This window comes from Anneissia japonica, unplaced genomic scaffold, assembly GCF_011630105.1.
Source record: "Anneissia japonica isolate Jap-2015-1 unplaced genomic scaffold, ASM1163010v1 scaffold718_len1063573_cov188, whole genome shotgun sequence".
In the NCBI taxonomy this organism is placed as follows: domain Eukaryota; kingdom Metazoa; phylum Echinodermata; class Crinoidea; order Comatulida; family Comatulidae; genus Anneissia; species Anneissia japonica.
This window is the reverse complement of record NW_022727435.1, coordinates 555,690-617,347: the sequence shown is the minus strand read 5'-3', so window position 1 is coordinate 617,347 and position 61,658 is coordinate 555,690. Positions and strand designations below refer to the sequence as shown.

At 34.4% G+C, this 61,658-nt stretch overlaps 4 protein-coding genes across 6 annotated transcripts; 3 read left to right on the top strand and 1 right to left on the bottom strand.

Moving 5' to 3' along the window:
• Positions 1–5,003: 5,003 nt before the first annotated feature.
• On the top strand, positions 5,004–14,528 carry LOC117113709 (sorcin-like). Of its 2 annotated transcripts, XM_033257129.1 has the most exons (9): positions 5,004–5,149; positions 6,816–6,926; positions 10,235–10,276; positions 11,150–11,219; positions 11,785–11,828; positions 12,144–12,291; positions 12,831–12,944; positions 13,212–13,270; positions 13,941–14,528. In XM_033257129.1, the coding sequence occupies exons 1-9, from the start codon at positions 5,126–5,128 to the stop codon at positions 13,965–13,967; spliced, it is 639 nt and encodes a 212-aa protein (XP_033113020.1). In that variant the 5' UTR covers positions 5,004–5,125; the 3' UTR covers positions 13,968–14,528. The 2 variants fall into 2 exon arrangements, with proteins under 2 accessions (XP_033113020.1, XP_033113021.1); XM_033257130.1 differs by lacking the exon at positions 6,816–6,926 and having other exon boundaries at positions 5,005–5,149.
• A 2,786-nt stretch (positions 14,529–17,314) lies between these two features.
• LOC117113708 (PMS1 protein homolog 1-like) lies at positions 17,315–26,784 on the bottom strand. Of its 2 annotated transcripts, none has more exons than XM_033257127.1 (13): positions 26,630–26,784; positions 26,201–26,486; positions 25,473–25,753; positions 24,803–24,919; positions 24,424–24,567; positions 22,635–23,961; positions 22,253–22,376; positions 22,046–22,124; positions 21,761–21,897; positions 21,363–21,548; positions 20,291–20,421; positions 18,647–18,813; positions 17,315–18,031 (listed from the first exon to the last, which is right to left on the bottom strand). In XM_033257127.1, the coding sequence occupies exons 1-13, from the start codon at positions 26,768–26,770 to the stop codon at positions 17,864–17,866; spliced, it is 3,288 nt and encodes a 1,095-aa protein (XP_033113018.1). In that variant the 5' UTR covers positions 26,771–26,784; the 3' UTR covers positions 17,315–17,863. The 2 variants fall into 2 exon arrangements, with proteins under 2 accessions (XP_033113018.1, XP_033113019.1); XM_033257128.1 differs by having other exon boundaries at positions 22,049–22,124.
• Positions 26,785–28,161: 1,377 nt separating this feature from the next.
• LOC117113726 (26S proteasome non-ATPase regulatory subunit 11-like) lies at positions 28,162–44,643 on the top strand. The gene is made up of 9 exons (XM_033257164.1): positions 28,162–28,282; positions 30,056–30,185; positions 30,970–31,081; positions 32,243–32,325; positions 34,598–34,742; positions 36,439–36,562; positions 40,769–40,930; positions 41,141–41,192; positions 42,187–44,643. Exons 1-9 carry the CDS (start codon positions 28,259–28,261, stop codon positions 42,327–42,329), a joined length of 975 nt encoding a protein of 324 aa, XP_033113055.1. The 5' UTR covers positions 28,162–28,258; the 3' UTR covers positions 42,330–44,643.
• Positions 44,644–50,217: 5,574 nt separating this feature from the next.
• LOC117113722 (cyclin-dependent kinase 5 activator 1-like) lies at positions 50,218–58,604 on the top strand. Its single transcript, XM_033257152.1, has one exon. It carries the CDS (start codon positions 50,474–50,476, stop codon positions 51,623–51,625), a length of 1,152 nt encoding a protein of 383 aa, XP_033113043.1. The 5' UTR covers positions 50,218–50,473; the 3' UTR covers positions 51,626–58,604.
• Positions 58,605–61,658: the final 3,054 nt, after the last annotated feature.

Genomic DNA, 61,658 nt, shown 5'->3' with positions numbered 1-61,658 from the left:
GAATTATTATATTCATAATATGTGCAATGCAATCCCTCGTATAAACGCTCCCTTCATAGCTTCATTTGGAATAAACGCCTCCCGCGAAGACAGTAAACAAAAACTGTTGGAAGCGACATCACTTTCAAAATTTCAACACTGTTGATGTTCTACTCCAGTAGAATTACCATTTTTTCTAACCTGGTTGGGATAAATTAGTTTTTTGATCACACAATAACACACTTTAAGGATAATAATGTGTTGTAGTAGTCCCATATTTTCAGTGAAATTAAAGGGAATAATTTGGATATACGTATCTATTTTACATTCAAAAAAATAAATGCCTCCCTCTTATAAAATCCCCCTCAAAATCCCTTCTCAACAAAACACACGGAGACCACGGTATAACATTATTCGATATTATTATTTACGGTATGGATTTAAATAAAATTTTCAATCTCTATTGGTCCTGTATAAACCGAGTATATCATCCTTTGTTATTGTATGCCTATTTGTAAATTTCATCCGCTCTTGATGAGATGTACAAAAAAAATAAGCTTGATATCATATTCACGTTTTTTAGTGTTCGTTGTATACATTAACTATAAATTTATAACGTGATTCGATTATATTCTGACAAGGGCTCATTGCTGTCTGTAGGGAGTTCCGCGTAGATGGAAGTACCGTACTGTACAAGGCAGATATTTGTTTTTCCCATCTAGATCCTAGCAGATTTACAATGAGTCGGAATGAGAATTTTGTCTTAATTTTTTTCAGTTTAAAATACGTATACACAATAAAATACAAATTATGAGCTTGTATCTCAGGGGTTTATTGTTGTGGGTGGGTGTGTGAGGTTTTGACGCAATTGCAATTAGGACAGCTCTTCAATACTGCTGATATGTCTTGTTTTAATAAATTTGAATTTCTCTTAGCCAGCTAGAATAAAACTTAAAAGTCAGATGTTTATCAGCACTTTCACCCAAATAGCCTACTCTCCAACAATTTGATGCACGATTTCAAAAATGGTTTAATCCACTTTACAATTTTATGATACCTTTTACGTTCGAGTTATCCTTTGTTTTCAATACTTTTTACCGAATACATTTCGGCCTGGGTCTACTACGACTATGATTTTTAGTGAATATTGGACAATGGCGGGGTTAATATGCAGGTTACGGTTAACTATAGATGGCCAGTGATGCATTGTTTGACCTAGTTAAACCATACCTCAAACGAGCATTTTAAATTATTATGGGCAGAGCTTACGGTACGGTATTAATCTGCAGCTATTACGACCAGGCCATTAAATATTCAGCAAAAACTATAGCCGTTCGCATTAATCAGTCATCGAATAACCGGTTAATATAATGGTTTTAGAAGTGTTTTTCAAGAACTTTTATTCACAACTTCATACAATTCGCAGGGGCGGATCCAGAATTTTTCAAACGGGGGTGGGGCGCACAACATAGGCCTATTTAATATATGCATTGAAATTTTAAAGTTTAGTTGCAAAACGGGGTCGCCCCAACCCCCTCGTGCCCATCCCCCTGCTGGATCCGCCTCAGATTCGCAGCCTCACTGCTGAATTACATGTCTTCATGAAGTAAAAAAAGGGAAAAAAAAGACAATAAAAAACAACATTACAACATTTCACAGCCTCGAGTGAGTTACAAGTAATGAGCTCAGTTTAAACCTCAGTGGTTATGGTACGTAATAAAATGTGTCAGAAAAGGGACACCACTCAGGGGCGGATTTAGTTGGGGGAGGGGCGGACCGGCCTTGGTCCCCTTTTGGAAGATAAAAAAAAAAGAAAAGAAAAAATGAACCTCCCAAAACGCCTCAGAGGTTATTTTCGGGCGTCTAGAACACACAAATTTCTCGGGGGCATATGCCCCCGGAACCCCCAGGGTAGCTTTATCTCGATCGGTCCCACTTTCGGCCCCCTTTTGGACATCTCTGGATCCGCCCCTGGCACTATTTCAAACGTTCAACTCGTACTTGAGGGACAGCTGCGTCTTTTCTTGGCCGAGAGCTGTTATATAGCTGCATAGGCCTATAGTTTTAGCAAAAATTAACTGTTTTATGGAAGTGTTCTTGTAGGGGTGGATCCTTAATTTACATGGGTAGGCATTTTTATGAGGTATGGTATTGTGTATTTAGGACAATTTAGTTGATAGACACTTGTTTAAGAAAAGAACATGTACATAACATAGGCCTACATACATGTAAAGTTTGTAAAATTTATAAAATACATACTTATTATTGTTCAAATGTTTGTAGAGATTTTTATTTGATATTTTGTTGACATTTCTTGGTTCGCGATAAGGTCTATGTTCTCGCCTGCGTCAAAAGTTTAAGTAATTTAAATTTGTATCACTTTTGCCGTGAACCTCACTGCGGAAGCTTGTCCCACGGCGAAAGTTGTGATTTTGAAAGTTGTTGTCGTAAATTTTGTAAGTTTGCTATATGATGTCTCAGAAGTTGTTGCCGTGACGTTTCGAAAGTTGTTGCCTTTAATTTTGAATGTGTGCCGTGGTTTCTAAAAGTGTGCGGTGAATTTTGAAAGTGTGCCGTGACTTTTTAAAGTGTGCCGTGTGTGTGTGTGTGGTATCGAAAATTCTTTTCGTGAATTTCGAAAGTTATTTCCGTGACACTACGGGCCATCGTAGTACTCTTGGAGCAACCAACAGCAAACACAGCTTCCTTCAAGCAGCGAAACTTAACCCTAAAATGTTTAACGCACTTTCGTACTCAACATACGTAGTCCCAATCCAACATTATCTTACACGCATGCCTTTGCACGGATTCAATTAAGTTACTTTGCTCAGTTGTTAGGCCCGAGTGCCAAGCAGGCGCTGCATGATTCCAAACAACTCCTAATTTACGTTTGATATATAGCAACCAAATCTTCTATGGGTATCCCGACCTTTTTAAGTCTGGATATAACATGTAGACGTTTATACTTCCCTTGATAACAATTTCCTTTACATTCCTGGACCATTAAGGTCATTTTGGACCACTAAGGTCATCCCTGTCGGGGACAGCTCCCCACCCCCTCGTCGGTTAGAAAAACCACAATTCGTCGGGGAGAAAAAATATATAATGTATTTTCTAATTATCTGTAGACACAAAAGTCGATAAATAAGCCTTTGAAGTTGTCAAATTTGACCACGCCCACTTTTTTTTCGTCACAGAGGACCTCGGATCTTCCTCCGTCGGGCAAATCCTGGCGCCATCACTGGTCCAACGCAAGCAATACAGACTGAGAAATACCTTATTCACAACGTTATAAAAGACATTGAACACCTGGATGTGTTTATAAACCGGCATACAGAAAGTACAATAAATAGCAAAACATAACTTTAAAAGAGAAGCAATGACATTTTGATCAATGTATTCTAAAATTATTGGCACCATGCACGATATGCCAAACCGTCACTCTTCTCGATTGATCTCTCTCTCATCTCTTCCGTTTATAGACGTGAATCAATGTATACAGTACAGGAATATGATTTCGGTAGTACTGGTTTACCGAATACATACTGACAAAGTTGACGACTTTAACGTTTATAATTTACTTAATCGTATACCTTCATAATAGCTGTCCAGGTTGAATAATATTGTTTGCTTACACAGTAATTAACTCGTGCGCACGGATATAATTGATCGTCGTCATCTATCATGTTCCAAATACTGTAGGCCTAAATTAAATGCGATAGGCCTACTAAAACAGAATATTGTTTAGATATTGAACACGGATGGCCGGTTGAGAAAATAAAAACAACATGGCAGACCGGCTGATTATATTGATATAATTATTGTGCATATGGTGTTACAGGCCCGTAGGCAGGATTTTCGATGGAGGGGTGCGTTTTGCAACCGAAGTGGGCGACTGCCTAGGCCAGCGAGGGTGGGGCGAATCTGAAAGCTCTGACAAATTAGCATTTTGAGGGCCGTTTTTAATGGATTTCTAAAATCCGTAATTTGTAATATCCTAAATAGATTTTCATTCATTTGAGTATTGTCTAGGGATCTACAGTAAAGCAAGAGAAATAGAGGGTGGGGTGAAGGGTGAGACCTGGACAGACTGATGGTCAATACCACCTCATCCCCACCATGGTTGGGGCTGAGGTAAGAAAATTTATGATTATGGCACCTCAAAGTGGCCGGAAATGGCACTCTCAGACAAACTTTAATTATGATTTTTCTTTTTCTCCATTTCTTTTATAATTTTAGGGGGCTCTCCCCCACCCCCTTGAATCCACCACTGTGAAACTGTAATTTTTCATGTCCTTTACATCTGTAGGCCTACAACCACTGGAGCTGATAATTTCCAACAGATTTCGTAGCACATTTAAAAATCAACGGGTAGAAGAGCGGGCAAAAAAATGTAATGCATATTATAGCATTTCACGATAATTAGGAACGATTTTAGTGAAATAATAGGTCTTAAAAAGTGGACTTTTTGAAATTTGGTGGTCCAGTGGCAGAGGCCTTGGAGGGGGTTTGTGAGAAAAGCGACAAAGTAGCATTTTGAGGGTCTTACATAATAGATTTCTCAAACACATAATTCATGAATATTTCATTTAAATTTTCATTAATTTGGGTGTTTTTGGGACCTGAAAAAAGAAACGTTGTAATGTCCTGTACATCTGCAGGCCTATAGATAACATTCTTCATATTATATAGATCAATCTGCAATCACCAGAGACAATCAATTTCATACCACATTATTAAAAATCAACGGTTAGATAAGCTGGCAAATATATAATGCAATGCATGCTACTGTATAGCATTTTGTGATACAGGTTAGGAACGATTTTGTGAAATCATTGGTATTAAAAAATGGACGACAGACATAATGTAACACGCGAAGCGTTTTGAAATACACGTACCGGTAATCACTGATAAGAACCCTCTATTAATAACATACATTGTTTAGTAAATGAGAGATTAAAATCTATTTTTAACTACTGTGTATCGTAGAGGGCAGCATTCTTGACAACATTTTTAGTATTTTTTCACTGCAGCAGCAAGCTTGCATGCAGCTAGCACTCTGTACGAGGAAGTTAGACACGCCTTCGTCTCATACAACATTGCATTTTATCGTTAAAACAGTTTAACAAGAGTACAGTATCTGAAGATGGCATATCCAGGCTATGGAGCTGTAATTAAGACATTTTATATATTTTTTTTCATTTCCATAACCTTATTGTAGTGTTGGTTTGTTGGTTGATCTCTTTTGGCTAGGCCAGGCTCTGGCCTAGTTGGGCCTTCCCTTAGGCTGGCATAGTTGTCCATACAGTAGGCCCAAGTAGTAGTTGTAAACCCAGTCTGACTGCCTTTTTGTGGGTGGGTAGGGTAAGATAAGGGTGGGCCTAGCATAGGCCTACAACGTCAGAGGTTGTAGGCTGTAGGGAGAGATAGGGAGTGAGAGCTAGGCCCACAGTAGCTACTGAAAATAACTTGAATTTGTGCAGAAAATCATTAGGAAATAGAGTGTGCATGCACAGACATTAATAAAATATCTTTTTATTTTATCCATGAATATTTTGCAGAGGAAAACAAAAGGAATATACCTCTGAGGGATCTCATGAAACCACATAGACCCCTTTCGTTGTTTACATGATTGGCCTATCAGAAACACCTGTAGTGCACTACGGGTAGGTAGTGGTAGGGGCCGTGGTAGGCAGTGGATTCAGTAAGTACTGTGCTGTATGAAAAATGCACAGGAATCAGGACACTGGTTATGCCAAAAAGACGAAATTGACATATAAAATGTATACAAATATTTATGCAAATGTAGTTGCTGGACTAGGGCCTAGCGGGGGCTTAGCCGGGGATGTAATTTACGAAACGGTTACGTGCATGTGAAAATCCCAGCAATGTGGGGCATCGTTTTAACGTACATCCCCGGCTAAGTCCCCCACCACCTAGGCCCGGTAAAATGCCCTGCTAATAAACGATTGGATGATAAGGCCTGCCGTAGCAAACAGAGCAGGACAAAAACAATTTGAAGGTCAAGCTTATGTCCGAATCGGAGAAGCATGTGAGAGCTACTGTAGGCCAAGGAGATGAGCTTGCTTGATGGAAGCACTACGCATATCACTAGGCAGATTTCCATAGTTTGGAAAAGTGCATATTGATTGATCATAGAAAAAGGAAATTGATTGATTGATTTAACTGATTGATATAATTTATACAGTATCAAAACAGAAATTAAATCGTCGAATCCATTGCCTCCTAGGGTAGGGCCTACAAGGCCAATATAAACACCGAAGGGGTCTATAATCACTATCATTAATTAGTATTTACTGGGACATTGCAAGATCAATTTATAGACAGGTTATCAAAAGGAGCTATTTTTTACCTTGACACATGTACAGTACACCATATTATTATTAATTAGTGTACATCCAATTTTGGAGTGGGCGGGCAAATTGAATTATGTTATTTTATAGTTCTGATAAATTAACCTTCCAGCTAGCTAGTACAGCAAGCAGTAATGACTGAAATGTTTCAAAACTAAGTTAAAAGACCCTTTTTATTTTTGTTGAATTAGTCGGGTGGTCTTTTAATTCAAGAGAGGTACAGTAAATCTCTCCCTGAATTTAAATGTGCTCTACAGTATTTACATCCCTATTAGATGAGTGTGAATCTAAAATCATTTCACTTTTAAAATCCATACCCATTACAGGTCCGGCAAATTGGTAACTGTTACTAATAACATACATAAACCCTTGCAAAGTACTGTAAATGCTTTAATTTTTTAAAATCTACTTTAAATTCACTGGCCCTATTGTTGATTTTTGTTTTCCTGTCCTTGGTTCTAGGGTTACCCGGGTGGTGCCCCAGCAGGCTATCCTGGTGGTGCCCCAGCAGGCTATCCAGGTGCAGCCCCAGCAGGTTATCCCGGTGCTGGTTACCCAGGAGCAGCCCCAATGGTAAATTTTCAAAGTTTTTGTAATTCTAATTATTATTAATTTTAATATACAAAATGAATATATACAGTATTAATTGAAATACTTTAACAAGTAAATTCTTATCATTATATTTTCTTTGGCTTGGTGGGGGAAAAATAGAACGGTATTAATATACCCTGTTTTTTTAAAATGATTTACTGAAAAAAATATTTTTTTTACTTTTCTTCAAATTATCAAAACCGTATGAAAATACAATTGATTTTCTAATTATATTTCGTTTTTAAAATTATAATTTTTGTGATTGTTTTTCCTTTTGTTTGGCTTAATGAAAAATCGCTACAGTATTTTTACAGTGTATTATTTTTCTTTACCGCAGCAGTTATTTTATTGCTATCATAAGATGCTCCTGGCACAGAAGCACTCAATAATGGACCTTTCACGAGTGTCGATCAAACTTAACCACTGCCCAACCAAAACACGGCCAGGATTACTAACTTGTCCCACAAATGCATGTGTTTCTATATCTTTACTCCGTTATTCTTTTACTGTCACTTTGTATTCTGTTAAATATTTTAACGGAATGGTTCATTATTATTCTACTGTCACTTGGTATTCTGTTAACTATTTTAATATTTAAAATTTATTCTGGAAGGCATGCCCTCTGTTGAGTTAATTCATCATTTTTTAAATATTAATTTGTTCTTTTATTTTTATTTAATTTTAATTTTTTTTTTTTTTTTTTAACTGCGGTGCTATAAAATTTCACCAACTTTAACCATCAGCATCCACATTTCCCAGACTATTGACCAACCAGAAATCCATAAAAACGGTCATTCCACTACGACCCATCATTTCTTCCTGAGTATCTCCAACATACGCCCCAGCTGAAAATTTAGCCCAGTTACTTTACTCACTATGAAGATCATCAAGGATGTATATCTTCAAACAGCGGACACTCTTGTGAGCTTGACATCATATCAGTATTCGCCAGTGTACCGGAAAAGAAGCCTGCCTCATAGCCAAGCATCCTCATCCTCTCTCAAGTTGACCCTACTCTCCCTACCCAGAATATATTCATCATTTACTTCTGCTGTGTTTACTGTCCACCTGCTTCAAATGCTAGCTCTCCAGTCTACCACTTAACAACCAAAACTTTGGTAACATTTTGATACCTTGATGACACCATCATCATTTGGTATCACAACAAAGCTGACCTCTATGGTTTTCTGGATCACATGAATTCCCAGCACAAGGCAGTTGCCTTAAGTATGGAAGCAGGAACACAACCAATCTTTATCCTTTCTTGGATGTTTTGTTTACATACCAGGTAGAATAAAGGTACGTTGTCATATTGTATTCAGTCTGTAAAAAAACCAACCCACACCGAGAGAAACGATCGCTTGTGTAATCATCCATCCACCAAGAAGGCAGTTTGTAACACACTTATCAGAATAGCCCACTACAGGGATGCCGCAAGGATTTGCCCATCGTAGAGTTCTATGTTTTCGACGTGAGTGGGGGGGGGTCAACACCCCGACGAGAATGTAAGTATTGCTTGTCTCGGAAGTGATTGAGGGGGCTACTATGACAATTTAGGGGTTTCAGAGACCTACTTGAACGATTTTGGAGTCTACTAATATGTAAAATATATGTATAATTCTTTCTTCATCTCGGAGAAGTGTTTTCCCCCCTGATGGGGGACCAGCTCTCCCCGACTGGTAGAAATGGTGTCACCCCTGGCCCACGACATCATTGACCGCAACTCTCAAGACCGCAAGAAGTGCAACATGTCAGTAAAGCCTTGAAAATGAATGGTTATCACACGGGATTCAAAGTATACTGTAGTACATCCTTCAACCGAGCTACAAACAAGGTCACTGTTTTCGCTTTGCTAGCAATGCTCCACCCTCACACAGACTGAATACTGGCCAGGATTTCACTTGCTCTCTTTTGTATGTTGATACATTAAAATTGTAAATCATTAAAAGAACTGATTAATTGAAACCTTGCATTTAAAAAATAAAAAAATACAGCTGGCAATACTAATTGAATTGTTGTTTTATGTGTGATGAGTGTGTGTACTGTATGTTTTGCCCTATCTATCAATGCTGCTTTGTGGTAATGCAAGGACCTTAATTGTAAATGTCCTTGTTAGGAAGGGTGCTACAATTGGAGGAATGACTAGCACAATAATATCTACCATGCCCTTCGAAGGGTACTACAATTGGAGGAATGGCCATCACAATAATAATACTAATAGTAGAGCATAGATTCCTCTTCTAGACACCACATCAGGGAGGTGTATTGTTGAACTATAAGCTGACAATGCTACAGTAGAATAGTAGTGTCAGACTATCAAATTTTCTTTGACAACAAAAACTGTATGCCCATAGTCATGATGTGCCTATATATGGTAATGATGTGATGTCATCATGACCATATTTAAGCATGTCACATGTTTTTGTCAAGTAAAATTTGATAGTCTGGACAGGTCTTTACACTAGATTGCAGTGTGAATCGACTGTTAACATAGGTGGGTTCTACTAATATACAAAGCTCTGAACTGCATGGCTTTACATACAAGACAATAGCAATATAATCTTGTACTCTCAACATGTCCCACTATATGGACATTTAATTACACTGAATTGATTATTAATTATTATTGTTAATTTATTGATTGTAGAAAATTATTTAAAAAAAAAAATTAATTTCATTAAATTAATTAATTATATAAATTAATGTAGAGAGATATATATTTATGGTAGCTTTTTTACTACTGTACATTTTACTACTTTTCTGCTATACAAAATTTATATTAGTGTACGCTTTGTGCAATGCTTTCCTCCAGGTACAGTGTTTATTTTGAGCTAATTAAATAGCTCAAGTAAGGTTTGTTAATTATATATTCTTCTTTAATCGTGACACAGTATGGATATTCATTAAAAATGTTGTGTTTGTTATTATTAATTACATTAATTTATTATTAACGGCAAAACAGTATTGCAACTGGAGAAACAGTTGTTGGGACGATGAACCTCATAGATCTTTGTAAGTCAGGCCTATCTGGAGTGGTAGCCTGTATTTATGATGGAAAGTTAATTAAAAAGTCAAGACAATGAATCAGTATCATATATATTATTATTATTATTTTTCTTACTTTTTAGTATAACTTGTATTTGTTTGTAAATATCATAAATGTAAATAAAGCATTATTCATTTGATACAAATTTTAGTTTCATAATTTCAAAATTACCTAATGGTGTAGTGAAAAAAATTCTGTAGTTTAATTGTGGAAACAGATTTGAATGATTGTCTTTTCTATGTAGGCAGATCCATTGTGGGGTTACTTCTCAGCGGTGGCAGGTGCAGTAAGTAACACTGTGTTGTTTTTTCATATGCAAGTTGTAAACAATGAAAGATGTATAGACAGATAGCATGTTTTATAACACACCAAAATAGACCCCTGTCATTTGATTGGTGGATTTCGTATCACGTGACATTGGTTATTTACCCCATTTCGTCATCCATCCTGGAAATTAATTTCGTCTATGCATTCTAGTCCCATCCATGCACTTTCTTTCCATCCATTTTTGCCCATTACACGGTGCCTAGGATACGATATGACTTCAACCTAATATAACCTTTTGATTAGTTAAAGAGAGGTGCTGGCTGTTCTATTTAGAAAAAGGGTAGATTTTTTCATAAAATATAAAATGACAAGAATCTCCATTCAGAAAAAGGTAGTTTTTTTCATAAAATATCAAATGACAAGAATATATTTTAGGTGTGTTATAAAACAAATAATGAATGGTTTTTTTCACGCAATGGAAAGAATATTTTGATTCGTTGAAAGATTGACCGTTCTGCCTCGTCGAATAGAACAGTCAAGGGAAAGAAAATATATTCTTCCACTCGTAAACATTCATTATTTGTATACCATTCAATGAGGCACATTGAATGGAATACTCCAACTTTCACTAATGAAAATAGTCTGTCCAATTACATTCAAATCATTTTAATATTTGTACAATCTATAATTATTGTCAGAGTGATAACTATATGCTAATTATTATTCACATATTTCTTTTTCTTTTCTGTTACACTCAACTCTCCTTTTGATTTGATGTCTTGAGTTTTTACTTCATTTCATTAAACCCTCATTATCTTCACAAAATTACTATCCATGTGTTTATGTTTTGTATCAATTCTCTGATAATACTTTACATTTGTATCTCTTTTAGGATCAGCAAATCGATGCTAGGGAACTGCAGAACTGCCTGACAACATCAGGCATTGCTGGAAGCTATCAGCGTAAGTTGTTGATACCATACCAATATAATACCGTAAAACCTGTAATTGAAGCCCTGGGCTTTTTTTTTAGATGGGTTTCTTTTCGAGGCTACTACTGAGACAGGGAAAGATGGGGGGGGGGGGCGCTTCTTTTCAAAATGAATGCTGTAAATTTTGCGAATTACATAAAACAATAAATGGGGCAACTGTAACATCAATCTGTATCATGGAGTGTGTTAACCGGGCATTAAATCACCTAAAAACTACTGTAGAAACCAAAGCGTCTTTTTAATTTATTTTGTTTCTCTGAAATTTATGCATTGTATGTACTGTACTATATTGAGAAAAAAAGAAAAAAAAACCCATGCTATCTTGAAATTTGGCTTTTATTCGAGGTTTTACAGTATTCAGTTTTTTTTTTGCTAAACAGTAAATTTTAAAAGAGAAGGTAAAAATATATTTTGATTCCATTGGGATATGACTGAAAGCCATGTGGAAAACTACACAGAAGCTCTTCATACTGTATTATTATACTATCAAAGTGATAATTATATACTGTACTTGTTTTCTCTTTTATATTATTTAGAATTCAGTCTTGAGACAGCTCGCATTATGATTGCAATGTTGGATGTATCCTTTTAAAGTATATTAGTGAATAAAATGAAACTCATGAAAGAGTTGACAAATGTAGGAATCATTTCCCTATTTTTTAGATAAGCCTGGTGTACATAAGCACTTTGCTCAGCAATGGCCTCTTGTCACAGTTTGCTCAGCCATGGCCTCTTGTGACAGTTTGCTCAGCAAATGGCCTGTTGTGACCGTTTGCTCAATGATTTTTAGTGGGACTTCTGCTTCTAGTGTCTATTGTATTTGATATTTTTTTTTAAACTTTAGAATTCAAAATGGTTTTTATTGTCAGAGAAAAATTCTTTAACCTTTAACCAGCGTGACTTTTCAGGCAAAATGGGTTTCAATGAGTTTAAGGAGCTCTGGGCTAGCTTAAACCAATGGAAGCAAACCTTTATGACCTATGACCGAGATCGCTCTGGTACTGTAGAGCCACATGAGCTGCATGCAGCAATTTCCAGCTTTGGTAGGTTTAGTAAACTGACCTATTTCTTTATTAAATATTACTATTATTAATGATGATATTAATTGTTATTTCAAGAATTTACCTTGGATGTTGTTTTATTATTCTTTTCCACAGAGTAATGATAATTACAATAGAAATTGAAACAAGACTAATTCTGTTTACACAGGCAGACATTTCTCTGAATTAAAAAAAAGAGTTAAATTTAACTATATTTTTTGTTTGTTGGTTGAAACCTATGTTATATCAGCTGAGTGTGTGAAATGTCTTGTCAGCAAAATTAGGTGAATATATCTTGATTTGGCTGTGCAAAATGTTCATTCAGTGAAACATCTATCGAAACTAATCCAATATCTTTATAACCAATAATAGATGTTTCTGCGAATCTCCTTCATCCTTGGATATAGTTCCCAAAAACCAACAGCATTAAATGATGCATTTGTGTGTTCCAGGCTGTGTTCTGATTGATCAGTTTGTAAAGTTTGTTTGATCTCTGGGAGGTCTATATTATAATATGTTTGACATTATATGGTTTATTCCAGGTTACACTCTTAGCCCGGCAGCATTGAATGCCCTTGTCAAGCGTTATTCAACAAACGGTCGCATTAACTTTGATGATTTTGTCGCATGTGCAGTCCGTCTCAGATCTCTTACAAGTAGGAATTTGTATTTTCACTTATTTTCATGTAATATTTTCATCATATTTTAAGTCTAATTTAGATATATTTTGGTCTCATATTGCATGACTCTACACAATTCATTATTGGATCAAGAGATAAGAACTTCAATTTCACATACATAGAATAGTATTAATCATATTTTTTTTAAATAATGTATGATGTCGATGATAAATAATAATAATAATAATAATAATAATAGTTATTATTATTTATTAAATTGATATTTTTCTATTTTTTCTACAGGTGCATTCCAAGCCCGTGATGCTCAAAAAAATGGTTGGGCCCAGTTTCAGTACGATGATGTAAGCATTTTCATGTATATTTATCGAAATTCAATTAGTCGGGGGTCCCAAGTCTCCCGCAAGTTGTGCGCAAGTTGCGCGAGTCTCCAGGAAATCGGAACGGTCTCCCACAAGCAAGCATGTCCCGGGAATATAACCCATCTCCCTCAAATTCATAATATTATTTGCAAATTTTTACTACTTTATTATCAATTGTCTCACTGAAAATAGTGCCGATGGGTATCACCATATGCAAAGTAAGATATGTTAAGAAAGCTCATTTAAACCAGATCTCCCAGAAAGCCACTTCTTCTAACTTGGGGGCCTGATTAAAGGACTGTGGGGGCCTGGGCTGTAATTGCAACTTGTAACAAATACTCAGTGGTAAAGCATAAAACCAGACTTCTGGGGTTCTGGGGCCTATTTTTCCGCATTGGGACCTGTGGCCTGGGGATGGTGCCCCAAAAGCCCCGATATTAATCTGGCCCTACGAACCCCTGATTAGTTGGCACAAAAAATTGCTATTAAAATCACAACCAGCTTATTTGCCTATGCAAGAAATAATGTATTATTGTTGCATTAAATATGTTTCAGTTTTCTTTCCCATGAACCCATTCATTATTTTTAAAACTCAGTTGCTCTCAACCATCACTAATTTTGGGTTTTTTTCCATGTTTTCTGTTTTCTGCAGTTCATCCAGTGTGTAATGTGCTTGTAACCGATCCATGTAATTGGCAGAGGACCATAGCTTTCAAGTTTATGCTTAGATAATACAGTTTAATTCCATGAATCTTTTTAAGTATATTTGCAATGTGTATGTATGTGTGTGTGTGAGGGAACAGGTTTTTGGAAACTAAAATTATATTTGCTTGATTTAACACTTTTGAAATTGAAGGTATTGTTAAATTATCTATTGCACTAATAACAAGATAATTCAAATATTTAATCTTAAAGCAAGATATGTGACAGTGATGTTATACATTTATTCATTCTTGGTAAGAGTAGGGGCCCGTTCGAGCGAAAAAATATCCGTGCGATTTACCAGTTAATTCACCGGTACACACTTTCTAAAACCGCTCGGACACTAGTCTAATTACCTTTCCATCTGGATTATCCGCGACAATTTTGCTGGGTAGAATACCGTGTATGGAATGGAGCCGGAGGCGATGATAAATCAACCTTAATTGTTTTTCCAAAAGTTTTGCCCACAACCTAGCGCCAAATTCAATAGGTTTAACGGCCCAGGCGTGGCTGCAGCTCTCCTTCGCCTCCTCACAAATGCACGACGAAGTCTAAATTTAGTAGCATATAGCTAAGCTACGCGATTGATTTGTAGATTTACCATTATTCGGAGAAATAAACTTGAATAATCTAGCCTATGTACAGATTTTAAAGCAGCCATTACAAATTATTGAGCTACATTATCGTTCCACCGTGCCGCACTGTGTGTACGTGGGCCGGTTATAGCAGCAGTAGCAATGGGTTGTTGACCATGGTTTAAGTTGAAATTTTCTTCCGGAGTAGTTTCGTTACACGTATTTACCGTGAGCTAAAACTTGCTCGAACGGTCGACCACTCGCTGAGTGCTCAGCGCGATTACCCGGTGAAATAAACGGAATATGGTTGGTGTTTTTTGCTCGAACGGGCCCTAGGTTAAAAGACAGAAGATTTATTGATTATTTTACTACTGAGTTAATTAGTAGCTTTGTTATAATTTATAATTCTTACCATCTGTGTCTTTAATGTAGAGAACTTTTTTTGCTTTTGCACCTTAAGATACAAAGTCACTGTTTTAAGCTGTAAATGCAATTAGTTTGAATTTCAAGGAAAACCTATTTATGTATCCATGGATTAATACCTGTACATGTATATTTTAGTAGGAATTAGAAACCATGCAGGTTTTATGCAAACAAAACTCATGAAACTGTTCCTAGACATAAGGTATTGTCATTGTACTGTGGTGTTGCTGTAGGATTTCATTATGCTGGGTAATGTTATCACCCATGGGTGTCATCTTCCTGGGACGTTTTTGTTCCGGGGGTAATGTTATCTTTGGGTGGTGTATTCCTGGACTGGCATCCCTGAGTTGTGTCAGTCTGTGGTTTTGTTGATTCGAGTTGGGACTGTTAAGGGATGGTGTTATGCTATCCTTGGGTGGTGTTACTCAGGGTTGTCATTATTATGGGCTGATATAGTCAACAGGGTGTCATTGGCTATGTTCTCACACGGCTGCTAACTGTTAGCAAGATCCGGATCCTGCTAACCGTTAGCTGCAGTGCGTCCATACGAGAAAATCCCGATCCGGATACCAAATCGAATCACTGGCCAATAAGAAACTGGAAATTGTAAACGCGTACGTGTGATTGGTTGATGATAAAAACATGCTCAACTTGCTAACCGATGGCGCTTGCTAACCATTAGCGGTATCTGGATACCGCTAACGGTTAACGCCAACCGATCGGACATTCTCACACATTTGCTAACGCTTAGCGCTAACGGTTAGCTGGTCATATATCATGATATACAATAATAGTACAATTGCCATAAACCAGCCTACAGACATTACATACTGTACTGTATGTTTAATGAGCGGTATAAATTCAGTTTAATATATTGTAAGACTGTACCAAAAAATCATGCTGATAAATTGTTAATATCAGGTATCTATTAGTCAAATAATTAGTTAATTGTGCTGTTAGATGAAATTAATAAAGTTTACAATTCTCGATATTTTATAAGAATTTATGATCTGTGCACATCTGGATATTTAATAATTATAATGTTAATGAAAATAATGTCATTTTTTAGATTGTAGCACTTTTTAGTAATTTTTGTCAGTATTTGTCTTTTCATTCATTCTTTTATAAAATTATAATTATTCGCATTAGTATCACCAGATGGCGTAGACACAATAACCACCATGGCCCTTAATTAATTTAGCAGGTGTTAAGGTTCACAATGCTTGCTGCTATTTTAATAACTATAACTATGGCCATGTTTATATTACTGTACAAGTACTGTATATTAAACATTGCATCATTTATTCCTGTAGCCAAAATTGAATATGCTTAAATATCAAAAGTACATAAAAATATACTGGTCAATTGGATTGGTTTGTATGTGGTGTAAACAATTCATGTCAGCCTTCAGTTCGCTAATTTTGAAATGGATAGCTCAAGATACGATGATCATGACAACTACAGTATTTTCTCCGACAAGTGTGTTAATATCAAGATTAAAAATAGTATCATGACACACAATAGATAATTTTTTTAGTGATTAGTGTGCATAATTATATTTATAAATGTACACATTCTATTTATAGAGCCTGTTGGCTGTGTTTCAAGGTACTGTATAGGCCTACATATTCATCACAAACATTTTTTCATAGACTCTGGAATAAAAATAATACAATGTATAGTATGCATTGATGGAGTTGATTTAAGTGTGTGAATTTGTAAAGCAATACTGTAATATAGTTATTGTGCAAGTAGTAAACAAATTATTTTATCAGTAACCAACAGAACGTGTGACATGGATGGGGAGTGGGTGAAACTGCACTTTTTACAACCCTTCTTATGTTGCTGTGAGTTTTCTCACTCATTCTCAGGCATTGCATAATAAATTCTCTGTTTTTGTAACAACGACAACGGCGATGACAGCATGAAAATCATGGCTAAAAACAATAGCCTCCCCTGAGCTTCGCTTCTATGGCGAGGCTAATAACCAACTTCAATTTCTAGGGGAAATAAAAATTTTGACATTTTGAAATATATCAGTTAGTGGAGGTACAGTACATTAATTTACTTTAAGTTTTGTCTAGAGTATTAAGGTTAATGTTAAAAATGCCCTTCATTCGCCCATATATGGGTATGATTATGTCACATCACACCCATATATGGGCATACAGGTATTTGTCACATTTGCACTTTCACACAAATAGTTCATAGGGTGTACGATGCTCAACTTGTGGATTCAACCTTAGCAGAAACTAATAAGCAATACAGTTAGGATTTATTTCACCCAAGACTGACTAGTCAACTCATAACAAAACTAGAATGCAAGTTTCTATTCACAACATTTATTATATTCGGTTTTGAGAAAAAACTGTATGAAGTATATAAAATATCTTGGCTTTGAAAATTGTTCAAAATATATACAATATAATATATAACACAGTAGAAAAAAATGAAAATTTATAAAAAATGAGATAAATTCAACTACTCACTTACATTATCATGATGATGATTCATATATTCTGAATAGGATGCATCTAAGTAATTAGAAGGCAGTGTGTTACAGCCAATCGCAGGTTAAATAGGTCAGGATATTTACATTTGATGTACTATAGTGTAGTACATGTTTACAGGCTGTTTCTAGATGCAATTGATGTTATACTATACATGCTATCCAAACCAATCACAGTGTAGAGAGATTCAGGATGTTTACATCATTCATTACAGTATATGCCCTCAGGATGCTTATGTTATTTGCTGCATCAAAGCCAATCACAGGGCGGTGGTCAGGATGTTAAGGTTTTCACATAACATAGGAGGATGATGTATGTTTTACCATCATTGTCACATGAACATAATGAGAATATTACTTCAGACACTAACTTCTCACGTCATTAATCGTATGCAGTGTGTGATAGAAAGGCTTATTATGAATACAGCTATGCGAGTTCATAGGCAACAGTGCCCTCTGCCTATCCACCATATCCAAGATGTCATCCTGTGAAGATCGATGCGGAAGGTCCCTAGCCAATCGGACTGCTTCTCCCTATGGATGAAACAAAATGTAATCAAAGCAAAATTTGATATTCAAAATCACAGAAGCAATAACAAAATATTAAAAACTCATGAATATGAAATTTCATTTTTAATGCATGAATCCAACCTTCAGGTCTAAAATTATTTTTTAAATAATTTAAAACAAAAAAACAAGCAAACATATAAGGCAGCAACCTTGTCCTCCAAAAATTAGAAAAGCTTTATAAAGCCTGGTTTCCATAGAATCGCTACACAGTCGCTACAGCGTTTCCACTGCAATCGTTGCACTGCTTAGCAGTCCCCGACGCAATCAGGAACGCTTCCTGATTCAACTGATTAATCAGCGTCGCCAAAGGAGCCACCGATAGCGTGTAGTGATTTTTATGGAAACCAGACTTAACCTAAATTTACCATAAATTACCATGAGTGCAAGTACAAAAAGAATAAAGCTCATTTTAAGGCCATTTTATTAATTCTTTTCTTTTATTCTAGTGATGCTTTAATAAAAACAAAACAATTTCATTTTAGTAAAGCATTTAATAAATTTGATAGCACTCTGCAGATACTAAAAAATATATTATATTACAGAGAAATTTCTGATATTCAAAATGACAAAGCCCTATACCTGCAAATAATGGATCAACTTGACAGGTCTGGACTCTTGTAGACTAATACAACTGTTGGAAGAACAGCCAATGAGATTCAGCAACTCAGCAAGGTCAGCCAAACCATAACATGGGATGTTTGTTGCCATGCCAGTGACCTGTAACCTTACATGACCACTCTCATTATCTTTAAAATAGAAGTATAAACAAAATATCTTTTCAAAATGAATACTTCACAAATAATAAAACTTGCAGTTACATTAGGGTTACCCAATACCCTTCACGCTTAGAAATGATCAAAATTCCTTACAGTTTTGAAAGGATTACAATTCTATAAAGCTTTGGAAGAATGAATCTTCTTTAATTAACATTTGCGAAAAAATTACTCTTTTTTTAACAATAGACCTTTCCGTAGTGTCAATCAGAAAAAGGGCCAGGAATATGCGCATGTCCTATAAACACACATTTTCCCACAAACGCACATGTTTGTGTATGATTTTACCAAGGACTTTTAAATGTTACCAGGATAGGAAGCTGGCTGGTTTAAGCCGTCTAACTTGAATTAGCCTTATGTGTAGCATTTTTATGCTAATGAGCCAGATAAGCACAATCTGCACATGCTCAGAAAAACAAAACTTTCCTTAGCCACACTGCGTATCGGCTAGGCATACAGCAGCTACTGTAGGCCTAGCTTATCTTATTTTCGTTTGTTACGCACCACTGACTTAGGCTGTTTGTCATCACTTCAAGATGTCTGCCGATTTGTGGAAAAGGCGTATTAAGTTTGTGAGCAATACATTTTAATTTTTATATAGGTAAGTAGTAAGTATATGAATAATTTTAATGCACCAGTTAGTTGATAACTTCATTCTAATTTGTTTCGGGTCTTTTTTCTGCATTTTTATAAGCGGTCAGACATGGCCTAGGCCGGGCCTATGCTAGCCTATGTGATGTTCATTGTAATACTACAAAACAAAATCACATCAATTTAAAATCAAATTTGTAGACATACTTGCCATATATCTTAACTTGCAGGTGATTTTATTGGTAGATTAGTTTGTTTTTAAGTGTTTAAGTATGATTGATTTGCATGCCAAGTGAAATTAGTACCCTTATTTTGCTTTGTTTTACCGTACCATGATTCTTGGCTAGGTCTAGCTGTTACGCCTAACCGATACGCAATGTGGCCATGGTGTGGCTAAGGAAAGTTTTGGTTTTCTGAGCATGTGCAGATAGCGCTTATCTGCCTCATTAGCATAACAATACTACACATAAGGCTAATTCAAGTTAGACGGCCTAAACCAGCCAGCTTCCTATCCTGGTAACAGGTAAAAGTCTTTGATTTTACAGTGTCGTTTTGTAGGACCTAAGCAACAATATTCAAGGGGTGGGCTTAGCGCAAAAGTCCATTTCAGAAGGATCACAATGTCCTTAGTTTTGGAACCTTGGATTAACATTCATTAGTTTCGGAAACTTTGCATCAACACTCTTTAGTCTATGAAGGGATTAATACAAAAACCAATCAACTAATTTAAGAGATATGCAAAGAATAGGAGAAACTGTATTATTCATAGTTAAATTGCTAAGTAATAATAGACTGTACTGATGTATCTTTAAAGTTACTTAAATACTCAAAAGCAATTTATACTCATTTTAATTAATACCTTCAGTTTGTTTAATTTCAAATCCGTTTGCCACCAATCGCTCATCAATGAATATACGCGTGGCATCTACTGCGGATACATGACTTTTCATTGTCATCAGCGTCTGCCAGTTTTCATGCCCTCCTACCATACTATTGGAATCAACAGAAATTGCAAAAATTTGACAAAATTAAACTTCTTTAAAATAACATTGTTTAAAAATAATAAATTACAATAATAAATATGAATAATAATTAAAACATCACTCCTATGATTATTTCCTGACGCAAACTTCATATCTTTATAGCACTTGCAGTACCCGCTGCTACTAGGGGATCGGATTCATCACTCATCACCAAGTGCAAGCTCGGTGGTCTAGTGGTTAAGACATCAGGCTAGATACCTGGAGGTCGTGGGTTCGATTCCCACCCAAATCACTTGTGAATTTTTTCGCTAGTATTTGGGGACGTACTGAGTATTCGGTACGATATCACGTCAGGTAGGGCAAAACATCACTCCTATGATTATTTCCTGATGCAAACTTCATATCTTTATAATAATAATTAAGTCACATGTGAATGGCAATGGTCCCAAGTCTCCTGCGAGTCGCAGGGAGAGTCTTCCAGAAATCAGTAGTCTCCCACACAAATTCAGAATAATTTCATGTTTTTAGCTCCGATGAGGAGCTCTAGAACACTCGGCTGACTGATTAATAGATTTTATTTGTATGGGTGGCCGTTAGGGCCAATATACTCTACTGCCTCTATTATACTGCCCTCAGCCAAGCTTTCGAGATTACAAGACCTTGTTTGTACTGAAGTCAACTGGCTATGGGTACATCACATGCAGAAAAATACAATAAGATGTTTTAAGATTGCTCATTAAACCAGATTATGCATGTTGCACCTCCTAACTTAGAACCCTGGGAAGGAAACTATTATTCAAAAGAATTCATCCTTCTAGTCCTGTTGAAAATAAAAACATCCTGAGCTAGCTACCTTACAATTGGCTGACCACCAATGTATATACTGCACATGTGATTATGACGTCAACTTGTGAAAGAGCAAAGGAAAATATATTTTTGTTCCATTACCTAGGTGACAGTGTGACAGGTGGTTGAAGCGGCTGTATCTGGAGTCTATGTTTAGCAAGCAACCGATGATACAACAGCATTTCTTCCAGTCTATGATGGTTCAGAAGCTGCAATTGGTCATCATCTTTGCAAATCCAGAAACCATTTGGCAACTGACCAATCAAATGGCACCTTTCTTGTGACATCCTTGATAAATGAACAAATTAACTAAAAAATCAGCAAAATTTGTATGCAATCTGTATCTCAACTGAAGTTGATAAGTCATTAATTCTTTTAAAAGAATACATCTATGAGTTACTTGAATGTGTAAGGTCCGTTACAGTGTACCTATAGGATTGTTCTTGTTGTTCTTGTGTAGGAATATTAAAGTGTAGAATATTTTTGTATTCCAGCCTCACCATTTTTTGTTCTGTAGTTCTGCCTTGAGTCCAGCAAATGAAAAAGTCACATCAACACTCTTAATAGCTGGTGTGGTAGGTACGGATGCTCTTACTGGTGATGAGAACAGTTTATCTACCAACATTTGTTGAGGGGGCTGCAGATAAAAACAAAATACAATCCATGGTAGTAAACTAAAGCCATCAACACATACTAAATTAATAATATGGCCAATAAACATTTATTCCCAAACACAAAATCTTAAAATGTAGGGTTGGATTTAATAATAGCCACTGACTACCTACTACCTGTTTGATACATTTTTTCTTCCGTACAGGTTCCTGAACAAGGTTTTCTTTGGCTTCTTTCACTTGTTCCTTGTATCTGAAAATAGAAAACAAGCACATAAAATGTATCTATTTTCTATTTGCCAACAGATAATAGTAAACAGATAAAAAATATATAACAAAAATGATTGGTTTATGAAAATTATGTCACAATAGTAAACCTACCTCTGAACATCTTCTTTCCTTAGATCTTCATACTTGCTTTTATCCTCTTCACTTAATTCCCTCCATTTCTCTCCGGTTAGTTTAGCAATTGTTTGAAAATCTGCTGTTGGGTTATCCTTAATAACTATAGAATGAAGAATTAAATTAATCAAGTTTTGTAATAATGTATATTCAAACAAAATTCATGTAATTATTATTATTTACACACCATTAGTAATAGCACAAGATTATTAACTGAACACTATTTTTCATGGAACCTACAGCAAACTATGATGTAACATGTATTATGTCATGGTGAATACTGTAAGTGCAATTGAGATTAACTAATTAATAACATCATTTTTGAAGTGGTAACGTCATACATTCAATCTTGTTAACTTACTTTTAGGACGCATTTCTTTACAAAAGAATATATAAGCGGTTTGTGGTCGTTTAATCGGAGTTTTTCCAACCAAGTTGTAAAATGTTGCCTGGCCCATCCTCTCTTGAATTGGCTTCTTCTCACGGCATGGCGTTAGTAGTTTTCTTTCCACTTTTAATAAATCTTTATCGTCTTTCAGAGAACTATCATCTGGATTTTGATTGGAGGTGTTTGGTGTCGGTAACAGCAATCTCCCAGGCTCAACAGGCCTTCCTAACTTATCAACCAGGCCCTTCCCTTTACTCCACTCTGATGCTTCTATCTGATTGGCTGACTGAATTAATCCTTCAATCGTTGAATCATTCAGACTAACTTCTGTAGGTTCACACTTTTCTTCAAGAAAATCCATCAATGCAGAATCTGTTAATTCATCGTTGCCAGCAAGTAAATCGAACTTTCTATTGTCAATGAGATCAGAACTGCCAGTACCAGGATTCCCGTTAGTTGGAACAGCACTCTTGCTATCAGGATGAGTCAAAGGCTCAGTTGTAATATCCAATGAGTTATGATAATCATTGTTTAAATCTTTGCGTAACACGTTTGTGTCGGTACAGTGTGCATCAAGCAGAGCATTTTCATCTGTTCCCTGTGAGCTCAATTTCTCACTACAAGACACTGTTGAGGTATCAGGTGAGTAGTCTTGCAGTATAAACTGGTTTACAGATCTTTGTGGTATCAGTTGGTTACCACCCAAGCCTGCACTACAAGGAGCTGTAGTAGCATCAAAGGTAAGCTCTTGTGGAAGTTTCTGCTTTACAGATCCTTGTGGCATCACACTATTACTACTGCCCAACACAGTATTGGAAGCTGTGGAAGCATCTATAGAATGTTCTTGGGGAGGATTTTCTGTTACAGATCCTTGTGGAATAATACTATTACAACTACTTGACACGGCACTATATCCTTTGGAAGGTTCTTGTGAAAGATTCTCTGTGACAGATCCTTGTGGAATCACACCATTACTACAGCCCAACATGGTACTATAAGTTGTGGAATCATCTATGGAATGGTCCTGTGCATTATTCTCCAATACAGATCCATGTGGCCTCATACTACCCAACACTGAACACTGGTAATCCATTGACTCAACTAGTGATTGATTTTGTGGAATATTCTGCCTTATTGATTCATGGGACCTCATTCCATTTCTCCCTTTATTGCTATTTGCTACATTGTCACCATTTCCTTTACTTGTGCAGACATCCGGATTAGCTAACTGATGGTCCTCTTTGGATCCAGTCTTATATAGTTCCTGTAGTTTTTCTTCAATTGCTTCCAATATACTTTCCTTTGGATCAAATCCACAGAAAATAAAATTATGTAAGTGTTATAAGGATGTACTGTATACTTTATACAGTTCTCCCTTAAAAACCCCTCCAATTAAAGACCAACCAATTAAAGACCACTTTTCTGTGGTCCCATTTTAACAAATCCTTATTATTCTAATTAAAGACCACGGAAACCTCGGTCCTAAAAGTGGTCTTTAATTGTCGGGAGACCTGTATAATACTGTATACATAATTAAACCAACTCATAATATTACACCTAGTGATCTGAAAATAACTATAATTAATATTTATTTTTGAGAAATATATGAATCAAACTTGCTTACAATTTATATTTATATGAAATACTGTGACACACATTTTGCAGGTTAATCTACATTCTTCTCTCTAGTTAACTTACACTTTTTAGACGTAAAAACAAAAGCAAAGCACAAACAGTAAAACAAAAAATATTTTAAAAATACCTTCTGTTGTATGAGCACCTTTGTTTTGTTTGGTTCCAGATTAACATCTATAGAATCTGGAGGAAGATTGATGCTAACAAAGGCAAACGGATAGCGCCCGCTACTTTGCGTTGGGTAACAACCACGTACACAGTGCTTGATAATCTAAAAAAATATGAAGATCACTCTAGAAACTTCTTTAACAATTTGATGATGAGGGAATAATCATTTTAAATTACAACCAAAAAACTACCTCCCAAAAAAGCAAAATAAACCATACTCTGCCTCCATTTGTCTTATTATTTTTCTCCTATAAGGAAATGGCTACCACATAGGAGGCAATATATGTAAAATAAAATTGGTAAAAAATGGTTAATGAATGATTGAAATGTTTCCAAACCTTCTCAATTTCTTTGTAAAATACAGGACGGCCATTAACAGACACCCAGCACCGGTCATTAGAAGATCGGCTGATTAACTGCAGATCAGCTTCCGGTTTTGGAAGAAAACATTCAGCCTAAGAAAAAAACAAAATTTCTTTGAAAATTTATACTGTATCTATAAAATATAAAATAAATATACATGAATTTATTGTTTTGAAACATTATAACTGTAAAGGCAATTTGAACAAAGAGAGCTTGGATTGTTCACAAACTGTAATAGTAGAACATCAACGTTTCAATGAACTTGACAAAAAATGAAACCATAACCTCCCTGAAAATATACTTTTAATCACAACAAGCAAAAGATTGCCATGTTTAGGTCACTAACAATAGTGCACGGTAAAGACTTGGTAAAGTTCATACTCTGGGATCAATTTCTTGGCTTAGCTGGCTTTCAGAAGAAAGATAACCTACTAGAAAACACCAGACAAGATAACATGGATGACTTGGCAATGACCGAGAAAGACCCAAATGTGGAGTCTCATGTTACATGTATATAATGCTAATAAAAATAAATAATAAGTATATACAGACAAACTGGTCGATCATAGGGCCTAATAATATTAATAAATATTTTATGAGAAACAAAAAATATAAATACAGAATTAGATACTTTAGTTTTTTTACCTTAGCATCACCAATAACAATTGATATCTTCTCCATTGCAGCAATAACATTCCTTCCCCAAACACTTGCTAAAGCTGCTTTGTGATCGGCCAGTTTGTTTTTTTGTAAAATGACGGTTTTATCGTTACGCAGCAGAAAGCGAATGTTGGGCCTGATGACAGCAAACTGCATCAACAAGTCCTCTACCTTCTTTAGCTCATCTTTTCTTCGTTTTACACTGCTGAAAAACTGTTTACGAACTGGTGTGTTTTTGAAGAGATTAACAGCTGTTACTGTGGTACCTAAACAATAATTAAAAAGACTAATAACAAGAAAATTTAAGTGGGAAAGTAAAACAAACAATGGATACAAATTTGTAGATTGACAAAATAGTCATCAAAAATTCCTGGTGAGCAGGGTGTACTGCACATTACAGAATCAATACAAAAAGAGAAAATTAATACAAAAGCAGACCTCATGTTTCACTAAGGTCTGCCAAAAAGTCACTTCTATGAGTTATGGTGTTGAAGAGGTCCTACGGGAGCAGTGCTTTTTCTGTTTGCGCTCCAATTTTGTGGAACAGATTACCAGGTGACCTAAAAAAAGTTTGACAACCTTTAAGTCTGAAAAACATTTGTATTCAGAAATGTCGATTTTGGGAGCGGAGATGTGTTTACCCTCGGAGCAGATACTGGCACGCTAAAATTTGCTCGATATTAGTTAGGAAATGCAACATTCTTTGGGTTTACCTATGCCAAGATGACATGGTTTCGAAGATGACACTTTGCCTTGGTGATCTAGTGAATAAACCATACTAATTGGGTCAGCCTGTGTCTTGGTTGCTATGGAAACTGAAGCAACTGCACATAGGGATGCTAACGCCTCACCACGGAAACCATAGGTTACCAGTTGTTGAAGATCGGATAGTTGAGAGATCTTGGAAGTGAAGTGCTGCTGTCCCATGTATGGAATGTTGTCAAGAGGTATGCCGCTACCATCATCACGGATCTCAATCTTGTCAAAACCATAGTTTTCCTGCAGAAATATACAGTTTTTTAAAAATCATTTACTGGTCCATGCAACTGCAAATTCATACTTACTTTCTGAGAATTATGTCTAGTATATTCTGGTCTGTTGAACAATAACTATTTTTAAAATGCAGCAATGACAGAACTTACAAGTTTAATTTCAATGTTTGTTGCATTGGCATCTAACGAGTTTTCAACCAGCTCTTTAACAATGCTAAATATAGATGTAATAACTTGTGAGCTTGTGATCAGACGGACTGTGTCTGCAGGCAACGGCTTCATGGAATTCATGATGTGCAACTAATAGTAGATGGGAAAAAAAAATTAAATTTATTGAAAGATTATAGATGTTTCTGGAATGTCAACTAGAATTAACAACTGTACAATCAACATAGTGCCAGTAATACACATGTTTTCAACGAACATACAGTACATGTTTAAATAATACATACATTTACACTAATTGATTTGTGGGACCTCAATAGCAATTGTGCAATATTTTTTGTTTGGAAAATCAACAAATTCCACCAAAAAATATGTGCATAGAAACAAGATTCTTATTAAATGCAATATTTACACAAAAAATTGACTATTATACAAACATAAATGTGTAGATGGATTTCTATACTAAAATATTTTTCAGTGGGGGAAATATTACTTTGTAAAGGACTAGTCTAGGCTATATGCTGTATTTTTCAATATTTTAAACAATTATATTAGGCTATCTTTTATTCAATTAAATATTTTTTAAATGTGGTTTTTTAATTTATTTTATGTCAACTGTTTTAAAATAATTCTAAACATTTTGATGGGAATATTATTGTAATTCAGCATTGGTAAAGGCTGCAAAGTGATATTCATAGAAACTTGACTTCCGTTTATGTCCTTTGCACATAGGTAGCGACCAACAGCTGTCTCTTATACACATCTGCACCAGTTTTTTTTTGGGACCCAGTTCACGAGCCTCGTTTTCGAATACCGCGCTCCAAAATCGAGTGCCGTCACCGTCGTTGTAGTCGCCCATCCCTCTATTTTAAATTAAAAATTAATTATTTCATCCCCGCACCCCCCCTTTAAATAGATATTTTGGGCTTATTTTTATTTGGGTCCATAAATGTTTAATATAAATTTATATATAATTACAATATTACAGTTACAATATGTTAACTAAAATACTGAATATTAAAACATATTTTAATTAAAGAATAAACACCTTTAACCTTAATTTTTAAATTTACTATGTTTTCAATAATTTGTATCATGAGGAAGGTTATTCCATTCCTTTATACCTGTGAAATAAAAAGTATTTACAAATCTGTCCATTTGATTTTGAAAAAACAAAACAAAAAAAAGATAAAGGTTTTGTTGATAAGCACAATTTTACTTATTAAAAGTTTACACATAAAAACAATTATATACCTGCTAACCCACTTTCTTGAAATTTATTCAAGCTAACTTTAGTACTGTACAAATTTAAAAGTATCAAAGAGAAGAGACATGGGTCTTCGAAAACTCTAGCGATCTAGTAAAAGGTGCAAGATAATTTGATTGGTCAAACAGCAGAAGAAAAAATCTTTTCAGATATGATGACATTGAGATCTGAACCAATCATAAACAAAGAGTGATACTTGAAAAGTCAGTATGCTCTTTAATATATTAATTTTTATTACCCTTTTAGAACTTGGTGGTTTGATTAAGTTCACCCGTCCCTTCCTGGCATTAGTGAGCAAAGCCAAAGCAGCGAAACTGGTTCGTGCTTTGGTCGATCTGTTCCTAGACATGGAAGCAAGTACTGGCAATGAAGTAAGTACCAAGACTGAGTGTTGTAGCATAATCATGTTTGCCGCCCTCTATTGCATAATGCATAGTAGATTCTTGTTAAAAATCTTATAATATTATATTAACAAGATAGCGCACTCCTCAATTTCTGCTTCTGCATCTACCCTCTAGCAAAAACAATTACTTTGACATCAAAGATCTTATAAACTAAAGGGAGTGCATATCACGATTTCTGCGTGCAAATTCTGTAACAACCATTGTAACAAATAGGACGCCTTCTCATAAACAATTTTTATGCTCCTTTTTACTGTACATCATCACTTCTATTTGTTATGCTTAAAATCACTGAGTGCGCTATCTTGTTAAATCTTTGATTTTTGTAGCGAGCGAATAAAATGGCTACTTTACCATGAGCGGTGTTAGTCTAATCCAGACCTGACAACTTGCTAGTTATTTAAACAAATCTCCAGTTCTCCAGATTGAATGTAATTTTCATGCAATTTCACTGATTTTGAGGTTCCCTGCAAAATACTCTGATCTATGCATAAATTTGATTGATTCGATCATTAATCTATACAGTAATACAGTTATTTTATATCCTAAAATAGGACACAAATATTATGGGTACACTATGAATTAATTCTACAATGTAGGATCTAATTTTAATCTTGTTTTCCTCTTAATTTTTGGTGCCGTAAGAAGACTTCAATATGGCCACATTATAATGTAATGAAAAAATAATTTTTGTCTGAAAATTCTTGGATAATTGCCTTCTGAGATTGCTGTCGTAATACCTAAATTATTTAATTATTCAAACATGCATTTTAAGCCTCTGGCTAATTTCTTGATTAGTAATTCTAATGAATGAATAAATAAATAAAAGTGTCTTCCAATGAAAAGCAAAACCTGAGCCTAAAGATAACAACAGACAAAATATCTAAAACTGATTAGAAATCACTAAAAACTAAAATATATTATCATTGCCATGAGTATGTAATATTTGTAATGAATTCAAAAAATTTTTTTTTTTTTTGTTATTTTTGATGTTTATAATAATTATTTTTATTTTATTTTATTATTACTTCTACCACTAAGGGTTGCTGCTGCACTGCGCTGCTGAGGCTCCATAGGTGCCTAGCCCACAGTATATTGTACTCTTTTCAAAATTAATAAATAGTTGTTATAGGTACTGTCCTCTGAATGAGAGATAAACTTCAAACTTTAAAAAAGTGAATAATATTTCAATAAATTATTAGCTTTCGAAATTTACACAAAATTTTACTCGCCAATTACGAACCTCCATTCTTAAGTTATAGTCTTTGCATATACTGGTACCCTTAATTTCCTGGCAGTAAATTTGAAGATTTGGTCATAAAATTAAATGTCTGTAAGTCATTCAAAACTGATTTTTTTTTATCTCAGACTTATAGAATGTTTTTTGAGATATTTTAATGCACATTCATAAAACAAAAAAAAAACATTTGACAGCAGTCACAATCTAAAATTGTTATGTAAAAATGTTATCTTTACATAAAAGATCAATAAAATGCATTAGATAACAGGTTAGAAAAACAAGATTAGATTAAATTAATTAATGATGGCATAATGTGTAATAATTTAGTCTCATGTTACATAATTATTATATATAAGCATGTAAAATTGTAGAAGTTTTTCTTGATATTTTGGATACTTTTAACAGATAATATTGTTAGAATACATTTACATTGGAAGTTTCAATATTATTATAGTAGTAATAATATTTGTATTAGTGGTGACATATATTTTTGGCTCTTGTAGGTGACTCTCTGCTTGGAATGTATCGAATGGGCCAAACAAGAAAAGAGGACATTCCTCAGGCAGGCTTTGGAAGCTAGGCTTATTGCATTGTATTTTGACACAAGGCAATACCAGGAAGCTCTCTCTGTTGGTAAGTTAGATGATCAAGTCAAGCTTTAGGATAACTCTATTTCTCATAGCAGTTACGATAAAACTGAATTGGGAGGAATTTACAGATACATTTGAAAATACAAAATATACAGAATTGGAAAAAATAAATGTAAAAAGAAGCATCAAAACGTTTACACTTTACACAAACATAAAACTACTACAAACAAACAAACATCAAGATATATATACCATATATCAAAAAAGGAAACAATCTTAGAAGATGATGTTCAAAGAAGCTGTCAAGATGATCAATGTAAAGTGTTGTTTTCTCTTGAATAATAGATTGTTTTTTATAACTGCGAATCACATATTATATTAAATTAGATTTGTAGCTTTGCGTAATGGTTCTACGCTGCCAATACCTTATTGTTTTGAATAAAAATTGTAACAAACTACTTCTATTTTGATCATGATTCCTAGAAATAAATGTTTTCGCTACCAGATAAAAATAGAATGTAAATTTTGAATTCTAAAAAATCACAAATTTCTATAATTAATATTTATAATTAATTTAATCCTTTTATTGTGTGACTTTACTTTTTTTTTTAATTAAAAAGTGGAGGACACACTGCAATAATTTTCACCTACAAATTTTTGTTGCAGTACAGTTATTTCACAAGTTTGAGATCTTCGACTGCAAAAATATTCAATTTTTTGGTTCGTACAAATCACAAGCCTTTCACATGAAAATTTCCTCAACTTTAAGTGACCATACTAGAAATGTATTATTAAATATTTATTTTCTACTGGCTTTTGACCCACAGGCTCAGTTCTGCTCAAGGAACTAAAGAAGCTTGATGATAAGGCCCTTCTTGTTGAAGTACAACTTCTTGAAAGTAAAGTTTACCATGCCTTGAGTAACCTACAAAAATCTAGGTACGTTTTCCAGTGGTTTTTAGTAAATTATCAAGAGCCATATCTTAGTTTATACATAATTTTTTTTTAATCATTTTTAATTTCATTGACTTTTTATTGGTTATTTTCTCCAACCGTATCATTTAATATTTCTTTCCTGCTAGCCTTTTGCTTTTATCATTTTCATTCCTATTTATATTTAAGGTTAATTCTGATGCCAGTGTTGTTGTACATATGCTTCTTTACCTTACGCATGAATTTTGCAATGGCTTAAATTTGAATAATTGTAATTATCACAATTTTAATATTCTACAAATTTTAATTGTTATAATGAATTTTGTGTTTTATTGTAACATCTTAGGAAAAACATGAATTTATTTATCTAATTATATTTATAACTGTTATATTTTTTTTTCAAGTTTAACTTCATATTTTGAATAATTAAAAATTATATTTTGCATTTTTTTCTTGTAAATTAGATTTTTATTTCAGGCTGAATATTATTAACTATTGTATTTTCAAATTGATTTTGTTGGTTTTTACATGAGGGCCCCTTTAAACCAAACAGCATTGCTGTTAGGCACACCCTCGTTAAATAAAGTTTAAGAAAGAAATCATTACATACAATTCGTGCTTATGCTTAGCAGTAGCACCCTCTTTCTTGGATTTTAGGCTTTTGATAATTGATATTGTTTTCTCTTTGCTTCCCTCAATAATAATGCTTTTTTTGTGTGTGAGAAAAAAACATTTGAATCTCTGTTGATGCTACAATATAAACTGTTGTAATTTTTAATTTATATATAATTTTTATTGTGCACAAAATAATGGTGTATTTTTTATTTTATAATGTTTTCTCCTTTGTGTAATCTACTACATGCATTAGGTGAAAGTATGTCAGATATGATATAGACATGAAAATATGTTGTGATTCAATATTTTACTCTATAAATTGGGTCATATTCAAGAATAAGAATTTGTCCTTATTTACATGCCTATAAACATTAAATACTAAATGTACATTAAATTTCATGACTTATAATGATGTCAGTGTCATAATTTATAATTTTTATTAAGGACAAATGAATTGGATTAGTCAGTCAATATATCATTTTGTCTGTCAATCAATCCGTTAGACATAATTCCTCTTGTTGTTTAATAATGACCTCTGTTTTTTTTTTCTAGGGCAGCATTGACATCAGCAAGAACCACTGCAAACGCCATTTACTGCCCTCCGAAACTACAAGCAGCACTGGATCTTCAATCAGGTAATAATTAAGGCCCAAAATAAATATTGTTTTGTTGCCAAAGGATCACTAATAGTTGGCATTTTTAGCTTGATTTACTGTGACATTTAGATTGGAAAACTGTTAAAGGTTTGTGAGTCCCTCTAAGATATCCACTTTGAATAAGGTTCACACACCAGGCTGTGGTTTCGCCAGTGTGTTTCAAGAAGGCCTTTTAAACATCTTCCATGCATAATTTTAGCCTGCCTTTATTTAAATCCTTAGGCCTCCGGCCCATAGAAAATAATATTACCATGTAGTACCTTCTAATGAGGACTTTCTTTTTTTAAATACAACATATAACAGTTTAGCCATTTTGACCTGCGCATGTTCATTAGTTAACAAATCATAAAACTTATATAATGTGGGATTTCTCCAATAATATTTACTCAACAAAGATTCCCTATGCGTCTTGTAAGCAGGGCAGACAAGACAAAAGTGGAACTCATCTTCTGATTCTTGTTGATCACACATACGGCATAGTTGCACTGACTCATCATTGCCTCTTATATTCACATTTAACATAATGCGATGAGGTTCTTAACATTGTAATGCATCTTCTATGCCTAAATATGGTTACTGATTTTAAATAATTTTCAATTTGAATAAAGTGCTTGTAGTGCAGATAAAAACAATGTTTACGTGAGTCTGTTTGTGCTCTCCACTCCTGTAAATAAACATCTTTACATCTTTGTTCAAATGCTTTTAAAAACAGCAGTTTGTTACTAACACCCTGGTTGAGCCACACATGCCCAAATCCATGAATATTTAGCAATAGCCTAAATTTTGACACCCAATTTGTTTTTTCTTCGACCTCATCTAATCGTTTTAACATGGTATAACATTTAAAAGGCAAACTTATCTATGGAAGTGGCATTAACAATATATACAGTAAACTATTCCAACAGTAAAGTAACTAACGAGAAAAACGTACATGTATGAAATACACTGACCTGACAAAAAATGTAGTCCCGGATGAAGTCTATGAAAAGAGTCAAATATTAAAAAGAATAAATAAGCAAAACACGAATGGATTGGACATTCAATTCTACAGGATTGCCTTCTAAAAATTGTCTTAGGTGGTCGATATGGGAAGACCAACTTGAGGAAGAATGAGATGTGCTTTCCTGGATGACATAAAAAAGAGAAACACATACGAACAATTAAAAACAGCGGCTTTAGATGGGAAGAAAGGGTGGGAGTGGTTGCCATGAACCTGCCAATTGGCTGATCACTTGATGATGAGCATACAGTATATGTATTTTTTGCTCCTTCGTAGTTGCAAAATATATATTTTTGCAAAAACGAAGCTTATATTATATATACACACCATATTTTTCTTTTGGCTTATGCAACCACTGAAGGATTTGTCTCTAATGTGTTTTGTTATATAGTTGCTTGGTATAAATAGAGTGTATCAATAATTTTAGCTTTAATTATCATGTGTTTTATGTACAGTATTCATGAACTGATTCAACGATTGTTGATATGGCTTCGTGATTGTGTAATATGTTGTTAATTATGGTTATAAACTATACTGGCTAATTATAGATTAGAAATATAGGTATTTGTGTATGATGTAACAATTATAATTGCATTATGTGTATATGAATAATGGTGATAATACAAAACAATGATAATAATTGTGTTCAATATTTTTATTGCAACCAACTCTAATTATAGGTTTCCACAAATGCTGCAGAAAATGATGAGAATGTACAAAAACTGAAAATAACAATTTAGAATAAAGCAATGCAAAAAGAATTATACAAACAATAATATATATCATGATGATGTAATAATAATTTATAACACACAATCGATTTTCGGACGGCATACTATTATCCACTGCCACTTTGCAGGAGGTATCGCAATCACCCATCTCCTGTCAAGAAATTGTGACATTAAGCCTCCAGCCATGTGAGTTAAAGGGTGAAATTGATGGTAGCTTGTGACGCGCATAATCTTATACTGCATTGACATAGTTGTTCCATTGAACCACTCATATTTGTGGGCAGCAGTATATGATTTTATACCTTTTTTCCTGGCCTTGTGTGCTTGTATTTAGTCCTCAGTGGTAGTTTTTGTTATTGTCTGGATGGGAATACAGTAATGTTATCCTATACACGGTGTACTGAAAGCCAAATTATTTTTATTATTGTTACTCACTATGCAAACCTTCAAAATTATTTTAATAATAATGATCATCATATTAAACATTGAATGATAATAATATGTCCTTCTTCTTTTCTAGGTGTTCTCCATGCCGCGGATGAACGTGATTTCAAAACCGCATATTCATATTTCTATGAGGCTTTTGAAGGTTATGATTCTATCGATAGCCCTAAGGCCATGGATGCACTCAAGTATATGTTGTTATCAAAGATTATGCTTAACTCGTAAGTCACAGATAGTCTTTCTATTTTGTTTCAGGATACTATCAATAAATTAGAGGGGGCTTTTTTTTAGAATATATTATTTGTGACATGATGATATAAATTAAGTGGAGTGTGCATAAATGACTCGTTACTCATAAAATGAAATACAATACAACACAGGGATGTCTCCAGCTGTGCCGGTCGGCAATCATTCCGCATTCTCCCGGGGGTTGACCCCCCCCGTTTTCCTGGGGGTGGGGGGTTGCCGTATTCGTGAAAGCTCTTAAAAACCAAAAGGCCTAAGTAAGTCGAGCGGGCCTAGCCCAAGGCTAGCTGACGCGATTTTTTTTTGCTAGGCCCAGGTAGGCCTAGGCCAGAATTTGAGGAATGCAACAAAACAGATGAAGATGAGACTTACTGTAGGCCTAATTAAATTAAATTCAATAGTTGACATGCTTTGTTTTAGATTAAAAAATAATAATGAACAAATCCCGGCGACAAAGCGTCGATCCGACTGTACCCAGCCGCATTGTTTGCCATAATTTCACATGTTTGACGATTACCACGATGAATGTGTATGTCACTGATTCATGTGCACTCATTTATTTATTTTTTGTCCATTTACACACATTATATATCAATTATAATTAAAAGTGAAAAACTTAAAATACAAAATGAAAAGAAAGTAAAGAAATAAAACATAAATCAGGTTTCGTAAATGTTCAATAATATTCTTCCTGCCACGGACCATGATCTCATAATAAAACACTTGAATGGTCACGATTTCAACTTTAACCTTTGAATGTGTACAGAGCAACCGTGTCATGCCAGCCCACAATGTCCGCTATGACTTAACTGGGCCTAGGCCTAGGCTGTTAAGTTAGCGATGAATAGCAGGGCAGTGCAGTATTTTGTTACAATTAACGTAACCACGGAAACATTTATTGTATTCTTATTGTCTTTATCTATCTATCAATTTAGCTTGTATTGTGTTTAGGTAAACTAATTATTTTGTTACAATTTGTAAACTGTTGAAATAATAGTGGTGGTCGGGAGCCTGTAAATCCTGGTCGGAAATGTTGAGTGCTGGACGGGCCCGTCCACCGCCGACCACTGTGGTGACATCCCTGAATACATTTCACCACTTTATCAAATGGAATAAATGCTGTCTGTTATATAAGTTTATTTGATGTTCAAGGCTAATACGCTTTTCAAGGTACACTTTTGCGGGTATGTAATAAAAATTTGTACCATTTACCTCTAATTGCATCGGTTGAGCGTACTCTGACATGACCGTACTTCAGCTATTGTGCTGGTTATTGCAATAGCATTATAGGGCTAGTTTATTATGTAGCTCAGGCAAGCAAAAAGTATTGGCAGTCGGCTAGGTTTAAAGCAACACTATCTCCATTGTGATACAAGATTATACTGCAAGTAATGAGAAAAAGTTGGACTATTAGTGTGTACTTCTGAGTTTAGTGATCTGGTGGGCATTACATAAGTTTCATGGAAAGCACTTAAATCTAAGGTTGAGCGGCCGGGGATTTTAAGAGATCATTAATATGTAGGGTGTGGCAAATGCCTGTGAGAATTTATCCTTCTACCATCAGCAAGAAAAAATAAGTTGTACTTATTGAAGGTGTAAGTATAATATATAATGGGTAAGCAAAGCATTATACAACATTACATATAACAAACTCTTTGTTTTCTGATTCAGGCCTGAGGATGTACAATCTATAGTTAGTGGTAAGCTAGCATTGCGGTATGCTGGGTCCAATGTGGAAGCTATGAAGAGCATAGCAACAGCAAGTCAAAACAGATCACTCTCAGAATTTCAGAAGGTAAATAGAGTCCCACTTTTCTTTGCAGTAAATTAACAGGTGCTCTTTAATTGTTGATTGACTAAATTGAGCAGCTTGTTATTCTGTCTCCATAATAATACATGTCATGCTCTTGTGTCGAGAGAGAATTACAACTTAATAAAAAAAACTACAGAAATTTAAATAATTTGACAAATAATAATCATCATAATAATTTATTTTCACTAGTTCAACTAACAAACAAATGCCGTAATCTTGGAGACAAATCTGTATACAGATCCGGTACCTTACTTAATACCTTAATAACTACAAACATAATAAAGAGACATAAACGGATACAAACATTACTATTTTCGTAAAATTTTTTAAAGGTTTTTAGCAACCAGAAGATGTAGACTAACAAAAATGTTAGGATGTAATTAGATGGAAGAAAATTGCAAAGTAAGCTGAATAATAAAATGAGTTGAAATTGTGATATGTCAATATAAACAGTTTATACTGTAAAAAAAAGTATATTTAATTATTTCTCAAAAAAACATTCAGTATGAAAGTGGTATGGAATAATATGCATTTGATGGTGTTTCAATGCTTAATTATAAAGGTTGCTTCCCCCACAATTTTGATTAAATATGCAATGAACATGAATGATGGTTCAAAAATTACAGACAGGCCCAACATCATCAAATTAATTCCTTATACAAGCTATTCTTAACGTAATTATAACAGAAAAGAAAAACTATAATTAGTGTTTTCATGCAATAATGTGTGATGCTCGTGTGGCTGCTGGTTTGATTGTAATGCCAGATATTGATTCTTGGAAATGTGGTTCTGGTCTCCTAGCAACCAACTTTTTACAATTACAGTTATATAGGCATTAATTTCTCTCACCATGGAATAGATAATTAGTTTTGAAGTGTCTGACACCTTTGTATTACCCAATATAGACACATTTGCGTTATGTGCCCATACTGTATATGTTCATGATGATGTCATATTACACCCAAATATGGGCATATCACATATATTTGTCATATAAAATTTGATAGTGTGGATATGCACTTTAGAATACAGATATTGGCATACAGTAAACTAAAGTATTTTTTACCCACCTATGGTATAAGGATGGCTTTTTTTTGGTTGGGACTAGTTTCTGAGGTCATCTGAAAAACATTTGCCATTAGATTCAGTACTGATAAAGACCTTTGTTAAAAACAAGTTCATCTGTCTGAAAATGTATCTTGAATAAATAAGTTTTAAATAACATATTCCCCTATTTAGAATGCTTTTAATTCATTACTTGGCTATTTATAGTAGTACCAGATTATTCTTTCCAGTGATCAGCTGCTGTTTAGTGCTGCATGATTTATAGTTTCCATCTTCTAGCATAATTGTCATCATTATCTCTGTACGAACCTTGAATGATCTGCAACGCACATCTCATTTTGTTAATGCAGATTTATTCTACAGTTTAAAGACATCTTTTATTATTTCCGCGGTTGAAGTTTTCTCTACTGTAATTCTTATCTAATGTCAAATGTGCAGTAAGTCTGATTTAAAAAATGTTCATGTTATTTGCTGTACAATAAATCTTATCTGTTTTTTCTCCTGTATGAATCTAATTTTTAAATGTCACTTTTCATTTGTAATGAACTTTTAATTATGTTGCCTGTCAACATCCATGGTAATTGTTAATGTCACTTGTATATCCAAACATCTAAGTATTATTGCCATCTGTAATGTACATTTATATGTTAATGTCATCTTACTGTACATCTACATGATAATGGCAGATGTATTGTCAATATCATGTTATTGCCATCTTGACTGTTCATCTACATGATAATGGCAGATGCATTGTCATTATCATGTAGATGTCCCTTTTAATGTACATCAACATGATAGCAACATCTGTTCTGTATGTCAAAATGTTAATGCCACTGGTCATCGAAATGTTAATGTCACCTGTTTTATGCAATAAAATGATAATTTCACCTTTACATCTAAATGGTTACCAGTATGCATCACACTGTAAATGTCACCTGCAATATACACCTATATGGTATCTGTACATTTAATTTTAACAGTTGGATTGCTCATTAAAAATTCTAAAGATATTAAATTGCCCACTGTATATGCCAGGGTAAAATATGGAAACCCCAAAAAATACACTATTTCACTTTCAAATATTATTTTTCAATACTGTATGCTTGCTAGGTATCCCAAATATAGAGATTATTCCATTATCAATTTGGCATTTCCAGAAAAAAAAAAGCAATTGTTAAATCAAGGCTATTCCAAATTTCAGAAGAATTTTCATAATAATATTTCTCAATAACGAAAAATGTTAATAATGTACCCAGCATCAATTCATACAATACGTTAGCAATGAAAACAGTTCCTTTTTGTCCAACAATATTTTTATCAAAGAAAAAAATATTTTCAAATCAATTATATGTTGATTATATTTGAAAATATTTTTTTCATTCAAAGAATAGCAATTCAAGAAGTGATTATATGTGGTATATTTAAAATGGAAACGATTAATAACATTTATTTTAGATTTTTCATAAAATTTATTATGCATTGAAACGTAGTGGGCATTCTATATTACAAATAATTCCAGATTCATAAAAACAAATCCATTGAAACTGTTCTACTGTAAAACACTGATGCTTGAGCTTCAGCATAATTGATATTTGTTGAATATAAGATAGTTGCTAACAACGACAATATTTTAAATTAGAATATAAAACATGATTCATAAGTAAGCAATCTTGCCATTTATTACTACGTCATTGAACTTTTTGGAACTGCTATATTTTAGGCAAATTGCTCAATATTACATCGACTCAATCTGACAAACCCCTATTATGCATATATATTGGATCTAATCTAATTCCTCCATGCATATATTAACAATATACAGTAGAACTCCTAGGGAACACCTTCGGGGCTCAAAAAAGTGTCCTCTTAATACGGGTGTCCCTGAATAGGGATACCCTATTCAGGGACACTAACCAAAAACATGGAATTGTCTCTTTAATAGAGGTTTTGGCATGTTTTCGTACAATGATGACATTACATTCTTTATTATTTTATTTTTATTGACATAAGAATGAGTTACAATTGAATTATCTAAATTATTAGAACATATAAACATTGAATTATATTAGTTTTATTTATTTCTTATTGGTGAGGTCATGAATAATATAAATATAACTTTATTAAATTATTTCCCTAATTTTGTTAGAGCATATAAAAATTTACTTATTTATTTATTATTGGTGAGGTCAGGAGAATTTGAAAACACCATCTTCAAACATTACTTACCAGCTGCCTTGTAAAACATTTGTAAACAACATGCTATTACAAACATTCAAAATGATGTTATGCATGAATGTAATTTTTATTGGTTATGATAAGACAGAACCTACTACAACTATATGGATTATACGTTTTTAATCCTTATATTGATGTGAGGTACCTGGTATATTGACCGAATTATGCCTTATAAACAAAGAAAAATATCAATATTAAATTTATGAAGCTTTTGTCAGTCATTGCACTAAGGAAACAAACAGATCCAAAATAAGTAAATAATATTTTTATTGTGATGTTTCAAACCTTTTAGCTAGTTGGAAAATTAATGACAATATTTATATATTATTAGCCCAAGGCTGACACTTGGGACATAAAACACAAATATGCAAGTTTAGCATGGGTAAGGGCTATAGATGTTGACCTGACAACAAAAGCATCTAATGACATACATATAAGGGGATCAAACTGAGGGAGAGTATACAGTGGGGTGATACCTTTATAACAGTTTTAATCTGCGTACTCATATTGATTTTATATTACAATTGACTACACCCCTTTCCCCAGAGCTCATTGCTTCACACTGCGCATCCCCCCCCCCCAACCCAACACAAATTTTGCTCTGGATCCACCCCTGAAGTTTGTTGTACCAAAATTCAAATGATATTAATTTGAATTTTTTTCGCACATCGTCCCCAACCCCAAGTTACAGAAGCACCTCATCCTTTATTGTTTTGCCCTATCACCCCCCCTCCCCGGCTGACAATGATAATAGTCCTAGATATTCAACTGTGACTGAAGTAAATTTATTGACCTTACCCCTGCAAAATGTGCAATGAAAACAATGCTGACCACTCTTTCAATTACCTTATTAGAAACTCATATTGTTGCATTGGTTTGATTTTTCAGGCTCTTACAAATTACAGAGTTGAACTACAGGAGGATACGATAATCCAGGCCCACCTTGACTCCCTGTATGACAATCTATTGGAACAGAATCTCTGTCGTATTATTGAGCCGTTCTCACGCGTACAGGTCCAGCACATAAGCCACATCATTAAACTACCAATTGTAAGTATGAAAAAAAGCATTTGCTCCAAAACAGATTTTCATTTTGGTATGGAAAACACTGTGCGTTTGCCTTAAAATGAAAAGCCATCAATAAACCAGAACTGGATTTCTAAACTTTTACTAGATGTAAACAACATTTAATGTGTAAGATTTATTTATTCTTTTTTTTTTTCTTTCAATCTCTGATCATCTTACCGTCTTCCATTGCAGGATCTAGTGGAAAGGAAGCTTTCGCAAATGATTCTAGACAAGAAATTTCATGGTAATTATAATTATCGCTTTAATTTCAGTTCATTTTTTTTTTGTCTGCTATTTGAAAAATGGCTCATCTCTGCAGTTATGCACTCAATCCCGCATGTAGATATGTGTTAACGATCTCCTCCCTGGGTGGTATGCGTCAATTTGATTGATTGTACCTATCTGAAATTTTATACTGCTCCGCAAATTAGTTAAATCTTGTCTTTCAAGAATGCCACTCAAATTTTAATGATGAATCCTACACTCCAATATGATTTTATGTCATTAATTATTTTTGTAGAGCAATTATTAAGGTCATTTAAAATATTATAAGTTGTTTAATTAAATTTATGTATAAAATAATAATTGATAATTCATTATTTAGATTATTCATGAAGTAACCTAGTTTATTATGTTAAGCCTTTATCTTGATGGCTGAAAAAGTTAATAAATGTATTATTAAACTCTATTTGCATTTTGTAATTTCTTACAGTATTCATAATTTATGATTATGAATGATATATATGTTGCTATTATTGTTGTTACATTCATTCAGTTTGTAGTAAACCTATTATGTCACTTTGTGTACCTGTGTATTGTTCCTCGACATCAGCTAATGGAATCACCTTCATTATGCAACAAATCACTTGCTTACATAAACTGGTTTTTTTTAAGTAAAGTGGATTTATCTAATCAATGTTTTTCCTTGAATTGTGCACGCCATCTCATTTTTGTTAACTTTGCCACTATCATCATCCTTCACTCTTATTTTTTCTTATCATTCACTTATATTTTCTAAATAAATTACGCCCTGTCGTGAACGTTCAAAGTTTATGTGATGAAAAACTACTCAATGTATTTAAATGTTATTTATAATTTAAAGCTTATATTAAAAGTTCATTCTGTAATTTATGTAGAAAATGAAACAGAAAATTGCAATTGGACATTGAAATATAATAAATATAAGCTTATTTTTCCCTCTGTGAACTGTTTTGGACTAATCATATTTTGTTTTATAGGTATTCTGGACCAAGGCGAAGGCGTTTTAATTGTGTTTGATGAACCCGTAGTAGATCAAACGTATGAGATGGCCTTGGAGACGATACAGAGCATGGGAAAGGTGGTCGACTCTTTGTATAGCAAGACACACAAGCTTCACTGAAGTATTATATTGTGGGTGTTACATGGCCTTTGCTTCAGCTAGGACTGCAGTTTATTATTGCATTCCCTTTGCAAATCACAGTAAAATCCTCATTCTCTATCTCTGGCTTCTTTTTGTAGCAATATTGGTTGCCATAAATAGTTTTGGCATATGAATAATGTTGTTGTGCTGTTTACACATCTCAAAAACATAAAAAGTACAAAAATATTCGACTTACAGATTGTAAATTAATGGAGAACACAACAATTTGGCATGTAAAATTATTCGATTTAGGCAAGTTTATATGTATTATAATTCTTTTTTTTGTTTTATTAAAACAGATATGTACATATGATATTGGTAATTCATTATTTTGCCAAAACCATTCACTACCATTATTAATATATTATAACTATTATTGATATTCTGATTGAGTAAGTTCATTTTTTGTTTTTTTAATGCACCAATTGTTACAAAATGTTGACAATCAAGTGCTGTTTTTTTTTTTTAAATCGTAAATTATTACAGTTAACTGAACAAAGTCAAGTAAACAAATTATGTTATTCTTTTTTCATATTCATAAATAATTCTTTTCTATTATATTTGTTTACCGATGTTAGTGTTATTATTAATACTGAGCCTAAGATTGTCCTATGTTGCCAATAATATTAAGCTGGGCACTCGCTTCATAATATGACCAATGGCCGGCAAGTCCAACTCTGCCGTCTGTGAGCACTAGGTAACCCAATGGCATCTACTGATTGTCGGTGGCAGCCTGAACGGATCGTCATTAAAATGATCTGGTGTTACATTCCCCATGGAATCATATCAACCCAGGGTGCTTATCTTTTTCATTGCATCAAAATGACCCAGCAATTTAAACAACTCCCCTGTATTGTTTTAATGAAGGAACTTGTTCTTAAGTTTAATAAAATAAATACAGTATTCTGTTTTCGTAAATCAGCAATATTTCTGTGGTTTATTATGATATTGGGGCCAGTGATGTCTATACACTTTTATTACTCATCGAGATTATGCAAGGCACTAGTTAATATTATTTTTGTACAATATTGTAGTATAGGACGCCAGTTTCATTTGTCTATGGCATGCAGTGAGCGCTTTAAAAAGATTATTTTTCATAGCAATATCCGAGTAATCCAAAATTTGGCCTGAAAGCCAAGCTAAATCTAAATCGTATTCTACCAGGTACCCATTTAAACTCCCTTGCCTTTCTACAACAATTTAAATGTTGTTGTCTTAGTTTGGCTGGTCATTTGAAAATCGAAGAAGCAGCCTTAAGCGGTTCTAAAGCTGGTTTTACACTAGGCGAATTTATTTGCGCGAATCGAAAGCGTCTGTTCGCTTCCTGAGCTCTGATTGGTTGCGAATTTTTTCACTTCGCAAAATGTAGAAACAGATAGATTTTGCTGAAGCGAAAAACTCCAATAGAAATGTGAATGTGCATACGCTTGAACCGACGCTTTCGATTCTCGCAAAAAAAATTTGCATAGTGTAAAACCAGCTTTAGGGAACCTGGGTGTGAAAATAAGGCCATCCACACCTTACCCGGCTAGCGAAAATTCCTACAGCTAAATGCTAGTTTTGAGAAAACTAATCTTGAGGAAACGTATATTTGACAGTTGCGTGGTGAAAAAATCGTGACACCCAAAAGTTTTTGTGGAATCATGTGAATAAATGAAAAAAGACTAGTGATAAACTTATTGGTTTTTTGCCAGTGGATACATTATTTAAAGCAAATGATTGGTAGCGGACTCGAACTGTAGTCTAAAAGTCATATTGCCACATTCTTTCACTAATTATGGATCAAATGCAGTCAAATAATGTTAAGCCTGTTGTTTGTTTTTGTCAGTTGTGGAGTTATGAAGCTCGATTTATATTACCAGAAGTTCAATTATACTATTAAATGCAAGATTTTTTTTTCAGCCAGGCTTGGAAGAAAAAAAATTTTGTTAATGTGTTGTACAACTAATTTTTATAAGACACAAAAAAGAGTGTTTTAGAAACTCTGGAACGGTTTATAGGGAGCTTTCGATTGCACGACGACTGTAGGACGTAGAACGTAATGACGTCACTAAAAGTCATCTGCACATGCGAGTATGTTAAGGTCACCTTGTCGAGTAGTGTCTGGAACGCAATTTGGCCAAATCTACGTATGGAGAGAGCGTAGGACGCCAGGTAGGACGGTCACGCATTAGTGATTACGTTCTAGCGTCGCGTCGTCGCACAAATCGAAAGCTCCCTAATGAGATACAGATTTTTTAATATAGAAAAACTTGGGGTAATCCAAAGAAATATCGGTTGTAAATATATCTGAAATTAATGTGAAGCTTCCTGTGTACTCGAGAATTGTTTTTCAGAACGTTTTCGCCCACCCACCTCACTAAATTATCAATGTTTTTTTTTTATCAAGTCAAGAAAAAAAAATGTCCCGTTTTTCTTTGTTGGTCGACTGAACCTAGTACGCTGGTAGTTAAAGGTGTGCACCTACAAAATGTAACGTGTAATTCAGAACGAGTACTTCTGATTTGGATGTGTATGTAATGCAATCAGGTAATGTACATATGATCCATAACCCAATTGAGGCTGTGAATATTGCGTTACACTGATCAATTGTAAGTCATGTCTGGGTTCTAATGCTTTTTCATAACTTAAATTGCTACATGGTTCGACAACCAAGTTATGCGTCACACCGGAGGCTGAAAAATGAACTTCCCTCTGCTTACAGCAATACGCTCAAAATGCCGAATCTAATCAAACCCTTCGTTGTGTTTTATGTGCAGACACAGAAATGCAGGATTTATTGCATAGCAGTTGTCAATGTAAAATTAGAAATCATTCGGGTTATTTTTTTTATTACAGCTTATTTACTCCAGTGACAACCAGAAGATTATCTCTAACGGACTGTGATTTAAAACAAAAAATCACACTCGTCCTTTGAAGAATCCCCAGCTTAACTAATAATTGATACCGTAATGAATACGGGATATTTTGATTTTGTTTTCTTCTGCTCGTCCACCACTGGTGTTGTCTTAAAGTCTCAGTTTTAGTTTCTCTTTCCATTTTGGGAATCATGCCACTGTTATTGTTAAGGGATCAGAAGCCCACCAGTGAAAAGGCTTCAAATCTTGCATGCACTGCTAGAATGTTTGTGAAGTCGATGTTCTGTCATTTTCAAGTTGTAGCCGGATGTATTTGCCATTGGTAAATTAATGGGCTATAAATTTGTATATGAAAAAATTGTGGCTTTAATTCAACTTTAATTCAGCATTTCTAAATCTCTAACATTTAGGGATACGTGATTAATATTGAGCGTGATTTACGGATTTGCAAAAAAAAAAAAAAAAAAAAAAAAAGACCCGACTGAAATAAAAAAAGATGCAAGAACAGTGGAACATAAAGGGGAAGACTAAATGTTCTTCGTCAATATAGCTTTTTAATTCACCATGAAGGTGATGATAATATTAATGGTGGACTTGCAAGGCGCTTATTGTCATGACCTCTATGCACATCACAATGAAACATAAGTTTAAAAATATAATGATATCAAAATAATATGTTGCTAAATATACTTCTACTTCTTAAACTTAGTTATTGTTGGCCGTTGACTCCGAAGAGCCCATCCGCCCGTTGTTCAGCTGGTCGTATGGGTTTTTCTTGCTGCTGGGTGACAATGGCACCCTCCCCACAGCAGCCACTAAAGCCGGTTTTCCATTAGGCGAATTTATTTGCGCGAATCGAAAGCGTCAGTTCATACGCATGCGCATTCACATTTCTATCGGGTTTTTGTGAAGCGAAAACATGCGCAGCAAATCAAAGCTCTGAAAGCTTGCCGAAAATTTGATTCGCGCGAATGAATTCGCCTAGTGATAAACAGGCTAAAGATACTAATGATGATAATTGTAGTGGTCATGGTGACGATAAGGATAGTGATAATTATGACGGTGATGATGATGACAGAGGATAATGATAATGGTGATTTTAAAAGGCTTGGATGGCCAATGTGACAGGTATGCTACTGTATGGGATGGATCGACTAAAATTTAGATGCCGTGACCGTATTCGTTATCTTCGTAAGCTTGTGAAGCCCCCTTGTTGATGATGACAAGACGGTAGTGACGATGATGATTATTATAATACAATAATACCTATTCATATTAACTTGTGTAAAGCATGGTACCACTCTAATCACGAACATTGGTAAATTTACATCTCAAAACTCCTCTTCGTAGTTTTCAACTACTGTGTCTAAAATTGCCGTTTGCTGACAGTGACGTTGCATATATTAAACTCAGTAACATAAACGGATATTATTGATTATATTTGACGGGCAACACTTACATCGATCATGTCCATAACAGCACAGGCAGACATGGTATAAAAGTTGTAATTTATTATCGTTCAAGCGTTGTATTTATCGGAAACATAATTCTATTAAAATCGAGTTTTTTTTTTTGTTTTTTTTAGTGATTGTGGAGCCACGTTGTACGTTTTATTTTAGTTTCTCCTAAACGTAGATCAAAAATATTCAAAATGTTGAAGGTGGCAGAATACGGTAACTGAAGAATCTGCGTTATCTGCAAACCCCGGCGCACACTGTGTCGATATCGGCAGCCCAGCCGACGCGATCCATGGGACTCCATCGACACTCCTACGAATCATTTCCAACGTCTATCCACTCTCAACGACGGTGAGCGGACAGGCGTTGCGTGGAGCAAGCACTCACAGAAGGCGTACGAATTCGTCACCGACGCATGCAGTGTTTTGTTTTGTGTTTTGCAGTAGAATACACGATCCGCAATCGACAGATGTCGGTGTACCGTGTTGGTTGTGTAAAAGTGTTTGTGTAGCGGAGGAGGAAGATGGGGGTATAACAGTTGGGGTTTAAGTATATTAAAAATGTTGTTCAACAATCCTTAGGTGATACACTTCTGTTTTGTGTTAAACAATTCTGTTAACCTCAGCAGGAAGTAAAATTGCTATTTTCTTGCATCTATGTTCTTAGGCGCTTGAGAAATGTAAAAATAATTATGGTCGTGGCTTTATTGCTTCGATTTTGTATGTACCTGTCTCAATATGAATTGAATTTTGAGTAATAAAAACATTTACGATGGTGTTGAGTTATAATTCACAATAAAATTATACTTTTAAAATTATACTAAGTATACAGTATATTTTATTACTCATTCATCGCCTGGCCCTCGGCTATATAATAGCCCCCTCTATGCAGTGACATCACAATGTCGTCATCGAGTGTACGCCTGAACATTTCCAGTGGCTTTTCACTATGAGGAATACCCTAAAATATAGGTATTTTATTTTGTTTGTTTAACAATTGTGGAACATTTGGCCGAAAACCAAAAAAAAAATAAAAAAAATAAAAAATTAACATTACTTTACCTCTCTAACACAATACGATGGTACAGTTATCCAAGTGCAATCTTGACTTAGTCCCTACATTGCACATTTCATTTACGGTAGATTCATTTATTTATTGACACATTAAGACGTCAATGATAAATTTCTAGAGAATAAAGATGGCTATAAAAGGGTAGTATGCTAAACGTTTTTGCCGAGGCGTACTTAGAGCACTGCCGTGTTACTGAAGCAAGTGCATAAGCGATTTCGTAATGGTCCTCCCACGCTTCACTCAATATAGAAGACACATTGCTTTCTGCATCGTTTCTCTATGTTAAGATTTACGCGCCAAATGGTCGCCTTAGAGTCAAACGAATCATCCGTTCCTGCGAACTGCAAGCACAACTTGACATTCACTTAGTAGACACATTATGTTGTCTAAAATATGTTGATATGCTCAGCTAGATTTCTCGGTAACTAGATTTAAGATTCTCTAGTATTGTATTCGCATGCATGGAATTACACGTAAATCCCTAGTTGTCGAGGAACTGAGAATGAAAGCCAACAATTTAGTAAAAGGAGACAAAGGTGTAAAAACGTGGTTTCCCGTTAAAAATACAACTAGAATTGAAACTAACAGAAATGTGTACGTCTATCGCAAAAACGAATAGAATTCCTAAAGAAAGGCCAGTGTTGTGTAGGTCTGTAGGCTGATAAAATCAGTCTTTCAAAATGTATTACATAGGTAAGATGGGCCTTCTTACTAAAGACTTCATGGTCTACAAAATTAAAAGAAAACCAATAGGCCTAGCTGTGTGTTGAAAGATAGGCCTTCTATAAAAGCACTCCAATCAATGTGTGTTGGAACGCATTACACCCACAAACCACTATATAAACTCGACCTCCTCTTCTAAAAAATACATATTTAACCGAATTTGAATGCAATTTAAAAGCAGTAATATCTAGCGACATTTAATTTCTGCCTACATTCGGCCCAAACTCTGTGTGATTTTAATTTCAGGTGCCTAACAGGAGAACTTTCAGTCTTACCATTCTATGGAACTGAAAGTACTGCCCTATTTATAGTACGGCACCATTACATAAATATCTATACAGTCCCATAACAAATGTTACAAATTGTTTTAGATATGCCTAATCGGAAAAGCTAGCTCTTAAAAGAATGGTCAGTTGTCAAGGGAGAAGTAATAAACCAATAAATAATTATATTTGCGATCGTTAAGGTTAATATCATGAGCTGACGTCATAGTTAACTTCGATCCCGCATTTATATTTCTATACCTGTTGGAAATACTGTATAAATAAGCATCCGTAATTGACTGTGATAGACGACCGGCTGATTTACATTGTGTAGGACCCGCTCCTCGCACTGTACTCGTGCATGTTAAGCCGGGCACTCATTGCGATGTACGACGGTCGTATTACGAATCCAACTCCGCTTCCTGTTAGACGACCCGACGCCGTCTGCTGATTGTCATGACAGTCTGAACGAGCAGTCTGAACCGATCGTCATTCAAAACGATCCTTTGCGCGCACGTCGTGGCGTTGCGTTCTTATAGAATCGCGTTGGCCAACGACCGTACTAGGGCGTACCCGGCTTTCAGAACCACTTTATTTCAAAGACAAAAGTAGCAGAAAAGCACTACAAACTACATATTTTACGAGTTAGATTATAAGCATTTTATTGCAGTACAGTATTGTTCCTTCAAAACAACAGATGTCCTTAAACAAGCGTTCGCATCCTCTATACCCTTCGTGAATTCGATACGATATCGTAGTTCATTCAAAAATGACTCATTTTGTAAATAATATATATCACAAAGAGCGGCCTGTGTGCGCTATAATTAATGTTGATATGATATTTCGACATAATTATGAGATATTCAATCAGTGACTCATTGTTAATAACACAAGATCCGGAAATGAATCACATTGTACAAGAATTGAAAGAATGCGTAAAATGAATGTTGATAACTTAAACATACGTCGAATTGAAATATACTGGAACCTGTAAACTATTTAAAGTAACTAATTTGGTAGGGAACGTTTGAAATAGCAACAATATAAATATAGAAAAATAGAGAATCCGTTTCTTATTGATGGTTATCAACCATGCTGCTAAGTTGCAATCATTTTAGGTTCAATTAAAAAGGCTTATCTATGAAGAAAAAATATTTTACTAATGATGGGCCTAATATCATGTTAGTAATATAGCTATATTCGTAGCTTAAGAGACTTTGAAGCTGGATTAGTACCCATCTCATTGGGATTTCTATTGAGAATAGTCTTATTCGAGATATATCCTTGAGCTCATTAATCTAATGAGCAGCCAAGAACTCAGGCTAGTTTCATTAAAAATGTCGATACCTGAACCGCGTCAGCTAAATTGACAGTTACTGTAATATCATTATGAATTTTCTCAAGGAGTGAGCGCCGGTGCCGTATTGACCAATAAGATTCGAGAATCGCGCATGTACAGCGACAAGCCTATGTTAAGAAGGCGACGTAACACAGCTGTTTATGGAATGCAATATCACGGAAACGGCTCTACTCCGCAGACGGTGCTTCGTACTAGGCACATAGACAGTGTCGCTGGCTGCAGCGAATAAGTGCCCTCAATGTCAGACATTGGCAAGCTGGCCTGGAATTTTTAAATGCGACTCCCTTGATCATTATCTTGGGATAATATTCGACGGCATCATCCTAAGTCCCATCTGTGTACACTGTTTAATTAGGACAACACCGTCGTCATCTTCATCTAAATCGTCACCATGGGTACAGTGCTCTCCCTCTCACCCCGTCAGAAGGACTGTGGATATTATAGCGAAACAAGCAGCTTGACTATGAGTAATATTAATGCATTCTATAATTCGAAAAATTTTAACTCAAATTCTAGGGATTCTACCTCGATATCGACCGGGAGCAGTACAGCCAACACGGAGAAGAAGTCTATGCGTAAGCATTCCATTTTCATCAGTAACCTTGGATGGAAAATGTTCAATCCATCGGGAAAGAAAAAGTCGTCTGGCCATATACCTTTAACCAGCGTAAGTACAACAATTGCTAATAATCATACGAATAGCATGAATATGGGATTAACGAGTTCGGATAAGGCAAATAACAATGTTTTAAAACCAAAGACAAGTAATAATATTCCACGATCCAATTTGATTCCAATGACCACACTAGATTCAAACGGAAATGCTGAAGATCTGGATTCGAGTATAAAGAAATCGTTTTCTTGTTTCAATCTCAACACCAGCTCAAATGCAAACTATACGGCGATAGCGAACTTAACCACTACATCTCAACCTCCTAAGCCCTCTGTTACACAACAGAACATCAGGCCAAGCAACTCTGTTACCACAACTTCTTTCACCTACTCAACTGCATCATCATTACGAAAGTCTCAGAGCGGGCACAACGTCCGCTCCAGTAGTTTGATCACCAGTAGAAAATTTGTGCAATCCTCCACCAGTGAACTTCTCAAATGTTTAGCAAATTTTGTACGATTTCATTGCCCATATCTAAAAGATTTCGACACATCAGAAGCGATTGTATGGCTCCGAGCCGTCGATCGTTCTTTACTTATACAAGGATGGCAAGATGTGAACTTTCTTTCATCGCCAAACGTTGTCTTCGTATTCATGCTGGTGCGCGAACTTCTGACAAAATCCCGCGTTAGAAAACCCCAGGAGTTGCAAGGTATGCTGCTTACTTGTTTGTATTTGTCGTATAGTTACATGGGCAATGAAATCAGTTACCCATTGAAACCATTTCTAGTGGAGGAAAGCCGTGAGAAATTCTGGGACCGATGTCTGAAAATTGTCAATGACTGTAGTGGGAAAATGCTGCGGATTAATCGCGATTCGAACTTTTTTACAAGTATGCTTGCTGATTTGAAATCATATGCTAAGGTTTAAAAGAGTCATTTTTTTAAAGAGGAAATTAAACCCACCGGTTATATAAACAAAGTAAGCATGGATTTATTGACAGATCTCCAGTACGATTCGTGACCCCATCACATGGCTTCCGTATGTCTAAAGGTCTGATGCAGACCCATGGCGAAAGCCTAGAACTATGACTATTATGACTTATGAGGTGCCCCAACTTTATTAAGTAGGTTATCTCATAATTCCAAATTGTGCAATGTCTACAAACATTTTCTGTATAATTATTTATTTAATATCGAGAAGTGTGTCTAGACGCATATTGTTTTGTGGAGAGAGCTGTATCGGCCAGACGCCGACAAATTCCCACTTATTAATATGGCATAATCGATGCGGATGTTATTATGTACATTAATGTATATTTATAGTCACAATTCTAGAATGAAGTCGGTTATAGAAGGTCTACAGTAGTCCGGTATTGAGTGGAGAATATTAAATTACCGATCACCCAAACGTTATTTTGATATTCAAAAAGGTAAACACACTAAACCCCAACCTCTTCGTCTTGGCACTTGGCAAATAATAGTCGCATCGAGACTCGATCAGAAATACCGGCAAAATTACCACCCCACTGCGTATGATTTCTCCCGCTGGTGTAACACGATTCTTTGGACTGCCAACACGGAGTTTACATGCTGGCCAGATGTAAACGCCTGTATACAATTTTCCCTCATACCGTTTTGCTATTTAAAGACTAAAATACTAGTCAGAATGAAACCATAACAAATGTTGTACCTCGCAGCGCATTAACGTTAATGTCTGTTATACTTTGCGCATGGAAATTCGAACTATAGGAATTCTTTAAAACAAGAAAGCATAGCTAATTAACCTAAACGATAATGAATATAAAATAAAGAATACTGATCGGTTAATTATGCTGCCAAAAAGTACTCGTGGGGTTATCAAATAAGTGATGTTTGTTTGCAGAATATTCATGACAACTGTATGGGGGTGGGGGAATCATCAAATGTGTTATGGAATGGATTTTTGTTGCAGAATCATGAGTCAACATCCAGAGCAAATCCCCAATGCAACGTTATCGAATCCGAGTCGTCAATTTTCAAGCTTCACTACACGAAGTCTCGCATTAGTGAACGGATACGAATAGCGCTAATTATATATTCATAAGTATATCGTAAATTATGTGCTGTTCTCGGATAATATAACGTACCATATTCTTTATACTAATGAGCAATATTATTCAGTATTCAGGTTGCGTTATAACCTAAAATCTGTAATTTATTAAAAGGGGAACGATATAGCATATTATTTGAAATGAAAAAGACGTGCAAGTATGTGTTGGTGGCGTGTGAGTGAAGGGGAGGGGGGTAATTAAAAATTCGTTATTAGGACAGTATTATCCAGTAGTACTTAGTACATCCCTCGGGTATACACGATAAGTTATATTCTGCAATTATTTTCCATAACGATAAAACAGATCCATTCATTTGTATAATGGTATGTAAATCAGGGGGAAATGCTATTAATACAACTCATAAACGATATTTTACCTTCTGCAAGCAACAGATTAAGGCAATGTTTATGAATTCATTGTATTGCTTGAACGAAAATAGATTCTGATCAGGAAAAGCAGCATCAACGAAAGATGACTGTTCAGAATGTCGAGCCCGTCAGTAACCTAAATATATTATGTTTATTTATGCCATCCGTATTGATTAACTCGCGACGCTGTAGAACGGCGGCTCTGTAAATTAAATATGTTAATTATGTAACTCCAATATATTTATGCTAGCGATTTTATCTCAAAGAGATGTTTTGTTACCAAATATTTCTTTTTATATACTATATGTATGAAATCGTGTTAAAGACGTCTATTCGTCTTATTTGTAGATTGTAATATATATTTTTTTTTATATAATTACGACCCGTAAATTCTATGCATTTGTGTATTTTTTTTAATTGTTGCTTGACCACATAATTCCAGTTATTTTTTGTATATTGATTTTGTAATTCCTTCCTTCAATCTGTAGAAGAGTGAGAATTGGACTGCGATCTTTTAAGCGACATGTAACATTATACCATTCCAATATTAACCTTTATCATATGATTCGATCCTTATTTCATATTTTAACTTGATGATATCTGTACAATGTGCGAGTTAAGTCAGTATTTGTTTTATTTGAAACCATTTTCGTATAGATCTTAAATGTCATATATTTATTCAGCCACATAGAAATCTCCCACGTATGTGACCTTTAGAACGCTGACTATAAAAATCAAAGAGCCAGTTTGACTGAAATTATACTGAGAGTTACGGATATGTACGTTCGTTGATGCGACTACATTTTGAAACACTCGTCAATTTATATATCATCTACGTAATACAAAACGTCAGGTGTAGTTTTATAAACCATCTCCTAATTTAGTATGTTATGCTTCATTAGGCCTATAGTCACATACGTTTTATGATTATGAAATTCTACTTATTCTATATTTTCTATTTTAGTTTATGTGGTAGTATATATAATCCTATGTATAATATATATATATGCGATATGTATATATATATATATATATATATATATATATATATATTATATATTATAGAGATTATATCGCCAATTAAACACACGGGAATGTCCCACAGCATTATTAATTTCTAACAAAACCCTTTATGCATCCATAACTATATAAATATTAATTACTTTTGTATATGGCCCTAAAAAGGTCATATCGAAAATTGCGGCATCTTAATCGTCCTTACGCATTATCCTACTCTTTGAGATTTGCACATTAGACACAGCTATGAAGACTTTTTAACTATGGTAAAATATCTCGGCGGAATTATATTTTCTGGGCCCAAAGGCAAAAAACGATCCCACTATTAACAAAGTTTCAAGATCAAATTACTTCTCATAGGTCTTGTACTTTCTATATTAACATAACCCACGTCTCACGCAATATTGTCATTAAATTATATAAGAATTATTTATGACACGCAACTCCAAAAAGCCGACCTTAATTCGTCGTTAAGTTTTACGGGTAGTTCAGTTTATTTCACGTACGATTATTATGTTCCGAGGTAGTATTGAAAGACCTTCAAGTATGAATTCTAACCGGTTGCAATGTGTTGACTTATATTGGTGCTGCTGGCGAATATGCAAATGATTTATGTATTTGAATTTGGTATTTATATTAGTATTGGTTATGGTACTGGTATTGATATTGGTACTGTTATCGATATCGGTATTAATATTGCTACTGATATTGGTATATTTATTGATATTGTTACTGATGATGATTGGTATTGATATTGTTACTAATATTGGTATTGCTATTGGTGTTGATATTGGTATTGGTACTTATATTGATATTGTTACTGATATTGGTATTGTTATTGATATTGATATAGGTATTGGTACTTATATTAATATTGTTACCGATAATGGTATTACTATTGATTAGTATTGGTACTTATATTAATATTGTTACTGATATTGGTATTGATATTGATATAGGTATTGGTACTTATATTAATATTGTTACCGATAATGGTATTGCTATTGATTAGTATTGGTACTTATATTAATATTGTTACTGATATTGGTATTGCTATTGGCATTAATATTGGTATTGGTACTTATATTGATATTGTTACCGATAATGGTATTGCTATTGATTAGTATTGGTACTTATATTAATATTGTTACTGATATTGGTATTGCTATTGGTGTTGATATTGGTATTGGTACTTATATTGATATTGTTACTGATATTGGTATTGTTATTGATATAGGTATTGGTTCTTATATTAATATTGTTGCCGATAATGGTATTGCTATTGATTAGTATTGGTACTTATATTAATATTGTTACTGATATTGGTATTGCTATTGGTGTTGATATTGGTACTTATATTGATATTGTTACTGATATTGGTATTGTTATTGATATTGATATAAGTATTGGTACTTATATTAATATTGTTACCGATAATGGTATTGCTATTGATTAGTATTGGTACTTATATTAATATTGTTACTGATATTGGTATTGTTATTGATATTGATATAGGTATTGGTACTTATATTAATATTGTTACCGATAATGGAATTGCTATTGATTAGTATTGGTACTTATATTAATATCGTTACTGATATTGGTATTGCTATTGGTATTAATATTGGTATTGGTACTTATATTGATATTGTTACCGATAATGGTATTGCTATTGATTAGTATTGGTACTTATATTAATATTGTTACTGATATTGGTATTGATATTGGTACTGGTACTCGTATTGGTACTGGTGGTACAATTGGTTATTGGTATTGATATTGGTATTGATTTATATTGAAATTGTTATTTTAATAACAACTACTCTACACTCAATTGTAGCGAACTTGCCAACATCCTCCCTAGAGGTCAGCACTGCCGCAATGAGTACACCTTTCCACTATACTGTAATCCCTAGTTTGGTGGAAATAGCACGTCACATAAATTAAGCATAACGGCGATTTATATTCCAGGTAGCTTCCTCAAGTGAAATAATGATTTGGTGTATTTGAATGTGTTCGACGGGCATTAATAGCATTAAGTTTAACGGCCTTTTGCAATGTAACGGTACAATTATCGCCAAAACATTATGATGTTAGGCTATGTGTTTGAACCCCAGAAAAGTGATTAACCAAATTTGAATAAAGTGTATGGCAGATAATGTTTACGCCGTAGCCTACATGCAGCAGGTTTTTAAAATATTTAACAGCACAGCGGAGGAAATATTACATCGGTACGGTAAACTTGTTAGAATATCATTAATATTTAAACGGGCAGAGAAGTGTTTATAATGATTATTTGAATGCCGCAAGTCCCAAAGGAGAGCTCAATTTGAATTCTGCCTAAAAGCAAATATTTTTGTATTTATAATACCCTGGATAGAACTCGTTATTACGACAACAGAAAACATCGTCACAGTTGACCCCGAATGTACAGTATTTTGTTTTGTTTGTTCTATAAGATATATATATATATAAGCCCAAGTGTGTAATTATTTTCCGAGCATAATTATGACGTCATTCCAATCTTTCGTACAGCTTTATATAATCATTTAGAGATGTCTTGTTGAGATTACAAAATATTCAAAATGCATTTAGATAGGCCGACGTCAGGGTGAATTAGATAGCACTTTAACCATCATGTGCATAGGCCTATGAATGTGCTATGTGTAATGGAGAAAATCTTACACACTCCCATGCATTATAATGACGTCAGAGAGCTTGTAGTGTAGAAAACTGTCTATTGACCCTCTGTTTCGATATTATAACATTCGCTATAATTAGTGTAAACAAATTTACCCTCACCCATGCGTTTGGTGCATCTACATTATATTTTCCGACTAATTTATGATCCATTATCCAGTTCTATGCTACAGTATTCACGCCATTAGTTTTAAACAGCGGATAATGCTAAGTGTGAATTACCGTCTGCTTCGATAGAGACATACTTTTTCAAACGATTTTGGTTCTTTAGAAGCCACATGCATTTTATTCCCTCTGCGTCACTAAAATATGTATGAAATTGACAGCACTATGCATCAGCGAATTATACGAAAGAGATTAATATTTAATATTACATGCACTGATGTTAAACATTATGTTGAGAGCGGAGAATATTTAGAAAAATATTCCATATTTATTTATAAATATATATGGATTGTAAATATATAAGAGGTTATGATATTTTATAAAATTGAGAGAAGGTGCGCGAATGTAACAGACAAAATTAATATTGATGTAGTGTGAGTTGATTGATGGATATAGTTCATACAATATATATATATAGGCCTGTATAATTATATTAATTATAATTATTATTGTTGTTTACAATGTTATTATTATTATTAATATTTTTTTTATCAATCCGCATACCTTAAATGTATGCATATATATAGTTGTAATATAAGAAGGGTAGTTGCAATTAAAGGAAAACAAAAAAGTATATTATTAAAAACGTGTAAGTTTAGAAGAAGAGACACTGCCAAAATTACTTAAACGATTTTTTTTGCCCTGTCAAATGGTAAGACTACATCATACGAGCATAGACCTACAAATAATGCTGGTTTATTGATGTCGTCATCCAGTTGATAGTGGGTTAACGAAGTGTTAAGACATACGGTACTTCTGGCCTGTAAGAATTACTGAGTGACAGTAACGCTCCGACTTAAGGCCAAAGGTCGACTGACTTAAAAACGTGGGAAGAAATTACAATTTATTTAATATGTTTAAATCTCTGTTAGTCGATTCTTAAAACGGGACTTAATATCTGAATATAACGATTATTAAAGATATCATTGATGTATGCGTCATACGTCACGTGACATTTTCTCCGTTCAACTTAAGGCATTCAGTGGTCATCTCTACCTGTGATTCCGACGTGTATGTCTATTTTGTAGCTGTACATAAATGAGTCGGAAATATAACTTCCTTAAGCAAATGTTTGTATATTTTGGAACGAAAGGTTGTAACGATTAATTGTAAACATTTTCTGGTTTAGAGAAAAAGTTCTGGATAACATTTTTATGCCCACAATTTCTGTACAGAATTTTGAAAGCTTAAGCACAGTGCAGGCTAGCTGGAAAACTATGAAATCGTGTACAAAGCAGACAATGTTATTATTGTAATATAGACAGCTTAAGTGATAGTTGAGGCAATGTACATAATTTACATAGGTGGAACCCGTGCCACAGAAATGATATTACAGGCCTCCTTCTACTAAAGTTTGCTGAATGCAGACGAACTCACAGTATTCGGTATTAGGCCTACTCAAGCGAACAGTATAATATGTAAGCGTTAAAACGTTTGGGGAGTATTGGCAACCCAGTTCTCCATACAGTCTTTGATGTGTTTTGATATTCATTGCGTCACCCGTCATTGTGTAATTCTGTTTTCTCTCTACGTGTGAATAAATGCATCGAAAGATATGCGTACAAAATTCAATATGTGTCGTCTTTTATTACCGTTGAACATCCTTCAGTACGTCTACATTTTGATCATGAGTCTAATAAGCCTATATCGCTCAATCCTGTGAACCATCACATCATCATTATTAAGGAAATAATCAACGTGTTACAGTTCTCGCTGATTTATAGATTTAGAACGAACATTTTGTATTGATGACAAGCCCATTACGTTATGTAACTAACAGTTATTCTTAAATTATTGAACATACGTTAATATACTTTTTGATTTATATATATTTTTTAACATAAAGTCTATTTAAATGTAGGATTTGGATGTTAAACAACAGCCATTATACATGTTTTTATTTTGTTTTATTTAACAACATTGATAAATTGCTACTTTAACAGAATGGGATAAACAATATATGCCTATGTGTAATTGCAAATATATACAGTAGTAGCTTTCATATCGAATATAAACAAATTAACATTCATAATGAAGCTAAGTAACTATAATGCCTTGGCCTATATCCTCTGAGATTGAAGGCAAGGCTTAAAATATTATGAACTCTTTTATCTTGATATACTGTATGACAATGTGACCAGGAATGTCTTGAAAACGTAAACATTCATTACGGTGGCTAAGATGAAAGCGCATATAATTATAATAATAATTAGGCCTAGTATTCACTGTCCGTTAAAAGGAGGATATGATGTAATGTAGAGTGATCTAAAGGTCAGTTCGTAAAGGGCACTTAACTGTATTGTTTCTCCGAAGATTGATCTTAATTAATGCATTTGATTCAAAGACATGCATCCCACATAGAGACTTACGGTACACTGTGACGTTGGTATATCAATAATCTCACACCATTCTTAGAAACATTACCGTATATAAAACTGGTAGAAATTATGAGAGACAATAACCGGAACGATAAAAACTACAAACAACAGCAGTAATGAAAACGCAACGGATTATGTATTAAATCTGTATTGCAAAACAACATAAAAATGATGCCTCACATCTACAAATTTATAACAGTGATTATCAGTTGTTACTATACTGTCTTAACATTAAGCAAAAAGGTAATCGTATCCGTGCTATTTAATCTAAACGACAGGAGCTCAATGGGACAGTAAAGCAAGCGCACGGATCTCGTCTCTTAATGATTCAACTGAATAGCATATTTATTCATGTGAACATGGGCTTACATTTTGTATTGTGTACGAAAGGTAATAAAATTAAACAAACAACAACTGAACGAAAAACAAATCAATCACAACACATTTGTTATTAACATTTTGTATGGCCTGATTTACATAGTGACGATGTACGATGTACTTTACATCCTCCGTGGTTAGAAGAAGCCAACCACATATCCCAGACAAATGGTGTATCTGTTCGGGGGTCTTGATGGGCGTGCCCCACCATAGTAAAGCGTGACCCCCCCCCTTACCCCGGCTCACCCCTCTCTAGATTTGCTGAGATTAAAACTCTTGTTTAATTTTCCTGAGTTTGAGCATGAAGAGAGTGGGCACAACATTTTCCACACAGCCATTATTTCAAACCTTACTTTCCAGATGCATTTGCGTCAGTAGACCATTTTACTTAATTTTCTGCTGAAGTGTAGCGTATTAGTGTGGAGCTTAAATTAGTACTACAGTTTAGTAAATTGCTTCCTTCTCCCGAAACACTCTGCTTAATGTATCACCTTTCCTTTGCTTTTCAATCTCACTTTCGTCTATCGCGACCGTCTAATAAGAATATTAATTAAGTAATGGCGAATCTTTCGAAGCCGTACAATAATTATTTTGGTTGCTGTGCAATTCTTATCTTAGGCTATAGTTAACCGGAATAAATATGTCAAAAATAATCACGATGTCTTTACTAAACATATTGATAACATGAAAGGCAGAGCATAGGCCTATTACGTAATTATAAATACTGAAATAAACTGTCATAGCCTATGACTAATATCTTTCTGCATAAATCTAAAAAAAAACCTAAGAGGAATAACAATAGTCTCTGCCAATTTAGATTTTGTTTTATAGAAGTATATAAGTGGATAAATGTTACAGTGCCCAAGAGTTATTCGAATATCAAATTTTAATATCGATTCGTTTTCTGTGTATCTGCTTGCTTCTCGTTATAAATTTGATATAGCCGGCCTACTAAATTCCAAGGTTATGCTTATTAACTCGTGGAGTAATGTAAGCTCGCACATTACATTTTTTGTTAGTAGAATTCATAACAATAGAAGATGAGAATATTTGAAAGATTTCCTGAAATCAGTGACGCTGGATCGATCGATAGAAAGGAAATAGGTTCATTGAAGCGTGCTGCGAGAGACAAGTACGTCGGGCAGGATCGATAGAGCCTCACGGTCGATGAATGCCATACAGAGCCTTAGTCATAACATGGAGGTATATTTTTAACTATAAGACCTCCATGGTCATAATAATGATAAAAAGTAGTAGGATGATGGGGGGGGGGAGGGTATTCCCGTGTGTCTACGTAAAGAATTCAGCTTGATGGATTTTGGTCCTGTTTCTGGATGCAACTGGATTAGAACCCTTAAAACTGTCTCTTATACACATCTAGATGTGTATAAGAGACAGTTTATAACAGTGATTATCAGTTGTTACTATACTGTCTTAACATTAAGCAAAAAGGTAATCGTATCCGTGCTATTTAATCTAAACGACAGGAGCTCAATGGGACAGTAAAGCAAGCGCACGGATCTCGTCTCTTAATGATTCAACTGAATAGCATATTTATTCATGTGAACATGGGCTTACATTTTGTATTGTGTACGAAAGGTAATAAAATTAAACAAACAACAACTGAACGAAAAACAAATCAATCACAACACATTTGTTATTAACATTTTGTATGGCCTGATTTACATAGTGACGATGTACGATGTACTTTACATCCTCCGTGGTTAGAAGAAGCCAACCACATATCCCAGACAAATGGTGTATCTGTTCGGGGGTCTTGATGGGCTGTCTCTTATACACATCTAGATGTGTATAAGAGACAGATCGAAACACTGTCAAAATTAGTTACAGTTGCACTGGAAACC

Bases quoted from the DNA above. Each gene is read 5' to 3' on its own strand.
- LOC117113709 (XM_033257129.1), top strand. From the start codon at position 5,126: ATGGCATATCCAGGCTATGGAGCT. The intron at 12,292-12,830 runs GTAGGTTTAGTA...GGTTTATTCCAG, and splicing joins TGCAGCAATTTCCAGCTTTG to GTTACACTCTTAGCCCGGCA. The intron at 13,271-13,940 runs GTAAGCATTTTC...TGTTTTCTGCAG, and splicing joins CCCAGTTTCAGTACGATGAT to TTCATCCAGTGTGTAATGTG.
- LOC117113708 (XM_033257127.1), bottom strand. From the start codon at position 26,770: ATGAATTCCATGAAGCCGTTGCCTGCAGACACAGTCCGTCTGATCACA. The intron at 25,754-26,200 runs GTAAACCCAAAG...ATTATTGTTTAG, and splicing joins ACCATGTCATCTTGGCATAG to GTACCACAGTAACAGCTGTT. The intron at 22,125-22,252 runs GTAGGTTTACTA...TTCTATTTTCAG, and splicing joins AGGAAAGAAGATGTTCAGAG to ATACAAGGAACAAGTGAAAG.
- LOC117113726 (XM_033257164.1), top strand. From the start codon at position 28,259: ATGGAAGCAAGTACTGGCAATGAA. The intron at 28,283-30,055 runs GTAAGTACCAAG...TGGCTCTTGTAG, and splicing joins AAGCAAGTACTGGCAATGAA to GTGACTCTCTGCTTGGAATG. The intron at 40,931-41,140 runs GTAAGTATGAAA...CTTCCATTGCAG, and splicing joins ACATCATTAAACTACCAATT to GATCTAGTGGAAAGGAAGCT.
- LOC117113722 (XM_033257152.1), top strand. From the start codon at position 50,474: ATGGGTACAGTGCTCTCCCTCTCACCCCGTCAGAAGGACTGTGGATAT.